The sequence below is a fragment of the Vicia villosa genome, linkage group LG1 (genome assembly GCF_029867415.1).
Source record: "Vicia villosa cultivar HV-30 ecotype Madison, WI linkage group LG1, Vvil1.0, whole genome shotgun sequence".
In the NCBI taxonomy this organism is placed as follows: Eukaryota; Viridiplantae; Streptophyta; class Magnoliopsida; order Fabales; family Fabaceae; genus Vicia; species Vicia villosa.
The window spans coordinates 130,329,067-130,399,517 of NC_081180.1; the positions used below are offsets into that span (position 1 = coordinate 130,329,067).

General features: G+C 32.3%; 3 protein-coding genes, 1 long non-coding RNA gene and 1 pseudogene across 4 annotated transcripts; 1 reads left to right on the plus strand and 4 right to left on the minus strand.

Annotated features, from left to right (window-relative positions):
* Positions 1-7,140: 7,140 nt before the first annotated feature.
* Positions 7,141-11,372, minus strand: LOC131644196 (protein EIN4-like). The gene is made up of 2 exons (XM_058914629.1): positions 9,187-11,372; positions 7,141-8,313 (listed from the first exon to the last, which is right to left on the minus strand). Exons 1-2 carry the CDS (start codon positions 10,945-10,947, stop codon positions 7,783-7,785), a joined length of 2,292 nt encoding a protein of 763 aa, XP_058770612.1. The 5' UTR covers positions 10,948-11,372; the 3' UTR covers positions 7,141-7,782.
* Positions 11,373-16,022: 4,650 nt separating this feature from the next.
* Positions 16,023-16,493, plus strand: LOC131654047 (uncharacterized). Its single transcript, XM_058924455.1, has one exon. The coding sequence runs from the start codon at positions 16,023-16,025 to the stop codon at positions 16,491-16,493; it is 471 nt and encodes a 156-aa protein (XP_058780438.1).
* A 14,688-nt stretch (positions 16,494-31,181) lies between these two features.
* Positions 31,182-35,422, minus strand: LOC131644197 (leucine-rich repeat receptor-like protein kinase TDR). Its single transcript, XM_058914630.1, has 2 exons — positions 32,391-35,422; positions 31,182-31,829 (listed from the first exon to the last, which is right to left on the minus strand). The coding sequence occupies exons 1-2, from the start codon at positions 35,065-35,067 to the stop codon at positions 31,441-31,443; spliced, it is 3,066 nt and encodes a 1,021-aa protein (XP_058770613.1). The 5' UTR covers positions 35,068-35,422; the 3' UTR covers positions 31,182-31,440.
* A 22,529-nt stretch (positions 35,423-57,951) lies between these two features.
* On the minus strand, positions 57,952-61,438 carry LOC131654063 (uncharacterized; annotated as a pseudogene).
* A 10-nt stretch (positions 61,439-61,448) lies between these two features.
* Positions 61,449-64,886, minus strand: LOC131644198 (uncharacterized). Its single transcript, XR_009296379.1, has 5 exons — positions 64,738-64,886; positions 64,471-64,548; positions 63,405-63,499; positions 62,093-62,253; positions 61,449-61,912 (listed from the first exon to the last, which is right to left on the minus strand). It is a non-coding gene; the product is annotated as an uncharacterized LOC131644198 (long non-coding RNA).
* Positions 64,887-70,451: the final 5,565 nt, after the last annotated feature.

The window sequence follows — 70,451 nt, forward strand, 5'->3', positions numbered from 1 at the left end:
ACATTTTCGTTTATACATTTGTTTGATCGTTATACCTGTAAGTAGATCAAGGATTATACTAAATTGGGGGGAGTTTGTTGGTGATTTTAGTATCATCAATGTATTTTGGTAGTAATGTGATTTACTATAGGCCAATGCAATTATGCGTTAAGTTTGAAACGAGTTAGGATAGTGCGGAGTGCACGTTCGTCGAGCCAAACATGTAACTGAATACGAATAATAAAAACGGGGTTCCAAGGGGCGTAGCCCCTGGCGGGGTGCGGGGCAGCGCCCCGTCGGGGTCCAAGGGGCAGAGCCCCTGGCGGGGTGCGGGGCAGCGCCCCTGGCTGGGGTCCCGCTGCCAGGTCAGCGGGCGGGGTGCGGGGCAGCGTTTGAATAGTTGTACCCTTTCCCAACAGACATGACCGTTCTTTTCCGAAAAGGTGTGTCTGTTCATTTTGTGTTATTGGTCTCCTATATAAGGAGTCATTTGGCCTCGATTTTGGTTCACGAAATATGCTTCCTCTCTACATTCTGATATGTTCTCTATTGTCAGAAAACAGATTGCTCTTCGAGAATTATCCCCGCAAAGATTTCTTGAACCCAGACAAGAATAGGGTCGAAATACTTTGTTCGGAAAGTGAACGAACACGATTCTTCAAAGATATCCAGGATTATCATACTGAATTTATAACAGCGGCTGCAAGAAATAAATGGGATTTTGATAGAATCGTTGATGATATATGTATTGGATTCAAAACTTATGAGATAGGAATATCCACTGACCTATACAATTTAAAAAGGCCAACCTTACCACAGAAGCACAAATGTGGTTAGCCTTCATGTCCAACATCATCCCTAAAATAAACACGCCATCAATCCTTAAGTCTGTCCAACTTATCTGATTCATTCTGATGAAGAGATAAATATATCCAAATTCATATCAAATAGAAGTTAGACAATTGTACACTCAATTTCCAAACCTTCTCTAGCCTTCTTGGATTGATTATTGAATTGTGTGGAATGTTTGAAATACACATACCTGACTACTACCATCACTGCTTAGATACAAAAATAGATGAAGACTTTGTTTAACAATATTGATTGGAAAGAAACATTAAAAGACAAAGTCACTGAACCGTTTCACCCCCAGCACCATAAAACCAACAAAAGCTTTTAAGTTTGGATGATGTAAATCATAACTTTCAAACCTATTTTACTTACGAGTGGGATATTAGTGATGCATAACAAAGAGGTCTGCTCTATTTCAAGAATCCATTCATAGAATAGAACCAATAATCCAAAACCCAAACTCTCCATTTAGTAAGCCCGCCCATGATGACATTTCATGTGAACTTCAATGGTATGAAAATAAGCCCTTTTATTTTGAAGAAGTGGAGCCAGGGCATATGCATGATGGTGTACGTGGTAATGGTATAAACAATAAGGATGAAGAAGACGATAAAGAGAAAGAATAAGAAGAAGAGAATCCCAAGGAGTACAAATCTAACGATTGAACCTTAAACCAATATCACTGTGAAGTTTTTACTATCTTACTATTTGAATTTAATTGTGTGTTGATTTTTTTTGTTGGTTTGTTTTATTGTTTTATGTTACTAATAATGTCATTGCATAATGGACTTGGGTGTGTTGGTCATTTTGTACTAAGTGCATGAGCACGACCAAGTTTCCAATATATTTTGAATATTTTGATGATGAATGCCATTCTTTCTTGAATTTTGATGTGTTCGTGATGAGAAAATTTAACAAGAAAAAACAGGTACACGTGTTATAGCAGAAGGCTCATTGGGGGAGCCATAGAGTGAGCCTAGTGAACTTTGTTGCAAATTGGGGATAAGCGATAAATCTTTTGAAAATTTGGGCTAAGCAAGAAACCTTTGTGTGACCACTCCTTGTTTGTTTCCTAAGGATAGTCAAATCTTTTCTTCACGGGGTGGAATAGTCAAATCTTTTCATCAGGGGGTGGAATGCAAGGGAGGATCTAAAGCTTATACTTGTGAAATTTAAATGATTTTATGATTTATACTTGTTCAATTTTTGAAATTTTTTTAAAAAAATTGCTTCTTAGGGTTTGTCTGCTGATGGTTCAGATGATGATCTGAATAACCAAAATGCATGGAAATCACAAAATTTAGGTTAATGACAAAGGTCAAGAAAAAATGACATGAAAATGGTTTTTTCTTTTAAATGCTTCATTCATGACTAATGTTTGACTATCTGTGAATTATAACATAATTATGAACTAGTTACTTACAAAACGTTTGATTTTACTACTGTCTAGTGAAAACATGTCAATGTAGCTTAAGAATATTGAGCCTACCAAAGTGAGATGTGTACAACCTCATGAGTTTACATAAATAATGATAGTGGACATGCATGTTAACTATGTGCATTTTGCATCAGTCTTGCTATTACCTGATAGGTTTGAAGTCATGAATATGATCAAGGCATTGTTTGATTTTGAGTGAAGACTACTTAACCAAAAAGTATTTCTAAGGAGGTTGTGATCCTTTTACAATTCTTTTGAGCCTAAAATGATTTTTTTTGTTCTTTAAACATTACAATCCTTTGTCAGTTTTAAAATAAAAATAATGTTCACCATTTTTTCTTAAGGTTAGAAGAGCACTTAAAAATTCAAGGACTTTCAAAAATTGGGGAGAAAAGGAAATGTATGAAAAAGAAAGTCAAGTGAGCAATGGTGAAAAGAAAATAAAATTGCTTTTGACAAAATAAAAAGAAAAAAGTTAAAGCGTACAAAATAAAACCATCAAAAGAAATATGGTTGTCAAGAGTGGGATCAAAGAAAGAGACTCTTGAACTAATAAAATTTTGATCACTTATCTTTATGCTTTTGAATTCTAAGAAAAAACTAATATTTTTTGTATGCCTAGTCATGTTACAACAAAAAAAATTATATTGATTCATGATTGATAATGTATCTTGTGATATTGCTTAGATGAAATACAAAATATTTCTAAGTTCGTGCATAATCCAGATTATGAGAGAAAGACTAACCACTAAGAGATACTCAGTGAGATCATGATTCTGACAAACAAATGGCTATTGATCAAGACATATTGTAAAATCTTACTTTTGTGAAGCAAGTAGTTTATCTTGATGTTATGGTCTATGGATATTTATGATGTTGATCATGAACTTGCATTTGAAAGAGTTTCATCTCATTAAATATTTGACCTACTCATTTAACCTTCTCATGAAACATGAATTTCAAAAATTCTGAACCATCTAAATGGTTTTTTTTAGGACAAAAAAATAAAAGTTGGGGAGAGCTGAGAAGTGCCAAAATTAAGTAAAACACGTAGACACTTACTGACTTATTTTATAAGCAATCAATACAAGATACCCCGATTTATCTATAAAAAATGATTAAAACGCCTATTAGGACTTTTTACTTGACATTTATCAAAAACAAATGAAAATGAATGAAAAACCACCAATCAAGACACAAATTTCCAAAACCAAATTTCTACAAGTAAGGCTCGATAGGACACGTTCATGGGTGCGCTAGGCGAGCACAACTGTGCGAATACTTCTTGGATAAGTAACTTCACGGCGAAGGGAAAGTTTGTGAACTAAGTAAATCTGGGCGGTGCGTCTAGAGAGATAGGTAAACTAGGGCTAGTTTTAAGGTGAGTTGGTGTTGCTTAATAGAGAAGAAAGTAGGAGCGCTAAGCGAGGATGGACGGTGATTCTTGTGAGCCTATCTTTTTCAAGCCTATAAATATAAAGTCTACCTACTGTTCTAAGAGAGTTTAAGGGGATTCAAGGGGGTACAAGAAGGTAGTAGGTCCACCTTGGTTTCAACAGGAGAATGGATAGGGGGATAAAAGGCGTAAGCGCTGCTCGACTCTCCAAGTTTGTCTTCTCATAACTACTTGTAGAGCTATGATGAGTAAGCATAGTTATAAATATCATTGTTGGGGGGTAGATGTAGTCATTATAATCTCTTGTTTAATTATTGTCATGACATTTTATGTAATTATACTTAAGTTCTAATATTGATGATTCTTCATTCTTAATGCTTATTTTGGATTAGAAACCTAAAATATGTTTTGATGGTACAACTTGATATACAAAAGGTGTTGGTCGTTACTAGATTAAAGTATTCATCTATTGAATGCTAATGTCTAGACATCGGGTTAGGTTTAATATCCACAAAATATTGATAATTGGTAATCATTATCCTTATATCACTTTTGGAACTAATGTTGTTGTATTTAATAGTGAAATAAGTCACTTATTAGGTGATATAAATGATCTCTCATCGTTGAGTCAGAAATGAGTTTCGATGGGAATAACAAGAGGGAATATTAATAACTGAGTAAAAGAGCATATTACGGACCAATGGTTCATGGATGAGTATAAATGATGACAAAATCTAACCTTGGAAAATTTTCTCATTGTTAATACAGAAATCTACATTTATTTTTTGTCATTTAATTTTATGAAACCATACAACTATAAGCCCGTACTTAGAGACATAAAAACAATTGAATTAGTCTTTAAGCACAACCAGTCTCTATAGATATGATAATATTTTACCTGTTAACTTTTATTGCAACAACAGTCGTTATAATGACGAGGAAGTTAATGTCCTATTTTCAGGGGAACCATGTGGTGGTAAAGACGAACTATCTCATGAGTCAAATTTTGAAGAAGTTTGATCTGTCATGAAGGATGGTTTCTTGATTAGTAGAGCTGTCAGTGTATGAGAAAAAATTTGTGCCAAGAGGCAACATTAAATCTCAAGTTCTGGCAAACTTTCTAGTAGAAATTAACTCCCTTGTAAAACGTATGGATCTTATTAGTTTAAGGTGCCTCAAATCTTAAGGGAAATGGTGTCCGACTAATATTCGAAGACGCAAGTAACATCCTTATAGAACAATCCTTGAGGTTTAAATTTATGGCCAGAAACAACCAAGCAGAGTATGAGGCCTTCATCACTATGATGAACCTCGTCATAGAAATGGACACTTCAAATCTCAGATCCCAAAGGGACTCACAACTAATCAGAAATCAAGTAGTAGGAGAGCATCATACGAAGGAGGCGTAACTCGTCAAATATCTCCAGAGATTTCAAGACTTAGCTAAAAAATTCAAGTTCTTTGATATAGTCTACATGCCTAGAGAGCAAAACACCTGAGTGGGCCTCTTGTCAAAGCTCATCATATCTAAGAAGCCATGTCGTAAAAGAACAGGAATACAATAATATTTGTCGATGCCCACCACAAAGAAGAAGGAAGTTAACTCCATAGGCTTCGTCAACACCTAAAATTAGATTACTCGTATAATTCGCTACTTGACTATAGAAGAGATTCCTTCAGAAGAAGTCAAAGCAAATAAGAACATGAGATTATATATGAATTATACCATAGTGGGAGAAAATTTATTAAGAGATGGGAAGAGACTTCCCAATGTTGAGATGTTTAGGAGAGGATGAGATCGATTTTGCTCTCACCGAGGTCTACGAAGGGATGTGCGAGAGTCACATTGGTGGGAGAACACTCGCTCATAAGGTATTAAGGGTTGGTTAGTACTGGAAAACCCACATGAAAGACAATGATGAGTTTCTCAAAAACTATGACAAATTCCAGAGACATTCTAACGCCCCCACGCACCAGCCGACATACTCCACTATATCACCTCCTCCAAGTAGAGGGAAAAGGAAGTATAGAAATATAAAAGGAAACGACAGAAAATGAAGAGAAAGAGTTTATAGAGATTGTGCCAGGATTTATAGAGGTTCGTTTGATCTCTTGGCCTACTTCACTTCCCAAAAACTTCTTCTTGAGAATGCTACTAAAGCAAATATTTGAGCTTTTGATAGGTTATATCCGAGAACTTTCTTACAATCGATTGAGAGCCCTAGTTCGGCTTGGTGGGAGAACAGAAAATCCTATGTTGGATCATGTTGTAGGAGGTGGAAATTCACATTTGTGAGAAAGATATTTGAGTTCAAGTGTGAGTGGCTGAGTCTCACACCAGCTATGAATTGTAGAATATTAAATTTATAAGAGAGATAACTCAAATACCTAATATTTAAAATTTTTTATGAACATCTGATGTCGCCCACTTGTAATCTAAAACATTTCTCTTGTTGTTGCTTACGCCTTCCTCAAATTCTCCAAATACATCTTTTATAATTGAGTTTTATTTTTTTTTTATGATGTGAGTTTTAACATTTTTCCGTGTGTTCATAAACTCACTAGAAACCCCTAACATACTTTTTTTTTTACTCATTGATATGTGTTTTAACTATTAAAATATTAGAGATTGAATTAATTTTTTTTATATATTTTAGATTTAAATTAGTATATTTTATATAGTTTAGAGTTTAAATTGATAATTTACATACTCTACAGAATATTTATTATGTTTATTTTACTTTATGACAAAATTTGAAAAGAATAAATAGTTTAGATAATACATTAATGATTTATTCTTCTCTTTGAACTAAAAATGTTTTTTTTTCCAATATGCTGCAGTAAAATTCATACAAGACAAATTAAAAAGTGTAAAATTGTAAGTTTCAACCTCAATTATGCATCACACCAAATGTTATTGTAATGTTTTCAAGAATATTTGAATCCAAGAATTCAATATTCTTGAAAATCCAAATGACACCAACTATATCATTTAAGAAAGAAAGCAACAAAAAATAGTATGCATTACTTTTTTCATCTTTCATACAATTACTTCTAAAAGATTCGTTATTTGACATGTTTACAAGTGTTACCTCTCAATCTTTTGTTGATCTTTATAGAATGAAATTGTGTTGTCGAGAGTTTCATCAAGTCGTGGAAGAAAACTACGTGTTATAAAAAATTTCGCTAAATCAATTTTCCTTGATTCAATGGTTTCCTAACAAGAAATAATTATCTTTTTAAGCGCGTTGCATGGAAAGTGGAAATATTGAAAGCTTGTTTAGAGAAGGATTTCTCAAATATTTTAGTTATCCGAATGAAAATATCGGTGGCGTATACATCTACGGTATGATCCTGTTGTGTTCCAAAGATTACAAATCAAGAAAAGAAGGACTTAAGCATATGCGTTCTTTGAGGATGTCAAAATGTATTATGATAACAAGAAAGAAGGTTGAATATTAGCAAGTTCTTTATGGAAAAATGACGGGGTATTGGCACGCAATCAAATTCCTCTATGCAACTCAAAAGAAACTTGTAAGGGATTAAGAGTGAAGAAAGGTAGATGGTTATTACTTGACAAAGAAATCGTGTGAAGCTTGTAGATAGGAGCATGAGTTAGAGTTTTTTTTATAAGTTATTTAATGTTTAGTAATTTATGATTGATTTTAAAGGTTGTTGATTGATTACATTCACTATGCTTAAGCTTAGAACAGGTTTAGAGTTAGAAATTTGAGCAAATAGTGAAAGATTGTCTTCTTAGTTTCATTCTGGTAAACCTGTTATTAAGAAATTTGCCAAACTTTTAAAGTGATTGTATGGCGTTTTACCTTATAATATTCACTGTTTGTTAAGAAAATACAATGCTCTAAATTATGATAAATAACGGTTGTGGTTGCAATCACATTCGATTCTGACTGCAGATACCAAACACGATTAAATTGTATCCGTAAGACTGCAATGCAGCAACCACATTCATGGCCGCAACACAATCACGAGTCAAAACCTGCACTGTCAAAAGACTCAATCACAGCTACAACAACTACAAAATAAACTGACTATTTTTAAGCAATCGGTATCGTTAAAAATCCAAGATATCTGAGGAGTATAGAAACTGTATTCACAGTTTTTCACCTGCACGATGCAGGACTGTTCTAAGTTCGTCCGCTATCTGATGAAGTAGAATTGGTTTCCGAATCACTCCATTCATTCCTGCCAGCATGCATCTATCCTTCATTTGCTCTTCTGCATTTGCTATGAGAGCTATGATCAAAGGCCATTTAGGGCCATTGAACTTCCTGATCCTAGTCGCGACTTCAAAACCGTCCATTTCAGGCATATGAATATCCAACATAATTATTTTGAATGCGTTACCACCAGAGCCAGTTATAACACTCACGCACTCAAATCCTGACGAAACTGCAGTTACTTGACAACCGAGCTTCTCAAGTAGCTTCTTCGTCACGATCCTGTTTAAACCATCTTCATCTGCTAACAAAACTTTGAGGCCTCCAAACTGTGAATTTGAATAATCTTTAAGTGCAAGCACGTATCTTTCAAGTGATGGTCCAGTCTGAAACTTTAGAAGAAGTGACACGCCCTGCGCCAAACCCTGAGAGTCCGGCAATATCAATATATTTCCTTGCATTATCTGCATAATATTCCACAACATAAATAAAGTCAGAATTATAAAAATAAGCATATCATGATGAATTAAAATAGTTACATAAGGTCTCAGGAAGAGAAATTATAAGGCTTTAGTAAAATATTTGTATAGTATTATGAGTATAAAAAAGTAAAATCCTACTTTATCAGATTTTAAGGCACAGAAGATACTACTTTACTATTTTGTTATCAATATTATAATACACCACCTAACCCCAAAAAGCACAGGCCTTCTTATTGATGAAAAGGTAATGAGAAATTTTGTAGTTTTGTTCATATTCGATTTCTAAAACTATCTGGTTGATCTTACAATTAAAGAAAAGACACCATAATAATTGCAATTTCTGTTATATTACAATCTTCATGTTTCTCTGATGATGTCTCTAAAGTCAGATATGAGCAAAAATAGCTTCTCTGCGACACTGTTGGGATAAAAGGATCACGAATATGTTCTTAGTTAATATGAATTTTTTTTTAAGAGTTTTGGTTATAGCAGAAAAGAATTGTCAAATATAAGTAATCAGTGAAAGAAGAGTCTCGGTACAACGGTTGTAGTTTCTGCCATGCGACTAGAAGGTCACATATTCAAGTCACAAAATCTAGTTTTTGAAAATGCAAGGTACTAAGATTGTCTACAACATATCTGTTATTGGTCCGACCCTCGCATACTTGTTATTCTAAACTTTATAACCAAACTAAACTGTGAATGAACAGATCAACATTAAACTCCTGAAATCAAATCCCGTCTTTTAAGCAATAAATGTAAACAAAAAATGACATTTTTTTGATACACAAACATAACATAAAAAATCAAGGAGATGATGATAAACAGATATAATATAGACGGTGATGCACCTACCTGTACCAACTTCCTGCACATGTTGAAGCTTAGACTCTCCTTAGATTCACCGTTGTGATTCAGCCTCCTACCGACTTGTTGTTTTGTCGAAATTGATCCACCAGACTGAGAACTACCAGTAATCTGAAAATCAAATTTTATATGTACATACTCAACTGGACTACTTGATCTCCATACACCAAATTTTTTGTCATCCTTGTCAGCACCGTCACTTTCAAGATAAACCCGAAAAACAAGATTCCCTCGGTCACATGTGTTCAATAAATATCCAATAATATGCATGATTACTTGAAAAGTCCTTGCTTCGTCGCCTAAAATTTTTTCAGGCAAAGACTTCTGGACTTCAATTTGAAAACCAAAGCCTTGATACACACACAAGCACTTGGCAATGCAAGCAGCTTCCCTTAGCATTGAATGTAGAAGGAAAGGTTTCATCTCTAACTGGAAGCCACCCTTTTTGTTTTCAGAAATATCCATTACATCGTTTACTAAACTCGAGAGTACGTTTCCGACTTTCAACATTGTGTCACCAATAATCTTTTGTTCAGGCTTCATATTACCTTCTTGAAACAACGAAAGCATCCCAACAACCGAATGCATAGGCCTCCTCATTCCATGGCTCATCACTGTCTGGAATGACTTCCTAGCCTGGCTAGCCATCATAGCATTCTTTTGCGACTGTTGCAACGCTCGGTTTTGCTCTTCGAGTTTCTGTCTCATTAAGTGAGACTCTTCGAGAACCGACGCATGAGAAAGTGCAACAGCCACCTGATCAGCAACTACCTCAACTATATCCATCTCCGGACCCGTCCAAACCCTACCATTCGAACTCGGAAGAACCAAAACCAGTATCGCATAACACGTATCAACCAACTCCGGCGTCCCACCTTTGAAATTCGAAACATTAAGCATCGGCATACGAACAGCCGCGACAGCACCCAACTCCTCAATACCACCACCACCACTACTCGCAGCTCCTAGCTTAGATTCCGGCCTCAAAATCCTAACCCCTTTAGCTTTCCTTATCTCTAACACATCAGGGTCATTCACAGGAATAGAATTATGATGAAAACTCTTACCAGAATCCGATTTCAACTCATGAGTCAAATACATCTCTCTTCTCTCATTATTCGGCATCCAAACAGCACAATTATGCAAATCCAAAGCCTTAGAAAGCTCAACAAGAGTAGTATACAAAATAGTATGCTTATCAAGGGACTTCCTAATCTCCCTAGTAAGCATCCTAACATGCAAACTAGCTTCCTTCTGTTTCTTCATAATCCCAACCTCTTGACCCAATTCCATCACATTCTGCCTCAGAAAAAGCTCCCTAATCTTAATCTTAAGAAGGAGAGGGATTAAAGGCGGAAGCGTCAACGCCGTCGCGCACGACACAAGAGCAGTGAGGAATTTAGCAACAGTAATGCAAAGCAACAAACGAAAAGAAGGAGGACCATGATAAGAAAAAGCATTGAGCAAATGAGTAATACCACATAGAACTATAAAGGCTATGAATTGAAGAAACAGAAGCTTGAAAGGAACATTTGATTGACTAACAAAGTAAAAAATCTCAACTGGGATTGAAAAATAAGCAATTGCAATTAAAAAATCGCTCACTTTTTGACCAACAAGTATTGCGTGGATACTGAAAAGCGCTTCTTCATCATCACAGTTACAGTGGTCATACTCAGAATCAGTAGCAGAAGCATAAAAAGTAAGATTGAAAAGCAATAACAACAGAATAAGAGTTTTCAATTTCATTACACAAAAGACACTAAAGTCAATGAAATTTTTCAAATGATCAAAGAAAAACAGAACCTGATTGGAAACTGACCCAAATCAAAAAAACGGATGAAGCAGATCGCAGAGAGAGCTAGAGATGAATCCGGCACAGACCCAATTCGGAAAACCTTGAATTATTCCTGGGTTTGAGCTAAAGTTTTCAACTTTTTGATTACCACCTTCTCTCTCTACATAGTATATTAGAGAGAGAAAGAGGGGAAGAACCGAATAAGACAATGGGAAAGATTAAAATGGAAAAAGATATAGAAATGAAAAGTGGGACCCACGGGGTTGCAGATTTTACTTCCTCGTACTGTTCAAGGTTTCAGTGGAGTGCATCCTCCCTGGACCTCGACCTTGTCAAACCATGTTCGTGTTTGTGTTCTCACTCAAGAACCTATCGCCATGAACCTGTTCTGTTTTATTTTATAATTTATTTTATTTATTTTATTTATTTTATTTGTTTATTACTATACAGTGATTATTCCCTGAATAGCGTTTTTACTTTTTATGACAAATAAGACGCGTGTGTTTTTTATGGTTGGTTTACCGTTAAAAATAATATTCAATATTAAATGTATTAACTTCATATTTGTTAAATTCAATTAATATTTCTTTAAACATTCTTATTTATAGTGTTATTTATAGAAACTTATTTTGAAAAAAATAATATTGATATAAAATAATATTGAAAAAAATAATAGATGATATCATCTATTAAAATATTAGGAGTAGGTAAATAATATTTGATATAAAAAAATTTGGGGAATAACTTATAAGAATTTTTTAAAATATTTTTTGAGAGGTGAAATATGTTTGGATTTCGATGATCTTCGAAATTTAACTCGTCTAAATATTAATAAAAATATCATGTTTTTTATATGTTTTTTTTTAAATTTATTTATCATTTAAAAATTTGTTTTTGACAATATTGTTAATTTATACATATCAACAACTTATTTATATTAATACATAAATATAATTAAATATTATCGCCAGTGATTGAATTCTATATTAAAATTTATACTAATTAAGCTACATCATCCACTCTTTTATTCAAATTTATTTACTTATAATAATATTATTATTCATTTAATTAAAACATTACAAAATTTGAAAAGCAAATTTTATTTAATTTCAAGTCAAAATTCAAATCAAGTCTTATCTAACTCTTAAATCAATCCTAACAAATTAAATACTCCCTCCGTTTTTTATTATAAGTCGTTTTAGACTTTTCACACAGATTAAGAAAAATAATAATTGTTGTATGAAAATGAGAAATTATGAAGGTTTTTACAAAATTATCCTTCATTAATGACATGTGGAAGATAAATTTATATAATTGAAAGGAGAGAGAATAATAAATATTTAAGGATATAATAGGAAAAATAACATTAATTATTCATTGGAATTGTAAAGCGACATATATTTAAATACAATTTTTTTTCCAAAACGACTTATAATAAAAAACGAAGGGAGTATAAATTAATTTGAAGTTGAATTAAAAATATAAAAACAAGGACACTAAATTTATCTTATCCAATGTGAAGTATTCTAAAAGTGAGTTAGAGGTGTGATGGGGTGGAACTTGCAAAACACTTTGACGTCTAAAACGTCTAAAACTTGCAAAACATTTTGACGTTAGTCAATAAATGAATAAAATAATTAATAATATTTTTAAGTTTTCAAGAAGGGAAATGATAAGCTTACATCAGTTTTTGACATTTACACCGTATCTGCATACATACAATACACAAGTTTTATTTTTTAAACAATTTATTTTGTCTTGATTGTTGTGCAACAACTTTTTCCTTTAATAAAATTTACGGTGTCAAATACGGGTGTATGCAAAAGGAGTGTAAAAATAGCACAGCTCTTTCAAGAAACTTATTTATAGAAACTTATTTTGTAAAAAAATAAAGAAAAGTAAAAGTTATATTAGAAATTAAATAATTTTGTTGTGAATGATATCATCTATTTTGTCATCTATAATATCAAGAATCGGTGAATATCTCTTACAAAAAAAATTGTTATGAATGATATCATCTATATCGTCTTCAAGAATATTAGGAGTAGATAAATATTCGATATTAAAAATTTTGGGAAATAATTTATAAGAATTTTTTAAAATATTTTTTGAGAGTTGAAACATGTCTGAATTCTGATGATCTTTGAAATTCAACTCATCTAAATATTAATAAAAAAAATATCATGTTTTTATATGTTTTGTTTTAAATTTATTCTTTGTTCAAAATTTTGTTTTTGAAAATATTGTTAATTTATAAATATCAACAACTTGTTTATATTAATTTATAAATATCATTATTCATTTAATTAAAACATTACAAAATTCGAAAAGCAAATTAGATTTAATTTCAAGTCAAAATTCAAATCAAGTCTTATCTAACTCTTAAATCAATCCTAACAAATTAAATATAAACTAATTTTAAGTTGAATTAAAAATATAAAAACAAGGATACTAAATTTATCTTATCCAAACTGAAGTATTCTAAAAGTGACTTGGAGGTGTGAGGGTGGAACTTGCAAAACACTTTGACGTCTAAGTTAATAAATGAATAAAATAATGAATAATGTTTTTAATGTAAGGGTATTATTAGGGTTTTTGATGCCCCTCATCTCTCAACTCAAATCATGATCGTCCCGGTCGACAAATGTTAGTAAGTAATTTTTTATATCATCTCATGGATCTGCTTTAATTTTTTGCTTGGATCAGGTTCTTTTTGAGAGGCATGTATGTGTGTGTGTGTTTGTGTGTGTGTGTATATATATACACTCCCAATATGTATTTTACCTTTCGCCTCCATCATAGTTTGACGTTACTCTAGTCGTAGATATCGTTGTCCCTTTGGCTTAAATGACTAACTGGGATCCTCAATGGAACGAGTTTGGAGCTGAGACTGATTTAGACAAGTTATGATTTTTACTTGGGACTCATTACCATAATGGTCGGCTTTATTCTTTCCTCGGCCCATGTAGGAATAGTTGCCCCCACAAGCCTGATTTGGTGGAATCGCGTTTAGGCTTATGATTCTTCTTGAAGCTAGGGTTTAAAAGTGGCTATGGTGAAGTTGTATCCATCTTTAACCGTTTTTTCATTTAGCCTTTTGGTATTCTTATAAATTCTTGTCAACAAATGATGTGACTCTTTGAAATTTATCTCTTTAGTTATCTACCACATGTCAGCCTAAGGCTAGTAATGTGATCATTTATCTCTAGGCCTCTAATAATGGATTTCTATGGAACTATCTTCATTATGATGACTATGACAACTTTCTTGGTGATGTGTACTTTATTTATCAGTTATCACTCGGTTTTTTACTTCAAGATCTTAGGAGTTTTCCCTTTCTTTTCTCCCTCATATGAGTATAAATACTCCAAGGCACTAAGGTTTTTATCTTTTTCTTATCTGATGTTGTTTCTTTGTTCTTTGTAATTGCCTTAATGCCTATGCAATTTCTTTTGACATTCCTCAATTACTTCATCATTTGTTTATTGATAAGTTTCTCTTGCTTCCCTGTTCTCTATATTTACTCGCGTTTAGCTTTTGTTACATGAAATTAGTTTTAGGGAGAGTGGAAGTATGCAAGATTTGTTGATCAAGTGACGCCAAACACAAGTATGTGGTGAATTGTGTTATTTAGAAATTAAGATTATTTTAAAATTGTATTTCTTAAAAATAGTTTATATTAGTACAACAAATATAAAGCAACTAAGAAGAAGAATGAATTAGAGAAAAACTTAAAGTAAATAAGATAAAATAAAGAGATAAAGTTAGAGAGAATGCACCAGGTCAGATAGCGGGGCGGACCCTGTAGGTTGTAGGTATTGTAACGCCTGGAATTTAATTAATTTTTAATTAAGTTATTTCAGAATTAATTGTGAAAATGTTGGAATTATATTATGTTGAAGTAAGTTGCTATGAGGGAATATTCGATAAAGTGGTAGTTTATTAGTAATAATAGTGTTAGACTAAAATAAGGCAATTTTGATGTGAGCTTAAGTTGTGTTGGTATTAGTATTATTAGGGGTATATAAGTTAAGCCCAATAGAAGTGATGGAGAATATAAGAAATATGAGGTATATGAGAATTAGGTTGTGTGGTCAGTAAGGGAAATAGAAGACCAAGTGAGGTGCCGTGAAAAGGAAAAAGAATAAGGGTTTAGAAGAATTTTGTTGAACCGTGGAATTGCAGAGAAGCAGTTCCAAAAACAGATCGAGACCAGTTGCAAACAGGAGGCATAGAGGCAAAGGATTAGAATACGGCTGGAAAATTTTAGAGAGACCGTCATTCCAAGGTAAGGGTGGGGTTCAATCTCTATAACCGGGTATATGAAAAATCGTATGTGGGGTTAGGTTGTATGATTTGATGCCATGAGTTTTTGTTGATTTTGTAATGTTTTGATTCTATGAGAAGTTGTTGGTTCTGTTGATTTCTGTTTGTCTGTCGATTGTTGGTGGTAAATAGAAGTTGTGATTTCTGTGATAATGATTTCTTTTCATACCTTAGCATGAGTTGCAGAAGTAATATGTTGGTAACAGGAAATTAAATTGGCATTAGGCTTTACTAAAATAGCAGAAGTATATAATTTAGCTGGTATGATAGTTTGGAATATACGACAGAAAATCAGTTTAATTGCAGAATGTAGCAGGAATTGATATGTTAGCAAAATGGAATAATTAGCTAGCAGTAATCTAGTTGTTATAGCCGAAACATTATGTCGATAAGTTAATTATCAGAAGCTGTGTAAGTAAGTAGCGGTGATAACAGTTAATGGAAACAGTGCTGAATAGCCGAATTAGCCAAATTAAGCGGTATAATTAGATGTCCAAAATTAGTTTAAAATTGTCGGAGTAGTTCGTATGTATTTATATATATTAATGATGGTCTTGTTTTGTTGAAACTATGTCGAATAAGTTGATTTGCAGGTACAATTGAATAAGTTATTTTGTCCCGGTTTGTGGGAATTATTGAAGGCCAAGACATCATGGATGTAGTAGCAAGTAAAACGGGCTCCTGGATTTTGAAATGAATCATGGAGCTTAGAGAGATTGTTCTTCAATTTCCTAAAGTTTGGGAGAATATGGTGAATGCTGGCAGATTCAAAATGACTACTATGTATGCAGCTATAACCAAAGGTGATGATAGAGTGAGGTGGAGACATTTATTTAGGAATAATGAAGCTAGACCTAAGGCATTGCATACGACATGGATGACATGCCATGGGAATCTTCCTACTAAGGAGAGATTGAAGAGATTCCATATCATAAATGAAGACATCTGTATTATTTGCAATTTGGAGATTGAAATTGCTGAGCATTTATTCTTTAACTGCAGGATAGCCAGTGATATTTGGAAAGGAGTTTTGCAGTGGATGGATGTTATTCATCAACCGAAAGGTTGGGATGAAGAGCTTTACTGGGTTTTAAAGTCATCAAGGAAGAAAGGTTGGAGAGCTAGGGTGTTGAAATTGGCTTTTGCTGAGATAATTTATGGTGTCTGGTAGCATAGGAATGATATTGTTTTTGGAAAGGATACATCTAGAAACACCATTAATAGCATTATAGATTGTATATTTTATAGAGGTTGGCAATCTAAAAGGATTAGACATCACATAGCTTCTTTGATGTTATAGGTTTGTTAGTTTTTGGGGTTGGATCATTTTGATCACCTTTGTATATAACTGTTTTTGAGTTAATATATCTTCCTTAATTCAAAAAAAAATCTGATTATTTTATCCCTCGGTTATTACAAAAACTGACATGATAGATCATTTAGTTTACAAATAAAAATATAATAAAAAAAGGTTCCTGAATTGTTTTTCCCTCGGTTATAAGAAAATTTGAGGTAAGATGTGGTTTTATTTGTAAAATGTGGTGCGCATTAGAATCCTATCACTAGAATAACAATGATCATCCATATTCAAAATGTATCGTATCTTTTGGATTTTTAAGGAGGCTTTTGGCTATTTAAACAATATTCCTATTTTCAATGTCTCACTTCCAACTCTTTGTATCTTCAAACCTAGTTTTAAAGTATTTTCTTTTATTCAAAAATGGATGAACATCTTTTGTTCGTTATCAATGAAAAATTTGTTGATTTTGATGATTTGAAAAATAAAGGTTTTGATCTAAGGAAAACTATTTCCAAACAAAAGTTGAATGGTTACTTTGGCATTCTTCATGGCCCCATATACACTAATCTTGTTACAGAGTTATGATTAAATGCCTTCGTTGTGCCAACTGGTCATGATGCTCTGATTCAATCCATTCCTATGTCTATGGCTCTCATATCACCATTACTCCATCACTTATTGTTAAGACAATAAACTATAAAGAGATAGATAGTTGTGTTTAATATTATAGATTTAACAATGTCTACTCAATCTGCCTTCACCTAATTTATGCCAACAAAGATAAGTCACCAGTCCTGCTACTCTACTCCCAATTATAAAAGTTTGGTATCAACTTCTAGTGTCAAATCTTTGTCCAAGAGAGAAACAACTAGAAATGGTTACTTGTGATGAGAAACATCTCTTGTACTTCCTTACCAGCAAAGTCAAAGTTACTCTTCCTCTTATCATTTTTAACTTCTTAAAGGAAACGATAAGCATCTCCCGGGAGGAAATGACTTTTCATTACCATATAGAAGAGTTCTTTCTAAATTTCTCTCTCAATTAGAGGTAGTTAATAGGGATAATGTTAAAGTAGAGTGGAGTCAAAAGTTTGAATATGTGGAATAGTTATTTTTTGTCCTTTTTTTTTAGTTATCAATGAAATATTTCCTTTTCTATTATTTCCTATTCTTATTTATTGATATAACAAAGATTTTGGAAATTACTAATTAACAAAGAAAAACATGGAATCTGAAAAAGATGCCAAGTGAGAAATCGTTGAAAAAACTTTAAATGCAGTAATATGTATTCGAAGCGAGATCCCTTATAGCTATATTCCCTCGGTTTTCTAAAAAACTGAGAGAATAGGTTTATTTTTTTTATGGATAAAACATGGCGCTCAATTATAACTATGTTACCTTAGTTTTTGAGAAAATTGAGGGAAAAAGTTATTTATTTTCTTAAAACAAATCAAACATGGCACTCTTAGGACCTATACTCTAGATTTTTAGCATGCTCAAGGTGAAAGCTTCATCATAAAAAGTGTTATTTGTAGTAGTGTCCACAAGTTCATCTACCTCAGGTGTAAAAGCAGAAGCCTCAGTAGTCGAGATAAAAGTAGGGGCTAAAGAAAGAGAAGTAGTCGCCGAATGAGGCATCTCAGCCTGAATGCCTTGAGCTTTGACAAGGTCATAGAAAATTTCCAGTTTCTTCATATTTTCCATGTTATATGCAAAAACCAACCACACATATAAAATATAATAAAAAAATCATTAAAGATATGCTCTCACCAAATATTATTTTCCTCTCCTTCAGGCTACCTGGACTCGCAATGTCATAAGTTCTAATTCGCCTTTTGTAACACCCCAAATCTATCCAACGAATATTTAATAAAATCAGAGTGCGGAAATTCAACATACAATTGGGATGTCGCATTCAACGTAAAACAACAAACAACTTAATCACATATATCATAGATACATAGCACATAACTCGGATGAACCGATAAAACCTGTTTACTCTTTTAAAAAAATAAAACAACTTTTATTAATAATAATAATAATATCAATTATTCAACTTCACTTCGCATAATATTTTTATTAAACTAAAACAACTTCACCAACATCATATTACTTCATAAATTCCACTTAAAAGTTAACAACTTATAGTTATAACAACAATTAAAAGACAATCGTTCATCCCCCCGAGTGCTACGTATCAGAGCAAGACCCAACTCGAATTAACAGTAACTAAAGACTTCATAAAATCACTTCAAACTTCCACCGCTATCTTGAGTACCTGTCCATTTCCCATGGTAGGGAAACATCATTCAGAAGGGGTGAGATATCCAACAATATAAACAAGCGTATGATAAATAATATATTAAGATTAGATCATACAATTTCACCACTTCATACTTATTCAAACAACAGTTATAATAACAAATAGCAACAACGGTTATAATAATTATTTACCAACAACAAGTATAATAACAATTATCAGCAACAAGTATAACAACAACAACTTATAACAACAACAACAACAACGTAATAACAACAACAACGTAATAACAACAACAACTTCAAATGCGACTCAACTGTGCAAATGCATGTGGTACCATTTGGAGTAAAACTCCCAACTTAAACATATGCCAAGTTATCGAGGCATTTCAACAAGGCGTAAGCCTTCAACGTGGTGCCATTAAGGCCAAAGCATAAGCCTTCAACTTTTCAACGTGGTGCCATCAAGGCCAACTTAAACAATGCAAATGTATGCATGCAACAACAACCACAACGTCACAACACAACAATGCAACAACCGCAAACAACTTAATCAACCTTGGTCATAAGACCTGCAACTTAATCAACGCATCATCAATAACTTAAACAACATTGGTCATAAGACCTGCAACTTAATCAACGTATCAACAACAACAACCAGAACAGCAACAACGAAAACAACAACTTAAACATGCATCAATTGCATCAACTTAATCATTACAAAACAGCCCATAAACATCTAGGTACTAATTCTTCAATTCTACTATTCGTTAATTCTATTATTAAATCTAATTATGCTACTAATTCAGCCTGCTACATATATCAACGTTATTACTACTGCTATTTCTTCTTCACACCAATTCCATCTTTATACAAAATCCATTAACTACACATCTCATCACTAAGAATCATCACTATAATTTCTACTAATTAAATTAATCAATTCCAACGGTATAATATTCTAATTAATTTAAACCAATTTCTTCACTAATAATAATTATAATTCTTCTCAAGTTAATCCTACTGAGGCTTGATCCCAACAACCAACATAAAACATCAACAGCCAGAAATCAAAACATATTTCTAAAACTCGTATAGCACGCGCCGCGAATCTCTCTTTGCGCCGCGAACACCACAGAAACCTTTAGTTCGTGCCGCGTCCAAACCTTGGCGCTTACCTGCGCTGACAGCATCTTCCAACAAAATTAAAACTCAATTTTCTTCCTTCGATTCCAGTACAATTCAATTTTAACCATCACAGGAACATAGCAATATTATAGTTATACTCCACCAACATCTAGCAATTTTCTACAATTAATTCCTCTATAATAATAATTATAAACCCTAGGTTAATTTCCCACAACCATATTGAACTTTTATAACCTTATTCATAGACGTCAATCAATTTCAACATTCAACAATACATTCACAACACACAAAATAGAGGCAATCATACCACCATAACCCCCACATATCATTCATCATAATCTCGTTTATAGAGCTAAAACCCCACCCTTACCTTGGATATGAGATTTCTTTACTCTTCCGAACAGGTTTTTGGTGCGTCTCTGCACGTTGTTAGAAAAGATTTTCAGAGAAAAGTTGGAAGCTAACTTCTCCAACTTTTCTTCTTTCTCCACGTCTATTGAGACCTAACTTCTCTTCTTATTTCCTTTATTTTATTATAATTATTATTATAATTATAATCTTCATTTGGGCTTACTAATTAACACCCCCATGATTACTATCACCAACGCAACGTCTAAGCTCACTTAAATAAAACACTCTCATAATCTATAATATTAATTCTATTATTATTTCTCTCCACCAAACTGACTAACTACCGACTATAAAATAAATCGTCCGAACCACCAACTCAACATATTCAATATCATTCTCTACGGCTTAAATCAACTTAAATTAATAATAGTCCATTATAGTAATATTATCTCTAATATTATTCTCCGATTAAACCGACTAATTTCTCAATCATTAATTTATCCGCCCAACACAACGCATAATTCCAATTACGCCTCTTATAATAATGCCAATAATTCTAACTTCGACTAATTCCAACAAATAATTTCCTTATACAATTTAATTAAATAAATAATTAAATTCCAGTTGTTACACCTTTTCCTCACTTTGGTATGGCACACCTTATCGACTCTGAAACCTTCCTTATAGTCAAGCCCCTTAAACCAATAGTGCATATTCTCCTTCATCTCCACCTCGTATGGAGATAGGGAACCTTGCAGGGTACGGTAGGAATAGACATCTCGATTAAAGTGAATTTTGGACTAGTACTTTGAGAATGAACTCTTGCAGAAGCTATAAGATTCATCAAGAAAGTAACACCAAGTGAGACACGCCACTAAGATATGCGGTCTCATCAGTAAGAAAGCCCTACAAAATCACCCAAGTTTTGGGTGAAGCTGTCGAACGAGGATCGACATGCTGAAAGCTAATGGGCCCCTTGATCACGGATGGAACATATCAAAGAACAACCCAAGGGAGGGTTTATGAGATTTATACTCGACACATAGGTGTAATACCCTCTTGAACACCCATGACCCAATATGAAGCTGGGATGGAACATCTTTAAGTGCTTCAAGACAACTACCTCAAAGTTAGAAAAAGCAACCACATTCCTATTCTTGTGAATAGACACTCATAGAGCGGGATTACACAATCATCAAATGAGATACATATCCTCTTTTTCGACCCCACTAGAAGAGTTGATCATTCTAGAGGACCACTAACCACGATGCGAACAACATATATAGCAACCTTCATGTTGAGAACCGATGGAGCGCCTTCGGCTTTTGCATCCACCTAACCGTACTCCACTACGTCTAGCCGACCTCGGAGATCAAATTATGCCTTCAATTCAACATTGATAGGCTCACAATTACCGGTCTTTAGGAAAAGTTGAATAAAATCCTTAGTGTTCTCTCCTATATTAGTTGGCATGTATCTCCTCCCCAATTAAGATGGGACGGGACATAAGGACCTCGACGCTATTAACTTCTCTACCAACATTTGATAGAAGCGCTTCTAATGAGCCGGATAAGGAAGTATCTTCCTCCAAAGAATTTCTAGATACCTTTTTTAAGTCAGAATCGTCAGATAAATGTATGATTTTTTTTGTTCTAGGTGGTTGCAAACAAGAGGAGAGAGATGAGAATTAGGGGATGTCCCCATTATAGAAGCTGACAAAGTTTCGCCTTCAGAATTGCTCACTAGGTCAACCATACTATCATTCATCCTAACTAGAGAACATGAAATGCTGGAGATAAAAAGGCTTAAGTTTAGGATAGTATCTGGTTATGTGAGATTGATGAAGCAGGAAAAGAGGACAAAATGTAAAGATTTTGAGCAAGATAATGAAGATCACTTCTATTAATATTCTAAAGGAAGAAGAAACAAAGATGTTTTATGGAAAAGTGACAGTAAGTTTGAAAGCCATTGGTTGCAAAAACTTACAAACACTCAATTTCCCCTATTTATAGGCAACCGCATCTGAAGGATTTAGACCAATTAGAGACAAAATTCACAAGATCAACGACTAGATTTTCCTCATGGATACACGCCAACTCGAGTGCATTGTAAATTGCGCCATGTTCCAGCCAGTCACTCCACGACACGTGTTAGAAGAAAGCTATGAAATGTTTCATTGATGGAACTGCATTTAATGTGTTTGTTCTCCACTATTTTCTCAACTGATTCTAGGCGTTTCAGTTATATCTTACAATGAATAACATCTTGGAGGCCGACCAACAACACCTAAGGCTTCCTCTGACTTCTTCGGTGCCTGACAAAGCCTTTGGGAGCAACAGTTTTGGGTCAGCCAAATACCCAAATGGATAAGGTCCAATTCATCTCAAAATTATTTCACTTGACCCAAGGTATAAGATCAGTTCACACGTAAAGAGCAAGGTACATTCTCTGATCTCCATTTTCACCACACTCATCTTGAATCGTAAAGAGAATTGAGAGTTGTAATGCTAACCATGCAGGTGCATCCCAATACCGTTGCGAAGGAGATCAACACCACCGTTCAGGTCATCAATTATTTAACTACATCCATTTCTCATTTATGTACGGAACAATTTTATTTATTTTAAACAATAATTAATTATTATGCATTATCACTTTAAAAAAATTTATACTATCAATTCATCACAATTATTTGTATGTATTATTTTACAAATGATTGAAACAAAGTCAAACAGATTTAAACATTCATCTATGGTTAAGAGATTGTATAAAATACATTTTAAATGTATATCAATTACATTCTTTAAACATTTATGGCTTAATCAATTAATAAAAATGAAGTTTGGAACACTACCATTTAAAAGGGAAGCGTCAAAGGAGAAGTAGAAAGTGATTAAAAGAAAATAAAAACTAGACTAATAATTAAGGTTACAATTAGCGTGAAGATATTGACCGGAATTTTTGCTCAGATAAATTAGAAACTATTAGATTTTTTGTTTTCATAGCGAATACTAATTTTATTTATAAAAAGAATTTTTTTTTGATATATTGGATAAATAATATATCTGAATAATATACTATCTAGATATATTATTTATTCAATGCATAAGAGATAGTAATAAAAGAGGTGTGCTAAACACCAACATGAGTTTGGAGAGACAATATTGCTGAATATGTTAACAAATTAAAAAGTCACTGTATGGTGAAGACCCGCACAATTCCACTCTGAGTGTGTCAAATTGGTTGAAGAACAAAGCAATGAAGGTTCTGAAAATAGGCCTTGCATCTGAAATTATTATTTAAGTTTTATATTATGTCCCTGTCTGTGTATGACCATTTTTTTTTTAAAGTGTTAATGTTGTTGCTTAGTTTGTGGCAAGGAAATATTCAAACATTATTAAGCATGACTAAGTATAACATTCTTAATCATTTTCCCTTTTAATTTTCAGATGTTAGTTACTCAATTTTCAAGGAAGCCTAATCAAAAGTTTGCGTGCAACATAAGTTTAAGTTATACTGATCTCATTAAATTTGTACTCTGCACCAATGAACCGCCGACACGCCATTTAGAAGGTATGCGGCTTTTTCACAAAATAAGGTGGGTTTGGGTGCTTGCATTAGAGATGATACGGGTAAATTCATTGTAGCCCGGACAGAATGGTTTACGCCTTGTACCGATGTTGTTATTGGAGAAGCCTTAGGTCTTTTGAAAGCTTTAAATTGGATCCATGGTTTGGGATACGACAATATGGATTTTGAATTAGATGCCAAGCGAGTGGTGGATAGCGTGACCATTCCGAGACCAGATGACTCGGATCTTGGAGCTATTATTGGAGAATGTAACCGGTTGATGGCTCTTTTCTTTAGGAACTCTCATGTTAAGTTCGTCCGAAGACAAGCTAATGAGGTTGCTCATGCTCTTGCACGGGTGGCTCCATCTCTTGCTAGTTTTCATAATTTCTTTGATATTCCAGCATGTATTCAGAATATTATTATTAATGAAATGAATTAATCTTTTCCCGTAAAAAAAAAAAAATTTGCTTCTTGTTTTAAACTCTTTATAAATCATCTTTATAAATCGTGCTCATACATTGCAGTATTATATTAATATATAAAATATATATAACCGTGTTCGTGTCCTATGTTTTCTATATTAGCGGTGTCCTCGTATCCGTGTCGTGTTCCGTATCCGTGTCTGGGCTTCATAGCTCTGCACCTTCCTAAAAGAAGTTCTCAGCTCCCCATCATATTGTTAAAGTTACCTAAGTAACACCGACACCTCTGAAAACAATATGTATCAGTGTCGGACTCCGTTACGTTCAATTTATTTATTTCTTTTAAATTATTATCGGTGTCGACATATCAATGTTGATGTCATGCCGATGTTTTATAGAAAGCTACACTTTTTTTAGTATATCATATCGTGATCCATGTTACATTGATGTAAATAACTACATCCTATTTGTTTCTTTGAAAAATTAATTTGAGAAGGTGAGTACAACAAAATGCAATCCAGAAAATAACCTTTTTTTTTGTGTGACTCTATTCTCTGAATTTATTTTTCATTTTGGGTCTTATTAAACCTAATTTCTCACACATTCTTAGTTCAATCTGAAGTTTAATTCCTCTATATTCATTTGTTGGTGTTAATTTTTTGTGATTATGGAGTGAGTTGATTTGTGTTGGATAGAAAATTTAATGTGATGTTAATGAAAGTCCCTAAACACCAAAGTCAACTTCAACCTCACTCCGACAATATCTTTTAACGAGTTGTCTCGAGTGTGTTTGAAATAGGCCATAACATAGTACTTGCAATGTATTTTAAATAGACTATGGACTAAGCTTGTAGTATCGACGAGGTTAACTTTTGTGGAGACGTTTAATTGATCTTGACGATTATAAGAGGGTGAGGAGATTGAGAAAGTTCTAGTAAATGTAACATTTGAGAAATTACAGAATTGATATTTTTGTCTATTTTGACAGGATATGGTTGCTGAGGCAATGGAGATTGGGAAAGTATGAATGGAGGCATATTAGTATGTTGTTGAGCAAGTTTATTATTTTTCTGATGACTATGTGAAATATTAGATCTAGAGATTAATTACACTTGAGTCAAGCTTTGAATAGTCAGAATCTATTGATGTGCTAAACAATCACTGCCAAGAGTATATTACTTGCAACTCTTGGGTTCAAGACAAAGAATGTCTTATGGAAAAAGGATTTTTTTTTAAACAATTTTTTTTGTCGCGTTATTTATTTTCTATAAAACTAGGATAATAGTTTAAAGGAAAATGCTAACCAGTGATCTCAGGGCAATGATTAAGACTTTAAAAATAGTAAATTTATCTTGGTAATCTGCGTATTTAATGTCTCAAAAATTGAAATATTACATTTTCTATAAAATATTTTCTTTTTTTGGAATGCTTAACCATTGTCCTGAGGGCACGGGTTAGCAAGACCCTAGTTTAAAATTTAGTTTACAACACTTTTCAAAGTCTCTTACACCCTTTAAAATCCCTCAGACCTTCACAAAAAAGTTTATATAAGACTTCTTATGGATCGGCCAAAAGTCTAAAGTGTGTGAAATTCAAGTGTCTAGCTCAACTACTCAAACCTCAATCAAAATTGTCCAACATATATAATTAATAATCTATATCCGCAAGACGTAAGGTACACTTTTTATCTCTCATAATTTCAATTAATTCATCTTAGACTTTGTAACTGACTTGGTGTTAAAGTGCTATCCTTGCACGTTCACCCATGCACCACCATATCAAAGATCAGCACCGTCGTATTTTGGATTCCATCATCATCAATCATGCAAAATTCTAGTTCCTCTACGAAATAATGGCGCCGTCTGTGGGAATTGACTTCCAATTCTCGCAAAATTTCACGATCAAATCTCATTTGATTCAAAGCCATATCTCAATAGAGGCGCACAATAAGAAGAAGAAATTTATCCTTACTTCGTGTTAGGGAACTTCTCTTCCAAACCTCCCGATCCAACAACAAATTCTAATAACTTTAACAATAGGAAACTGTGAAGGAGTCATTGCAGCGACAACGATCTTCCTCCTCCAGATCTCGCCCCATCATAAAGATAAATTGAAATATTTTGTGAATCGACACTATGCGATGTAATCCACAAACCTCCTAAGCGAATATGGATTTACCCCTATCGCCATGACAGGCCACATCACGCTAGGATACTCGAACTATAAGCAAGATTGATCCAGACACAACTCAAGGTAGACATGATAGTATATTTCCATATGACATATCAAGATAAGGGTGAATGCAAGAAAACTCCAAGCATCCAAAAGATTCGTCGACCTTCTACTAAAGGAAACATACTTGCTTAGGGAAATACAATTGAATTAAAAAATCTGAAGGATCTGAATCCCATAGCTCAGAGTAAAAAGAGACTTACCGAGGAGTAAAGACCACAAATGCATATTGCCTCAAAAGCAAACCAACTATTGAATAACCAAAGACGAATTCCCTAGTACCGATCTTCGAAGGCATGAGAGAAAATACTTCTAACGCATAAGATAACTATCTCTCAAGGCTCCTAAAACATTGAATAAATATATCTTCTACCTAAATAAATTATGTACACACAAATAATATTATAATCCTCCATAATATGGCATATATTGTACTTTTAAAATAGGACCATATCAGGTGGAGCCCGCTTTTGTGCAGCTGACATACCTTGTCTTAGGAACTAGACACTCGAAGAGCATATGTAGTGGAGCCTATAAGATGTCTAATCTGAACCACGATAAAAACCTGGGGGTAGGGGCGGGAATTACTCCTTTGGAGAGGAGTGTCTCCTAGTGACGCTAAAGACTTACACCATCTCCCCTCGATCGGGACGATTAACAACAAGCATAAAAGTCACACCAACTCCCTTCGACTGAGATGGGTAATGAAGAATTTTAGTAGTTACGCCAGTTTCCCTTAACCAGGACGAGAAATAGAAAAGCTTGAAGTTTAATCCAATTCCCACCAAAATGACGAATAACAATGAGTTACAAAGGTCTCGTTGGGTCTATCCTCAGAAAGACCACATAAAGTACTACGAATTAGGGAAAGTTCCCATTTCAAGAAACAACTAAAATAAACCCTATCATAGCAAGGGCAAGATTCATAAGTTTACCAAAAGATAAGAACATGGCCTAAAATGACTCAACTAGTATAACAAATAGACCAGGAAGAATAAACAGACTATATCAAGCATAAAGAAAGAATCAGACAAAGAAAAGGTAAGTAGATAAATAAATATGTTTATACAAGTTACACATAAATGTGAGGGCATAACTCCAAATACAAGTGATAAAGATAAAATCACGTGTCATCGCTCTAAGGCTTGGAACTACCGTCATCACTCTAGGCTCCATCCCGGACCACCTTATGCGGGTCGAGTTGAGACTGGAGAATTCGAACACCTGGACGGAGCTCCTCCGGCTTGTCGACCTCCTGACCTAAGGCACCATACTCCTTTTTTAGGGCTTGATCGATTGGTTCGCTAACCTTTTTCCTCAGGTCGTCCAATCTTCCCTCGTAAACCTTCTGTTTCTTCTCTAGAGATTCCTTCTCATGCTAAAGAGCTTTCATAACCTTGCTCGTGCTAGAGTTCATCGTCACATTAGCCATGATATCTTCCTCAAGAATATTCTTCTCAACCTCCAAAGAAGATTGAAGCTCCACAACCTTGGTAGCAAGAGAATCTGTTGAACAATGACTTCAAGCAAAAGAGGGAGTGGTGAATTGTGGCATTTAAAATTCGTGATTAATTTTATACCTTTCTCGATTAAGATCGTATTAGTAATTTTATGTGAGTAATTTGCAGCAGAAATAAAGTACTGAAAGTAAAAGCATAGGCTTAGAAAGATTGCACCTGAGAGTTATTCATGTTTGACTAAATGTTGGCTTAATCCTGTCCCCAAGAGTTATTCATAAGATTTTGACTAAGTAAACCAGAAGTGAATAAGAATATTTTCTAAAGAGATAGAGAGATATAGAGAGAGTGAGAGAGATAAAATCCTAACAACCCATATGCCCTAATATTAATGTTGCTCGATGGACAGGGAACTAACATATTTTTAAGCACGTTTTTCTCCCTTTGAAGGTATGGAAATAAGAATAATCCACAACTGATATCACCAAAGGCCAAAACGATAGATGCCCAACACGTATAATAAGAAAATTTTGATAACTCCTCTTAACGATCTTCTTCAGATTTGTTTAAAAAATAAGAATAATCTTCTTCAGAGATAGAAGACCGAAACTCCTTAACCGTCTGTGGACCAGGGTTGGCCAGTAGCTTAGGAGGCAACTCGGTCAAAACTGACGCAGATTTCCTCGCGTAGCCTAGTCTCCTTGAATCCCGTGCTACAAGTCAGGGACGCTTAGTGAGAAATATCTCCATTTATGGCTCGTCAAACTCAAAACTAAGGTGAGAATTTCCTCTATTATCGGGTCGTGATGAACACGGAGCATCCTCCACCGTAACTCGATTAGATGAAATATGAGCTTCTATATATGCCAAGTAAACATGTGTCGGGTAACCAAAATAGTAGGGACTTCCTTCATTGTAACCCTTCTAGTGGTCATAATATTTGTAGCACCGACTAGGAGATGGATAACATGGGGATTCCTCCTCATTTGCTACATTGTTTTCTCATTTTGCATCTTATTTTCAGGAAAAGAATATATAGGTTATAGAGGAAATCATCAAAGAATATTCATAAAAGAGAAGACTCCCCAATTTGCTCACCAAAAATGACATTCATAGCCTCTTTCGAGCCAACTTCCACCAACAGACGCATTTCTATTAACCACTTTAATTGCTTCTTCAACGTTGCATCAAGAGGGATAACACCCTTGGCGTAACCTAGAGCCTCGAAGAAGGAAACCAATTTCATCTTCAACAAAACATATTATTGGGAAAATTATCAACCCTATAAACATAAATCCTTGAATATGATAAGTGGCTTTACCGCAAGAACTTGAAAAATATGTTAGAGCATTGGTAAGGCGACACAAGGTTTATTGAGAAAACTTTAGCATGAGATTATTCATTAAGGGGAGTGATCAAGAAGAATCGATCCTTGAAATGCTCCACACTATCCAAATAAGCATCAAACATCTTGGTGCACTACAAAAGAGATATCAAGCCCTGACCTTTTGATGAAGCACTCGCGCTACGATGAGCTTTTAAAAGGTGGAAGAATGGCGTAAAGGTTGGCCCACTCTTCTTATATTCACGTCAATATTAAAAGACTTTAACATAAGCCCAACTCACATGGTGTAGTTTAGAAAGGGGATTAACAAGTGGTTAAGAACGTCAACCCCAAAGTTGTTGAAATGGAGACGAAAACCTATCAAGGAAACATGTACTCTTTAAGAGGAATGACACACTCAACACACTTATTTCACACTCTCTTATATAATTTAGTAGCAAGCACCCCCAGTCAGACGAAGCTCCCACCTCGATGAAAGCATGATTCATAACACCCTCATAGATGAAGGTAAAGGTGGTATTCAATGTCTCTTGATCCAACCACATTTAAGAGTTATACCCCTTTGCCTTATAGAGCCTAATAGGTGGAATCTCCTTTCTGAAGAGCAATGTTAACAAAAAAGGAAAGTATTGAGAAACAATGCAATGCACACGCAAGAGTAAAGGTTCAAGTCCGCGATTAAACATTCCAATAACAAAAAGTTCAAACATCAAAGATATCGGATACCTACTATCCAGATATTCTAACAAAGAAGGAAGCAAAAGCAAGAAGAAATATATAAACATTATATTAAAAGAAACGGCTTGATTGCCTATACGCCTCAGATACCATCAAACGAGATATCGTAGATGAACATAATCAGGAAACAGTGTAAAAGAGCTCACAAGAAAAAGCGAAGTTAATGATACAAAAGGAGAAAAGCTTTTGCAATTTACAAATGGAAAAAAAGAAGAAAACTTATACTTTAGGAACCCTTTATGTGTACCTTAGCCACGAGAGTCGTACGATCCACTACGTTGGGAAATGCAAGAAGAACCACCAACGATCGTAATTTCATCGAAGATTGTTCAAAGCCCTCGAGTACCTTAAGGTAGAGGAAGCATCATTACTAACTAGCATGGGAATACACATAAGAGACTCCCTGCAAAATGTTACCTATTACAAAAAAAGACATTTAAAACACTTGTTCTCAATGATAACGACGTCTCATAACGAATCTTTGTCTGCTCTGGCCAAGCAACCAGGTTAGGTTCGTACACGATGAACCCTTATCCTGCAAAGAAGGGACAATGGCTTGGGGATAAATTGGTCTAGATTATTTGCAAGGTCCAAAGCGAAAAATCCAAGAACACCACCAAGCGGAAAAGCGCGTGGAGTAGGTGATCCCTCATTAATCCAAGAAGGAGCAATTCTGTTCTCTAGAGAGATCTACCAACGTCTGATTAAATCCAACTGTTACCCGCCCAACGCGCCTCACCCTGTACGAACAATTTTAATCACTCTCCTTATATAAAGAGAAAAACACTTCTTTTCGGGTATTCAAATTCATTCTCACCCCACATCACTTTTTATTTTCTCATTGACTTAAGTGTTGAAGTGTTAACCTTGCAGACCAGTCTCTATTCCACCGTACTAAAAACTTGTAGTGTCGTACCAAGATCTAATTTCACCATTCATTAAACATTCTATGGTTCCATAATGGAACAAATATAAACCACAAAATGAAATCAACATGGAGAAGTATGCATAAAAGACTAGAAATTACCAAAATCTGAACCTAAATGCACATACTTGACAAATTTAATATACACAAATGCAGTTAGTTTTTTTGCCCCACACACTTCTTAATATATAAACAATAGTAACAAACAAGAGTCATGACAAACTAGGACAAATAACACTTGACATTCCATTGAAAATAAAAACAGAAAATCACTTTGTCTCCTATACCAATCCCCCACAATAACACAATTTCAAAAAAGAAAAAAAGAAAACCCATTTTAAATCTTATAAACATATTAATTAATGAACCTAGCTTTCATTGGTAACTGGCTTTTGAATCAATGCAACATCACCCCCTCCACCAAGCAATTTTCTCTTAGGTTTAGCCGCTTGAAGCATCAACACAACATCTCTCATTGAAGGCCTATCAGCTGGATTTCTGCTTGTACAAAGCAATGCAATTCTAAGCATTTGTATCATTTCTTCTTTCACTGAACCACACCCTGGCCCTGCATTCTTGTCCAATATACCCTCAACTCCATCTTTCGTCTTTATTTTCGACTTAACCCAATCCACAATACTATTCCCATCACCAAACTCTTGATCCACCGAACGTTTTCCACTTAAAATTTCCATCAACACCACTCCATAGCTGTAAATGTCACTCTTCTCATCAACTTGGAGTGTATAAGCATACTCTACAAAAATCAAACAATATTCTTTACTATTATCATCATCATCTACCATTAATAATTAGTTGAGTACTATAATAAGACCAAACAAACACATACACTAGCATTAAAAATCATTCCACTTATTTCACTTTAATGGATTAACCAAATTCAAAGTCAATATCCTAATGATTCAAAGTAGTTGTGATAATTGACAATATTCTTAATGGGGCCAATGGACAAAAAAGCAAGTTGTGAAAGTGAAAAATAAAGGTCCATGCGTAATAGTACACCTAACCCATGCACCGAAATTGGTCCCAAATTTAAAATCCCCATTGCCTCATCCCTCTTAATAGTAATATCATTTCACACTATTCTTCAAACTAAAACAATGTCATAAATTATAATACTCAAAAGTCAGTAAGACAGACTACTGCACATAACTAAAATTTGTCACGATTAAACTACAATTACAATTACAGTTAACTTACACTGAATCTTCAATAACTTAAGAAGGCCATGCACATAATGAACATGAAATAATGATAATAAAAAATAAAAAGTATAGAACAAGAAAATGGTGCTGACCTGGAGCAATGTAACCATATGATCCAGCAATAACAGACATAGATTCATCAGCTTGAATCAACTTAGCCACACCAAAATCAGCCACTCTAGCTTCCATCTCACCGTCCAATAAAATGTTACTAGGTTTAAGATCTCTATGCACAATCACAGGATCACAATCATGGTGTAGATAACAAATTCCCTGAGCCACACCTAATGCTATCTTGTACCTGGTAAACCAATCCGAAATTACCATATTGTCCCCTTTATTCTCACCATGCAACAAATCATCAAGGTTACCATTTGGCATGTACTCGTAGAGCAACATGGTAATTTCCTGATTGCTGCAACACCCTAACAATCTCACAATATTCCTGTGTCTCACGTTTCCTAATACGTCCACTTCAGCTAAAACGCCTCTCCTCCGTCGGATTAGATTACTGTTATTTTCCTTTTGTTTTCCCCATAGCTTTTTGACGGCTATGATTTCTCCACCTGGCATTTCTGCTTTATAAACCGTTCCCGTGGACCCCATTCCTAATATCTTATCAGACATTGAGACGCACTCGAGTACATCCTCCGCCGTGAAGTTTAACCGCTGAAACGCCGTTAACTTCCACGGTCCGATTTCGCCGTTACTCTCGTTGAAACCACTGTTATAATTCGCGTGGAAGCAACGTGTTCCGGCGACGATAACGAAGATTCCGATCCCGAACGCCGCCGCGATTATCCAAATGATTGCGCCGGCGGTTTTCTTCGGTTCCTGGCGGTGGACCTCGAGTTCGTTTTCTCCGGTAGAGGCACAGGGTTTGGCTAAGAGATCACCGCAGAGGTTTTTGTTGCCGGAGTAGGAAGAGGGATGGAGACTTTGGAAGATGCTGGAGGAAGGAATTGGACCGGTGAGGGAGTTGAAGCTGACGTTGAAATTCTGGAGAGTGGAGCAGTTGTTGAAGCTTGAAGGTATTGTTCCGGTGAGTGAGTTTTGTGAGAGATCAACGTCGGTGATTGAAGGAAGAGTTGAGATTTCCCAAGGTATGATTCCGGTGAGATTGTTTCTACTTAGGTTCAACATAATCAGTTTCTCGCAATGACCGATATTCCAAGGAATGCTACCGTTGAATAAATTCCCTTGCAATTCAATCTTGTAAATCGATTCGCATCCGACGAATTCGGGAATTTGACCGGTGATTTTTGAATAAGAAGCTGAGAAAATCTGTAGATTGCTTGCGTTCCAAATGTTGCTAGGTAAATTGCTTTCAAACGAGTTTCCTGTGATGTTTAGGTATTGAAGGTTGCCTAATTCTGTAGGAATTTCCCCGTAGAAATTGTTGTTGCTCAAATCAAGGTATGTCAAATTAGGAAGCATTGTAAGTGTTTGAGGAATTGAACCTGTGAGTTTGTTGTTTTGTATCCGAACCCGAGCAAGTGAGGTGCAGCTAGTGAGTGATGGTGGAAGACTATTGGTGAATTTGTTATCAAAGAGATTGAACTTAACAAGATTGTTTCCTTTGCAAACGTTGATAGGGATTGGACCTTGGAGTGAGTTTGTGGAGACATCTAGTAATTGTAGTAGCCCGTTGGAACCGAGCTTTGGTGGTAGTGTACCATTGAGTGAGTTGTTGAAAACATAGAACCTGTTAAGTTGTGGAAGCTCGCCAATTCCTTGTGGAATTTCACCTCTTAGCTTGTTAATCATAAGATTCAGCCTTGTTAGTTCCTTCAACATTGTTATTTCTGGTGGAATTGAACCTGTGAGTTCATTGACGGATAAATCAAGATCTTTTAGTGATTTCAACTTGCCTATGGTTGATGGGATTTCTCCGCTTAACCGATTCGCAAAGAGAAACAAATTTTCAAGCATGGTTAAGTTTCCTAGTTCTGGAATCACTTGACCTGAGATGTTTGTGGATGAGATGTCTAAGTATTTGAGATTAGACAACATTGTTAATTCCACTGGTATTGTTCCTGAGAATGGGTTGTATCCAATTTCCAAGTGTTGTAGCTCTGATAATAAGCCTAATTCAGGTGGTAGTGAACCTTCCAATGCATTACCATGAAATAACAAGAATTTGAGTCTTTTGAAAGTTCCATAGCTTGGTGGGATTCTGCCACTGAAATAGCTTCCACCAAGGTTAAGTTGTTCTAGAAATGGAAGCCTGATTAGTTCTTCAGGAAGAGGGCCTGTGAAGTTGTTGCTGTAAGCATTGAAGATTCTTAAGAATCTTAACTTTGATATTCCAGGTGGGAAAGTTGAGTCGAAGGAGTTGTGGCTAATGTCTAGTGATCTAAGCTCAGTGAGTTGGAAAATTGCTGTTGGAAAAGTTCCATTGAAATCATTTCCACTTATGTTCAAGTGGGTTAAGGTGGTTAAGTAGCGGATTTGAGGTGAGATAGTGCCTGTAAGATTGAGGTGAGAGAGGTTTAGGGAAGTGATTTGTGCTGTTTTTGGGTGACAAGTGATGCCTCTCCAAAAACACCAAATTGGGTCCTGGGAGTTATTGGAGTTTGAGAAAGTAGTGGAAGAATTAGAAGGGTTGATTTTCCAGTCATTGAGATGATTGAGAGGGTCAATGAGGGCTGATTTAATTGAGAGGAGAGTGATGAGTTGAAAGGGAAGAGTTGTAGCAGAAGAAACTAGTGGTAACTGTGTTTGGAAAAAGAAAGAGAATGTGATGAGAAAGAAAAGAAAAGGTTTCATTGTTTTGGAATGGTGGGGATTGTGAATGAGAAGAAGGTGGTGTTCAATGAGGTAAATTTAAGGGTAAGAAGGTTTTGATGAGGAAGGTAATCACTTTTTTGGAGTGCTGGGTGCAGAGGGAGTTTCATCATGATAATTTGCATAAGTGGTTCTTTTTGGTGGTGGATATGAAAGAGAGAGAAAGAGGGATAGGAAGAGAGAATGTGAAAAACTCTAGTTCTACCATCTCTTACATGCGTATTATACTTTTGTCTGATCTATTCCTATTTCATTCATACTTTTAATTTCCTTGGAATTCTTTCTACCTTTTCTTTTGCCACTACTTTTCATCATTCCCTTGTTTTTTCCTTTATCTTTGGCTACAAATTGATAGTGACTATTTGTGGATGGCATTTTACCTGGGCAAAAATTAAATTTGTTCACCATGGTACATTAATCTTTTGACCTACAGTAACCAGTTGAGAAGGACCAGTTGTAAATATGAATTATACTAGTATCTGTATAATAACTCAAGTCACCCTACTTCAATCCTAACCTGTAACCAGACAATATTTATTTGAATAGGTCAATGGTAAAAAAGAGTATTAGAACCAGGATGGGCAAATATGCTAAATGCTATCCTATTTGTGTGTAAAAGTGACATTTAAATATAATGTCTTTCACAGGATCCAAGAAAGCCATCTCATCTCAATTTCCCACCATTTTACCTATACCACTATTTAAAAATCAATCCATTTTCTTTTCCTTTTATTGCTTCCTCTATTTTATGCAAATATATACTGACTATATTTTTGTGCTTTAGTTTATTTTCTTTCTTTTTTTCTTTTGGTGACATTTTTGGGATTTGGCTCTATCTTTATTCTTTCATTCCTTGGCTCCACCATGGAGATTTTATGTATGAATCTTGTCTTATACAGAAGTATGGACCACAAATATTCTAAAAGGGTTAATACCAATATGTCTGCATAATCCCAATCAAGGAATGCAATGTCCTATGTATACCAATACAAATCAACTCACCTATATATTTGGACATGTTGCATACAAGAAAAATAACTTTACCTAATATTTTAAATTAAAAAAAAAAAAAAAACAGATGAAGATCTCAAACTAGACAAAAATGACAAGTAACAAGTTGATCCTATAGCCCAATTCTCTTCTCTGTCCTTATAATTGGTTCTAACAAGTAAAACATTTCCCATAGATAAGTAAGTGTAATTTGTTTTAACAGCAGGGTCAAAAATCAATTACATTGCCTTTTTCCAAAAGTTTAGCTTTTTTATGCCTTCATATACTTTATTATCGATGAAATGCAGTCCTGCTAAGGACATGCAGTTTAAGTTTAAAAATGTATTTTTAAAAATCAAAATCACAATGACACAATATGAATTTGTCAAGTTATAGATATGGGCTTCATGTCAAAATTTAGAGATGATTTTTTCCAAATCAAAGTTTAACTTTCTCATGCTACTGTCCACCATAGTCCAATTCATATACTCTACTGTGTTATAAAATGGTTAGGTTTAAGACTTTTTCACATAAATTAAAAAAATATAATAAAATTATAAAAAGTAACTATTTGTTAAATTATCACAAGTTGAAAATCATATACACACTAATAGATGAAAATCTAATTAAGTGAAAATGATATTGATTTAAAAATAAATTTTATTAATAAATAGATTATATAAAAGAAATAAAAGTTATATAAAAATAGTAGGTAAAAAGATAATATGTGGCGTCGTTATCCTTTTTTTCAAGGCCAAAATCAATCTTTTTAAAAAATAAATTTATTATCTTAAAAAATATAAAGAGTAATAATATATATATATATATATATATATATATATATATATATATATATATATATATATATATATATATATATATATATATATATATATATATATATATATATATATATATATATATATATTGATAAGCAAAAGGGATGTATTAAAAAGCACTAGGGGTGTTTAACCCAAGAATACAAGAAAAATAAACCAAACCCACATGGGAACAACCTCCCATAATCCAAAGGGCCAACAAGTCAATTAAGAAAAGGTCTCGGATCGACACACCAATCCGGCCAAGAACAACTATCTTTTTCTTTTTTAAAAAAAATCAAAAACCATTCCCAAGAGATGAACTTGAATAATCCTACCCCATCAAAGGATGCCAAACAAATTTCCTCAAAAATGATTGCATTCCTACACTTCCAAACAACCCAACAAAACGTCAAACCAAAGAACCAACCTATTTCCATATGGAAAGAAGACTTACAAGTTGAGTCTAAAGAAGAAAGCCGCTCCAAAATTGTTCCTATCAACGGCACCTCATCTATACCAAGCCAACTATATAATTCGGTCCACCAAGTTCTAACAAAATGACAATGAAGAAAAAGATGATCTAAATCCTCATCAACCCGATTACATAAAGGACACTTCAACAAATGTGCTTCTACTAAGATTCCCCGCTTCGCCAACTCCGCTTTCGTAGGGAGTCTATTCCAAATCAATCTCCAACCGAAAATATGAATTCTACTAGGAACCTTAGTCTTCCATAAACAAGAGAAAGTAGAAGAAAGGGAGTTCTCCAACGGAGGGTGCGGTAAGTCAAGTAACAAAATGGTATCATAAGCGTTACTTACCGTGAAACCGGAAGGATTTCGCCACCACACAAAAGAGTCGTCTATCAAACGACAAGGTTGAACCGGAGCAAGAAGAATTACTAATTGATTCAATTGCATCGCGGCTGTCCCATCCTCGGTCTCGCCAAACATTCCAAAATTCCAACTCCAAATTTCGCCATTCCAACTTCCCATCTCCGCCACCTTCGAATGGGGCACTTCGGATAACGAGAGCAACTCCGGAAACAAAATACCAAGAGGCGTTGTTCCTATCCAAGCATCAAACCAAAATTCAAAAACAAGACCGGTTCCAAGTTTGCAAGAGATAGAAGAATTAAACCAATTTGAAGTAGTAACCAAATTTTCTCGCCCAATAGAAACTAGATCACGCCACCAAAGAGAAACTTTACTTCTCGGATGAATAAAGGTATCCTTTATCAATGTTCTTTGAATGTCTCCATACCTGCAAGAAAGAATGTTAGTCCATAAAAAATTCTCATTGTTCAAAATGCGCCACTTCCACTTGCTAAGAAGCGCTAAATTGAACTTCCCACAATGCTTCACACCAAGCCCTCCTTTTTTTTTGTAAACACACTTTATCCCAACTAATCCAATTAATCTTCTTCTTATCTTGTTCTCCACCCCAAAGAAAAGATCGTTGAATCGCGATAATTTCCGAAATAATGGATTTTGGTGCCTTGTAGAAAGAAAAGAAGAAGATTGGAATACTAGACAAAATGGAATTCAACAACACCACCCTACCGCCAATGGAAAGTTGTCTATTTTGCCAACTTCCAATGCGTCTTCTTAGTTTTGAAATTAGCGGTCTCCACACCTCACATCTTCTAGGATTAACACCAACCGGAATACCAAGGAAAATAAAGGAAGATGAGCCAATCGCACAATTTAAGAAGGAAGACCCGGCTTGAATGAAATCCGGATCAAGATTAACTCCAAAAAGCCGACTTTTGTTCAGGTTGACCCGTAGTCCAGACACAAGCTCGAAGCCTCTAAGAATAGCCTTAAAAGTCCAAAGGTTATTCCACGAGTCTTCGCCAATCAAAATTGTATCATCGGCAAATTGAAGAATTTCAAAATGTTGATGATCATCCAAGCTAAACCCTTTAAAATCTCCTAAAGAGGACGCCACTTTTACCATAGCCGTCAAACCCTCCGCCACCAACAACAAGAGAAAAGGAGATAGAGGATCTCCTTGTCTTAATCCTCTAGTAACCGAAAACTCCCGAGTTGGACTACCATTAACAAGGACCGACATTGAACTATTGAAAACTAGTGCTTCAATCCACTTCCTCCACTTTACGCCAAACCCCATCCTTCTTAAGAGATATCTTAGAAACTCCCACGAGACACAATCATAAGCCTTCTCAAAGTCAACCTTCACCATCATGCACCTTCTCTTTTTTCTCTTAGCAAAATCCAATAACTCATTAACCACAAGCACACCATCCAACATATTCCTATTAGAAATAAAAGCCGATTGACATTGCGAAACAAGCTTATTCATCACCACCTTCATTCTAGAAGCAAGCAATTTTGCCAAAATCCTATACATACTACCAATTAGGCAAATGGGACGAAAATCATCCAAGGTGACGGGATTATCAACCTTAGGAATCAAAGCCAAGAAAGAAGCCGTAACCGCTTTAGGTAGCACGGAAAAAGAATGAAATTCACTAACAAAACCAAAAATCTCATCTTTCAAGAACGACCAACAAACCTTATAAAAACCCATTGAAAAACCATCGGGTCCCGGACTTTTATCGCCATCACAATTCCAAATAACTTCTTTAATCTCATCTTCCGTAAAAGGTAACTCAAGATTCATAGCTTCCGAAGGAGAAATAGAAGCAAAAGAAACTCCATCCATAAAAGGCCGCAAAGGCATAGATTCCTCAAATCTCTTACCGAAATGACTCCACACCTCTTCTTTTATCAAAGCAACACTATCAATCCAACCGTTGGAAGTGTTCAACCCCAAGATAGAATTCCTTCTAACTCGCGTCTTCATGGCTTTGTGAAAGAACTTAGAATTAGAATCTCCTTCCGCAAGCCACGAACATCTAGCCTTTTGTCGAAGAACACTTTCCTTTAAGCGAACCGATTCCCACACTCTAGACGATGCAGAATTTCTTCTAGCCACAAGATCCGTCAAATCCAAAGAAGTGGATCCCGAGGCTACCAAATCAAGATCATTCAAGTCATTTATCGCATTTTCCACTTCAAGATTTAAGATACCAAAGACCTCTTTATTCCATTTACGCAACTCACTCCTTAACAACTTAAGCTTTTCTTTGAAAGAATAAATCGCCTTTCCACGAGTCATAAAGGTCCTCCATCTATCCTCCACAAAACCCAAAAAGTCATCATGTTTTGTCCAACAATTAAAAAATTTGAAAGGTTTTGGACCCCAATCCATCGAACCGGCTTTAATCCAAATAGGGCAATGATCCGATACATCTCTAGAACCCACCACTTGACCCCCCACCTTCCAAGTCTCAATTAAAAGATCCGAACAAAGGAATCTATCCAACCGACTCATACATTTCCCATCCAAGCTAAACCAAGTAAAATTCCTTCCAATAGGTGCCGGATCCACCACTTCCATATTTTCAATGAAAGCATTAAATTCCTCCATCTCGCGCCTATTCACCAAACCACTCAAACTCTTCCGTTCCGATTCAACTCTAATGGCATTAAAATCACCACCCAAAAACCATACTCCCACCGGAAATCTCTTCTTACAACCTTCCAACTCTCTCCACAATCTTCTTTTATTAACCAAAAAACAAGAGGAATACACATTTACAAAGTAAATCAACTGATTTTTCCAGTATCCACATAAACCTAAGAAGCCTTCTCCATTAAAACTGAATAAAGAAGAAAATCTGTCTCTCCTCCACAAGATAATTAAACCTCCTGAATTCCCCATTGCCGGCTTAAAAGACCAATCCACATCCGTTCCACCCCAAAGCTCATAAATCATTCTATCTTGAATCTGAACTAATTTTGTTTCTTGAAAAAGACAAAGATCGAAGCCTTCTTTTCGGATCAGCACATTAATCTGTTTCCTCTTAAGTAGACTCCCCAACCCTCTAACATTATATGACAGAACATTCATTGATCAACTCCTTTAGTTCCAACCTTCTTGCCATTACCAAACCTATCATTGTTTTCAAGTTTTTTGATCGCCTCCACCAAAACATCCTTCGTAACCCCTCCCTCCATACCATAAGTTGAAGCTCTATCCCACAATTTCGACGCAATCTCCTCTCTTTCCTTGGCCCAGAACCTTTTATTACCTTGCTTCAAGCCCGAATCCGAGATCTCTCCACAAACAGAGTCACCCGAAATAGCCGGTCGAATCGCTACATTATCTTTAACAGAAACACACGCATCTCCCTCGCGAGAACCAGAAACCCCCTTACTCATTCCAAATCGAACAGAACCCCTACACATCACAGTATATATATATATATATATATATATATATATATATATATATATATATATATATATATATATATATATATATATATATATATATATATATATATATATATATATATATATATATATATCAAAATAATTAAAAGTTTAACTATATTTATTATTACATTTGGATTATTTTATAGGTAAAAAAAGTAAGTTAATATGTCTCATGTCTTATCACGTAAGTTATTGAGACTTTTTGACTTCGTTATTCTAAAACTTGTGTGATATTATTAAAAAGTTTTCTCTAATTTCAGATTTTGCGAGATCTTATTAGTAATTGATTGTTGTAGAATGGTTTAAGAAATTTTAATAGGGGTTCTTAAAATCATAACTGGTCTTTTAGTCGTATTGACCACAATAAAAAGAGATATTTATCTTTAGTTTGGACAATTATATGCACATTTTGGATTCTTGGACATGGACGTTTGTGGATTGAGAAATAAGATGTGTATATTATTTGTGTTAAACTATACAATATGTTATTTACCACGAGAGTTTGTATTTGTATTTGTGAAGTTTTCACGTTTTTATTGTTGAGACTCGCAAGTCGCAAATACTTACATGAGTGAAGTGAGAGGATCCCAAATTCAAGAGTTTGAATTGGAATTCACACGTAGTAATAAGAAAATGATTATAAATGGTGGGATTATTCAGATAAGACTTAGACTTTTATGTACTATTGATTGCATTTTTATTATTGAATTTTCTTTTCACGATGGTATTTCCCTCTAGATGAATGTGACAATTACATCGAATCGAATTTATGCCTTCTATTTACTGGAATATTTAACTGTTCATTTATTATTTCAAAACATCATGTCTTACACATTTAATCAACATTGTGTATATTTGGTTCCACTTCTACAAGATTCATAATCAATTTTAGAGAATTAGGAGTTGATTCTGAATAATTTTGAGGTATTTTAAAGGTAGTGTATTGTCAGTGTAAACTAGTTTTATTCTATTATCTAATGGAATTATAACATTTTACCATGTTATATTAGTATTTCTAAATTAAAAATGTGACTTGATTAAATACACGCATCTCATTGGTTGACAGTGTAAAATTATTTTACATCGTAGTCTTTTTTCTCCTCAAATTATCATGGTAAAATTGTTTGTCTCTTGCACCAACCACAAGGTGTAGTCATAATAAGTAACTGGTGATGGTTTTATAGAATTCAACGTAACAAATAATTTTGCTTTAAAAAAAATTAAAATTCTAAGCGAAGAAAAAACAACTTAAACATATAGTCTTACCTAAACTGGCGCAGTAGTTTGAAATTCAAGAGTATGTTTTTTATTTATCAATTAATTAATTAATTAATTAATTAAGTTCGAAGCATGTGTGAATGAATATACAATGATGTTTTCATTGGTGATGCTTAACCTTATATCAAATACCGAATATGCGTAAATTTTGTCACTTTTGTTAGCACCGTTTTGAGGTCACTAAATTAAAGCAATACTATGATGAGCAATAACAACTTTGTATCATTAGTGTTGTTAAAGTATATATTAAGATATGCATAAAGCTTCAACCATAATCATCTTGATCCCAACAGGTGCATGATGCCATCTAACATCTTTTTCTTCCCTCTAAATTGTATGTTCCATTATCTTTATTGTCATACTCATGCTTGATCTTATCTTAATTCTTGAGCTTTATACATGCCACATTGATAAATATACCTAGTTTGTCAACATATTAAAATTTCTTAACAACCTAGTTTGTCAACATATTCAAATTCGCTGACAATTGTGGTTTGATTCACATGTTCAAGTTATATATTGTTTGATAAAGAGATCATTAATATATTTTTTTACACTTAAAATTTAACATCTAAAGCATAAAAATAAAGGGTAAGCAATTCAATAGGGACTTTGATAACAATCGGTTCATGAGATCTTAAACATGTCTCTTATCCATGTTAAGAAATATTAATTTAACATAATTCAATATACAAAATCGATTTATAAGATGTAGTGTGTGTTTGATTTGTTTAAAAACGAGGAACTGGACATGACAATTTTTCTTGTATTTTATTTGATGTAGAAAGTGATAATGAGACATGACAAAATTTATGATATGAGATTGGACAAAAACATGAATTTTTATCCTTTACAAGTTAAAAAAAATACTGAAATACCTTATTTGTGATTTTTTTTTTTTTACTTTAAATATCTCTCAAAAGACATCATAATAAAAGTTATATTATTTTATCTAATGCATATCAAATAAAGTACAATTAAAAAAATAACTCATTGTATTCATCATCAAATACATTAGAGCTTAGAGCTCAAAAAAACTGTCTCTTACTGTTCTATAATGTTTTGTCAAGTTTGTCCAATACTTACTATTGAGAATGAAGCGCACCCATTGGATATCATTGTATCCAATTTATATACACATGTTGAGTTGAGGTGGTCATATTTCAATGTGAGAGTCTTACCAAAATTAAAACTTAAAATTGAGTATAAAGATTTTAATGAAATAACCAGAACAAAAACAAACATTTGAGAGAAGCACATGACACAGTGAAATAGTGTAGGGTTTAACAACAGGAATATCCAACACCAAACCACGCTCAACAGTACCAAAAATTGGGACCCACTTGTGACATGAGTCTTGTGGTGAGTGCTCTCATGGGCACATCATCTTCTTTATTCTGTCTCCCTTATACCCTCCATACTTTCTTTCAATGCATCTCTTTTCAATCCAAAATTCATACTATATAGGGTTATTTTATAAAAATTAAATTCTAGTGAAATTACACTTCAAAAGTTTGCACATAGCATGCCAATATAAAGCTAGTGTTAGTGTATCTGTAAAGTAAGAAAATTGAACTCATGAGTACTCATTTTGAAATACATTTTGAGTAGGCATGGTTTGGACAAATTAAGAGTATGAGGCATGTGAATGTAACACACTCAATGGTGCCAAAATGCCAAAGCTAATAGGTAGTAGCATATGAGGTCCACACTCTAGTGCTATGCAGAAAAAAAATAGGGTGAATATGTGTATTTATGAGTATAGGAGTGATGAAGCTATAGTTCATAAACAAATAAAAGCTAGCATGACTAGTGTGTTTGACCCTACATAATATTTGGATTGTCTCATGTACCATTATGTTTGTGTTAGCAAATAATTTATTCCTTCCATCTTATATTATGTAATTCATATTCCACAATCATTAAAAAGAAAACCATATAAATGAGAGAACTAAATATTATTTTATAAAATGTCCATATTAAGGTATATTTGATACTTAAATATAATTAAGACATGCTATAATATAAAATAGGATACAAATATAATATCATCTATCATATCTTGTTTTAGATGCTCACATGATAAAGAAAAAAAGAGAGCATAAAATTTATTATATATATATATATATATATATATATATATATATATATATATATATATATATATATATATATATATATATATATATATATATAACAAGTTTATCTTTGTGAAACAATTATTATAAAAATAAATTTGATAAAATTAAGAGTTTAATTTATATACACTGACAGTGTAAAATCATTTTACACTGTCATCCAATAGAAAACTAACAAAGTGCCTTGTCATTAAAAGAATTTTTAATTTAAAGTGTGATTTATTCTGATACAAGGTTGTGATTGGTTGATAGTACGTAAAATAATTTTACACTATCAATGTATGAACCTTTTTCTCTAAAATTAAGTGATAAAAGTATTAAATTTATCATTCACCGAAAATATTAAAAACTAAATGAATAATAATTTTATAAAAATACACTGAATTACAAATTAAAAAATTTCAATTTCTTTATAAAAAATCACGAATAGCTTAATAATTTATATATATATATATATATATATATATATATATATATATATATATATATATATATATATATATATGCGTTTTAAAATTTTTTATTTAATTTGTTAAAAATTTAAATTCATATTCATATGTTGATTTAAATCATCTTATGTGTTTTTATAGTTTTTAGTGATACGTTTACTTTTAAATATTATAATTTTTTTATATTATATAAATTATAAAATTATCTTATGACATAATCATACACATTATGATAATTTTCATTCTTTGAAACAAAATAAATATCGGTGGTTTTAAATTACTCCGAACTAAATTAAAAAATGGATTCATTATTAATATTTCAACATCAGTCACGTGTTTCATTTCCTCTATAAATAATTATCAATTATAACCACATGAAAAAAGTGGTGCAATAAACTCATATGTGTATCTATCTCCACTGTATAGGTGGGTTAGAGTTGTACACTTATTTAATGGAACAGTGGTTACAACCCTGACATCAACGACAGGTTCTCAGCTTATCAGAAGAAAAAACGACAGGTTCTCCATTTTGTTACTACACTTGATATCAATCGAAGTTCAATTCAATACAATTTATCTTAGAGTGAGATATACATCATGAAAATAATTAAAATAGTTTTATAATAATAATAACAATAAAATATTCTTAGAGTGATATCATTTGATTTGGCTAAAAAACAAATTTTTAGTTTTTAATTTTTTAGTTTACATAAATTAATAAAAATTAATAATTATTGTTGTTTTTATCTTGCAGTTCTTTTACTAGTTTTTTTTTTTTTTAATTATTTAAAGTATCTTTTGAGTTTGTTGAATTTTCGTTAAAAAAAAAGATGAAGATGTCCCAGACATTGTATTACACATATGTGTACTTGTTCATGAAATTGATCAAATGCAAAAAAGTTATAGCTTTGTTACCTCAACTTGTTGTTACAACTACTTATGTGGTATGTGCTATTGGGATCTTGTTATCTACTATTCCCTCCGGCCTTATTTATAAGCAAATATTCTCTTTTTATATTCATTGAATAATGAATGTATCTTGTCTTTTATGTAGACTAGATACATTCATTATTCAATTAACCTAAAAAAAACATTTTTGCTTATAGATCAGGCCGGAGTAGTATTTGTTTTCATATTGAATTTTTTTTTTTTAATTTTTTGTTCCCCTTGCCCAATTTGAGAAAATTAGAGGGAGATGATGATACTCAAGAAAGATTATTGCTTTCAACTAGTTTTCATAAGAAGTTGTGTGCTACTGTGTTTTCTTCGGCTTATTCTCATGGTTGTAATCTTAAGAATTTGTGTTTTATCCCTTAAGATGATTTAAAGTGTGGTTCAGTCTTTGCAAGAGATTAATTTTGAATCCTTTATTTGTGGAGTTGGATTTGTGTTGTTAGAACAAAATTTACAAGTCTTCAAAATAATTTCTTATGGGGAGGAGTGGAGGAGACGAGGAAAATTCATTGGGTTAGTTGGGATGTTGTTACGTTACCTTATTTAAAGGAAGGTCTTTGCATTAAAAATATAGTGGATTTTAATTTAGCTCTTCTTAATAAGTGGAGGTGAAGGATTCTTCAAGGTTAAAAAGCTTTGTGGTACGATATTTTGAAAGCTCGTTACGGCGATTTGTCTACTCTTTTTTTTAGGAGATTCTAGGAATACTTCTTCTTTTTTTGGTGGCGAGATATATTAAAGATTGAGCATTATGGGAAAAACGGATCATATTGTTTCTTATTGCGGTTTTAAGGTTGGTAATGGTTTTAATACACCTTTTTGGGAAGGAATTTGGCTAGATGACTCTATTTTGAAAGATGTTTACCCGGATTTTTTTTGGCTTCTTCTTTGAAGAAGGTTTCGTGGCGGGAATGGGGGGGTGTGATGGTGTGTGGAAGTGGGGTGATTTAGGCATTTCCACGGTTGTGTTGGAAGGGTTAAATTTATCGGCTCTTTTTATGGATTTGCGAGTGTGTTTGGAACACTTCGTGGGTATGATGGATTTAAAGGACACAGTGTTTTGGTCTCTTGACTTGGAGAGGGGGGTTTTCAGTGTCGACATGTTATGAGCATTACGCTTCTTTTCGTCTTCCGTTTGGCCCCCCAAATAGGTGTGATGCTGTTAGCTGGAGATTTCGATTGAAGAAAAGTTCTTTGAAGAATTAGAATTCGAGGAAGAATGGCTTTTGATGGCCATTGCCGAGAATAAATGGCTCCTGATGGCCATGGTTCGAGAATGTTGTTTAAGTTGAAGTGAAGATGATGAAAATCGAAGCTGATTCGAAAAAAGTTGTCTTTGGGACTTAAGCAATTTTTGCGAAATACAAAGGGTACTGAAGCTTTGCGTATTTCGTGGCATTCTCATTTTAGATCACGTTGTCACGTATCGAAAGAGAATTCAGGCGAGAGGATTTGAATTTCGAAACATCCTGTGTAACCGAACAAGGATAGGTGGCGCCCCAGGGATTCGAAGCGTATGCATGTGAGCAACGTGGCATTTCGTTAGTGTATGACCGTTAGGGTCGAAATTAGTATAAATAAGGGTCTTAATATCAGGATCCAGTGTGTTCATTTTGTACAAATCACTCACAAATCACTCAAGTATCAAGTGTTAAGAGAACGAGTTCGCTGAGAAATGTACGTATGACACCAACACCATTTTAAATACATTTGTATTCATCTTTATGCAAGTATCTTTTCAGTATTTCTATCTTTCGTTATATTTCAGCCGTTTACATTCTTGCACCTTTATCTTTCGTTCAAAGTTTACTTCGAAGCAATTTACTTTCTGCAATTTACGTTCATGCACTTTAAGTTTCTTGCAATTTATATTTACTTTGCCTTTCGCCAAAGTTATATTTACGTGTATAACAAGGTGATTGTTAGTTTATACATTTTATTTGTTTATTTCTTAAACATATTTCGAAGCCAAATAAACCAACAAATACGAACCAAGTTATCATAAAAGATAACTTTTTGACTATGTCCTAGGATCAATCTAGTGGATCCTGCGAGTAACCAAAGTATATTTTATAGTTTGGAAGACTAGCGGTTGTTTACCGGAAACCACCGTAAACAGATGCGGCTTTGGGTATTATTTGGAAGTTATCAGTGTCGTTCAAGATTAAAGCGTTTGGTTGGAGGCTTTTTGTGAATCGACTCCCTTTAAAGAATCTCTTGTTAACTTGAGGTATTAATTTTCTTTTAGATAATACTTTTTGCGTCTTTTGTGGTATTCACTTGGAAAAGAGGGACCATACTTTTTTTAATTGTTTTGTAATTAAGAAAGTGTGGAGGGAGATAGCTACTTTGATGAGTTTTTCGCTCTTGGAGGAGGATGAGTGTCTCCCATATTTTATGGGATGGTACTCAATTTGTCGTGTAAAAAAGTTAAAAGAGGGAAAATTGTGTGTTTTTTGGCTTGTCCCTTCTTGGGTGATTTGGTTGATTAGGAATGGTTTTTGCTTCCGCAATGAGGGTTGGAGCATTAACAATATGGTGTGGAATATGAAATTGTTGGTTTGGAGGTGGTCTTTTTGTGGGGAAATTACTCACCCAAATTGTAGTATTTACGACTTTTGCAAAGATCCGGTAAGTTTTTTGTCATAGGCCATTTTGGTTTGTAATTTCTTTTTTGTTCGGTTATCACCAATTCCTTGTGTAAAAAGGTTGGAGAACCCTTAGTTCTCTCTTATATTTTATCCTTGATTACACAAAAAAAAGATTTAGTTCTTTATAGGGGTGGCAAAATGGATGGATTGGATGGATATGGATTGGATGGTTAATGGATGCATCAAACCAATCCATTAATCCATTACCAATCCACTAAACTCTCTTGATAAAAATCAAATTCAATCCATCCATTAAGATATATTCATCCATCCAAAAAAATAATTAAAAATCATGAGTTATTTTTTAAATTTCATAAAAAATAATTTAAATATTCTAAAATATTTTTTAATATTCATAAAAAAATTAATTTTCACAATAAAAAAATTAAATATTCTTAACTATTTTTTAAATTTCATAAAAAAAATTAAAGGTCACGAGTTTTTTTAATATTCTTAATTATATTTTAAATTTCTTTAAAAAAATAAAATATTCTAAAATATTTTTTAAATTTCATTAAAAAAAATTAAATTTTACAAATAAAAATTAATATTCCTAATTATTTTTAAATTTTCGAAAAAACTCGATTTTTGTTTTTCTGAAAAAAATTTATTTTTTTTCGTTTTTCCAAAAAAATTCGATTTTTTGTTATCAACGAGGATATGGGGACAGGTTCGGAGGGTATTAGTATCCTAATATCTAGTTAAGCCCAGTTAAACTCGGAGTGGGTTCGAACGGATACTTGTAGATTCGAGTTTTTTGTCAAGTCTAATTATAACTTTGCAGCAAATTAATTATAATGGATGTTGCATCCAACATCATTTCATTCATCAATTATAAATATATTATGAACATAAAATTGAGACTTTAGACTTCAAAAGTATAACATGCATTGATAATTTTTAGTTTTGAGATCCTTCAAACAACAATTTGTTTGTCTCTTTCAAAAGAAAATATAATATTTGCAAGTTATATTTGGAAGTCCATTTGGGCAGTCATATTGAGCCTGATTGAATGACACTTTAACTCTAACAGGATACGATACAATATCATTCATCAAGTCAACTTGTTGGTAGTTATAATATTTTACTCACATCATATAACTATTTAAATGACACATATGATTCTCTTAAACACATATACTAGTCGTAGCTACAATTTCACCATGTTCACGCCTGATGCACCAACGGTCATTCTTGCTCTCTCAATCCTCGGGCACCACATGCCCATTATTTTCTGCCTGATTTGTCCCTAAATCACATTGTTTTAGAAGAAGTTTGTTTTAATATGATTTGTAACATTTCAAACAACTTTAAGTATTGTCAACCAGCCTCATAAACTAACACACGTCTTTTCAACATGCTTTGTCCTCGCTTGAATATTTTCTAAAAAATTCTTAAAAAGTCACTCATTCAAAGAGTGTTTCGAGTTACTTAATTGTGGAGTCTTGTTTATGGCATAGACTACCATAGACAAGACATAGACAATGAGCGTTTCTAGACGTTTCTAGGCAAAAGGATATATGAATGGACTAAATTCATATCATAATAAGAGGGATCCTGAGGATGTGTAGGAATGAGACTGCATGGTAGAATAGATCCTTATAATAATTTATTTTTACAACCTAAAGCAACAATATGCATCTTCTTTTTAGTAGTTCATACCATAAGAAATCAACAATTAAGCTTGCTTGGTTTAGAGCATTCTTTGGATGGGAAGTCTTCTGTGAAGTTTCTTAGATAATGTGTGATTAAGGACAAAACAAGGTGGGAAAACTCGTATTGGTTTATAAAATCACTCGGCAATACTTAACGTTACCTGCGATATTACAAATGGTATAAGAGAAAACCTCTTTCAATACGATGTAGTTCAGAGACCAAATAGGCAAAAGTTGGTGGACATGTGACGCTTGAGGTTGACGAGAGTGGAGAGTGACCATTGGTGCGCAAGGCGTAAATAATGAGCAACTCCTGATAATATTTAGGAGAAAGGAAAACATGATTGAACCAAATTTACAATGGCATAGATGGGCTTTGAGGATGTGTCATTATAGAATTGCACAGTTAAAAGAAGACTTATAAAATTGATTTGTAATACATATATCAACAAAATACATCTTCTTTTCAGTAGCTTATATAATAAAAACTCAACATTTACTCTATGTCCACAGCCTTGTATAGATAGTATATATATGGATATGATTGAAGTTAGAAGCTTTATGCATTGTAACAAACAATAATATAATTCAGTTGAAAGCTTCATCTTATTTATGCTATGACATTGCATAGCTTTATCATGGTATCAGAGTCTATCGATCGGACCATGGGCTGCCCACCATTAATATCCACGCACCAAGTCCAAAAGAGTGATGGGCGTGAGGGGTGTATTAGAAAGATCCTAAAGTCTCACATTGGCTGGAGATAGAGCATTGAAAGAGTATATATAAAGGGACACTCATCACCTATCCAACCAGTTTTATAAGGATGAGTTAGGTCAAACTCTAATATGAGTAGAATTTAAATATCTTATCCAACAAAATCTTGATATATATAATAGTGTTAAAGTAAACATGTCCTAAGGTCTCTTGACTTTTTTCAATAATGAACATGGTTGGGTAGGTTCCAAGTTGGAATATTAGTACACTAACACTTAATTAGAAACCTCTTTTTATTAAAATTATTTTGAAACTTAAATACTATTTTTTGTACTAGTGTGGCTGATGTTTAGACAAAAAAAAAGTTTTTTTGTGTCATGAAAATCTACTTCAGAATACTAGACATATAATCAGCAGACAAGTGTCCTATACTACAGCTTTGAATATCCTTACTTTAGGATGCCATTAGGAGAGAGGCAGCAAAAAAGGGAACTTTAATAAATTTTACTATATCACTTAAGAAATGCATAGTAATTAACAAAGCAAAAAATATCCTTATATTTGGGACTAAGATGTCTCCAATAATTTATTGTATATGGCTAAGTAATTTAGTACCATAGAACCATATTGACATAAATACAACCTATAAGTAACCATACATTCTTTTTTTTCTCTCACATAGGTACAATTCAAAATGAGATTTTCACCATTAAGTTTATTGAATGCATAGAGAATCATGCACGTTTCTAGGTTCAAAATATAAAATAGAAAACATTAGAATTATATAATCTAAAAATTTAAATTGTTCTAAAATTTTCAATCAGATGTTGCATGTTTAAATTTGTGTCCTCTACATCTAATATTTATGCACAATTATCAAGTAAGCTGATTTAACGACTACTTTTATATGTTTTACTAGTAAATTTTGGAAGGCAACCTATTCTAATTCAAAAAATTGATGCCTAATAGGGAGATAAGATGTGAAGGCTAAGGGCTAAGGCTACCTATGAGTATGAGAGGCAAGAAAAGAAGGTTAAAGCTGTAAAAAGAGAAGACAACATATGCAAAAGGAGAGATATAAACAAAAATGGAGTGTGTTATGGAAATAGTTACAAAAAATAAAGAAAATAGAGAGAGGCCCACAAAGGAATGATGAAAAGTATACTTGAAAGGAATATGAGGTGGGTGGTAAAAGTAAAGACTTGATGGTATTGGGGTCCATCCACATTCTTTTTGCAGAGAATAAATATTATTAATATTTATTATTTTTTTACTTAAAATAGTTGTTTTAGCTCTTCACTTTCTCACATTTTGTCTCTTTTGATTTGAATTTGTATTATAGTCTTTTTAATTACATAGTTATTTTTATAATGAAAGTGGAGACAGAATTATGAGGGTTTTTGAAGAAGATTGAAGTGAGAGCATGTGACACCTTTCATATAAGTCAAGATTTTACCAAATTACTTGATTTAACTCAAGTTTATAATTGCTATATAATATATATACACCCTTTGGGAAAGGGTTTTCAAATTCAATCATGCATAACTATGATTACATCTTTAATTACAAAAAAAATCAAGTTTTTTCCAATGAATTTTAATTGTGGATGGCCAAAGCTGAAATTTTTCTTCAGAATTGATTGACATAATAGCCTGTCGTGACTAATTAGTTAATTATGGTAGAAAATTGATGAAACTAAAATTGTTCCATTTGATTGACATTATTATGATTAATTAATAAATAGTTAAATATATTTAAAGGTATTTTCACTTTTCGTCGTACTTTTCGTCGTTTAAAAAATTTCGTTAAAGTATTGTCATTTTAAAGTTGAGAATTTTAACTTTTGAACTCTTATGCAATTTAGTAATAATTTTTACAACTTAGTAAATGAATTAACGATAATTTACTATTTAGCAGCTGAATTACTGACGGTTTTAATATGAAGAACCAAAAATTAAAATTATTAATTTTAAAGAGATGATACTTTAACGAAATTTTAAAAAAAATAAAAATAAAAATATTTAAATTTAAAAAGACTTTAAAATATTTAACTCATTAGTAAATTGAAGAGTACTAAGATTGTTCCATTTGATTGACATAATAGCCTAACTTTATTCCTTATTACTATAAGCATGATTCAATAATTTTATTATCTATTAAAAATATTAAAATTTTCCTTTTGCATAATGATGTTCTAAAATTGGTCATAGATTACTTAATATTTTAGTTGATACAGAATAATGCAAATATATAATAAATTACTAAGGCGTATTTTATGTAAAACTAATTAATAGACCAAACAATTTAAAAAATGACTTATATTTTAAGAATATTTTTTTCTTTCAAACATGACTTATATTAATGGCAAAGGTGGTATGTTACTAGAAAATTTCTTTACCCACCTCCTTATGGGGGTCACCCCCTGCGAAAAATATTTTTTTCTTTCAAACATGACTTATATTAATGGCAAAGGTGGTATGTTACTAGAAAATTTCTTTACCCACCTCCCTATGGGGGTCACCCCCCTGCGAAAAATATTCTTTGTGGAAGTGCATTTCTGAAAAAATCATACCCACCTCCCTATGGGGGTCACCCCCCTCCGAAAAAATCCCAAAAATTGTGATTTTGACAAATTCCGAGATGCATCTCCGAAACAACAAAAAAAAATCTAAAAAAATCCCAAAAATTAATTTTATGATATTAATTAATTCATATATCATAAATTTGATATAATTTATGAGTAATGAATAATAATAATTATATATTTTGATATAATTTATGAGTTATGAATAATAATAATTATATATTTTTATTCTGATTCATATTTTAAAATTTAAAATAATTTTAATTAAAATAATTTCACTTACAAAATGAGTTATAATTTTTTATTTATATATTTATAATAATTATTATATATTTACAAAAAAAATTAAAAAAATGAGTGTTTTAATTTATATATTTATATATTTATATAATAATTATAATAATTATTATATATTTATAAAAATTATTATATATTTATATATTTATATAATAATTATTATATATTAATTATAAATATATTTATATATTTATATAATAATTAAAAAAATTAAAAAAATAGTGTTTTAATTTATAATAATTATTATATTATTATATATTTATATAATAATTATTATATATTTATATATTTCACTTATAAAATTAATAATTATTATTATATATTTCATAATTAAAAATGAGTTATAAATTTTTATTTAGTTTAAAAAAATTAAAAAAAGATTTTGTCTTAATTTTATTTAAAGAATAAATTTTATATTTAATTCTAAATAATCAAAATTTAATTATGAAATTAAAATGTTTTTGATTTATATAAGTTAGTAAAATAATTTTTAACTTTAAAATTGTTTAGGAAATTTTGATTCACCTTGATTTTATTGATTCACCTTCATTTTATTGATTCACCTTGATTTTATACCTATTAATTGTATTGATTCACTTTGATTTTAATTTTTTAATAATTATTGAATTCTTTCGGTATATCCGAAACATTCCAAGACCAATTTGGTCTTGAAATATTTCGGATATGCATCTCCGAACACACCCCCTTTCCCAAAAAGGGGATTTTTCGGAAATGCATCTCCGAAAACTCAAAAAGGGGTGTTTTCGGAAATGCATCTCCGAAAACACCTTTTTTCGTGTTTTCGAAAGTGCACTTCCGAAATCACCTTTTTTTTCAGAAAAAAAGTGATTTCTGAGATTCATTTTCGAAATATAGGGGCATTCTGGAAATTTCGCCAGAGATGGCCAAAAAGGTTAGGAGGTCTGTTAAGAAATTTGCATGTTACTATCATTTGTCATGAATAAAACATATGAGAAGTTATTATTACTATTTTAAAGAGAAATAATTTGAAATTAGCTTATATGTAAACTTGTTTAGCCACCACCAAATCATTTGAAACAATAATCTAAATTTTTTAAAAAATTTAATAAAAGTCAAGTCCATCTAATTATAACGGTGGATGAGGTTGCTCAAATGATTTAGGAGTAATTAAGTTAAATAGATATAAATTTTAATATAATATTCAATTTACTTAATTTCTCACGATAATATTTACTTATATTATTGTATTAATCTAAATAAGTTGATATTTATAAATTAACTTTTGAAGAAAAAAGTTCATCAAATTATACAAGTCTTATATAAATTTATTCTGTTTATGTAAAATTTTAATTAATAGAAAAAGTGTGAGAATATGCATCTTGAATGGAGTTTGTTAGCATTATTCCATTATTATGTTGGTTAAGATGATAAAATATGATTATATAAAAGATGAGAATATCTTATCTCATTCCATAATATCTTATCTCATTCCATAAGTTTTTCATGTGTGTTGTCAAATTTGTCTTTTTATTTTCGGAGGTGTATCTTCAAAAGTATTATATTTAGTTTTATATTGATTTGTTCCGTAGATACATCTACGAAACATTTTTTTAACTTCCCAATTTAAAATACATCTGTAGATGCATCTCCGAACAAAACCTAAATTTTAAGAAAAAAAATATTTCCAGAAATGTATTTACGAAAACTTGGAGCATAAATGTAATTGTGCAAGGTGTCCAAGAGTATTATGGGGTGGATTGAGGATTGAGATATTCTCTAAAAGAATTAGAAGTCCAAAATTTAATGTGAAAAAATTATAAATATAATATTATGAATTAATTAATAATTATTTAGTATTTATAAAACAATAATAATTAAATCTTATTCTACTAAGTCAGTTATATTGATCAATTTTTTTAATAATATTTTATCAAAATTATATTTTTAATCAAATTGTTAATCTCATAATTTTTTAAAACTTCATCTTCGTCTAACTATTTGACTTATCTTCATCTATGGTCTTAATAAATGTCGTGTGATCAAATTAGTGATGAGAAATTCAAAATCTTTTAGATTTGGTTGTTGGTGATCCTTTATGAGATCATAAGGGAATTTAATTAAAAGTAAGTTAATCAAGAGAATTTAAGATTATAGGTCCCATAAATAATCATTACATGCCATGTTTAATTATATTCTTATGGTGTTTGTTGCAAAAGAATACTTTACCAAAGATACGTGAAATCAATCATGTAGGTCTCAAATAGTTAGTAAATTCTATCTATTTAATTTTCAATACCCCTTAAAAATTACTCTTATTAGAGTCACATTTTTTTAACGTGCCTATTGTTAAGTAATTTGTTTGAACGTTTCATCTTTTAAGAGCAAGTTTGCTTTTTAGTGTAAAATTTTATAATATTAAACCAAAAAAATATATATAAAAACCAAAAAGAAAATATATAAATTTTTTAGGTAAATTACCAATGCATCAAGGCCCGAAGATAGATACTGTTTTAATAATAAGACCAAACCAGTCGTTGAATCGGAGAAATAATCAATCTAATCTAATTATTGGATCGAATAAACTATCGAACCAGTAAATTGGCCAAAACCGATCAACCGACAATTTAGCAAAACCGACATATTAAATGCTTGTCTTTTTTCGACGTTTTGATAATTATTTTGAAAAAGAGTAAAACTTAAGTATACTTTGTTAAAAATTTATTTAGAACAACTATACTCCTTAAAATTAAATTCATTACAGACGGCAATTATTCTATTATTCAATATATATTGTTATTAGACTTTGTTTAAATTTTATTTAGATTTGTATTTTGAACTATTTTGTTGTGTGTTATGACTATGTTTAAATTTAAATTTAAGGAATGAACTTGTGAAATCATGATCTTATAAAATTTTATAGGTGTTGTGATTTTTTTTAGAAACTAAATCATCTGCCTCAACCGATTTAATAACTATATAATTTAATTTTTTTTAAAATAACTCATTTTAAAAAAATACTCAAATAATCACTCTTTCAGAAAAAATATCAAAATAATCACTTTCCAAACAAAAAAATGCGTCATACAAAGGAGGTGCCACACTATGTGACGCATGCATTAAAATTAAAGAAGAGGTGTCACACTGCATGACACATGCACTTAAATTTTAAGATGAGGCGCCATTCAACGTGACTTACCAAAACAACTAAGTAGTCACACTGAATGACGCCTTCTCTTAAATTTTAAGGGTATGCGCCACATCACATGGCATGACAGATATGCATACATCATGCAGTGTGGCGCGTGTGGCGCCTCCTCTTTAATTTTAATGCATGCGCCAAACAGTGTGACACATGTGTGGTGAATTTTTTTTTTGTTTGAAAAGTTGTTACTCTGATATTTTTCTAAAAGAGTGGTTATTTGAGTTTTTTTAATATAATTTTGTTATAGAAACCAACTTATTCAACCGATTTATTCAGTTTAATTCACTTGACCCAATTGTTCAAACAATGACCCAATATCCTTCGCCGATTTAAAACATTCCTTACAAACTTATATCAAATGTGAAAATTAGAGCCACAACCCCTCTCACTATGTCAGAGTCAATTTCTTATCAAATGAATCAAAAAAAATTTATACCAAATTAAAGTTTTTATACGAAAAGAATTTTATAATTGCAAACAACTAACAAGCATTTATATTTCCACTAAAATCATGTTTCACAATAACAAAATCAACCTGGTAGCTTGCACGGTGACATTAGTTTTATAAAATTGATCAATTATATTATATAATTTAGTTTGAAATGAAGTGATTTTTGTTTGAACAATTAATTTCATTGTAAATGTAAGTCTTGTATTTTGTGTTAATGTTAAAAACAAAACTAGTAACAATTCCATTCTATGTTTGATTTGAATCTTCATGTTTGTATCTTCTTCATTGAAGATGTACAAGAGGAAGACATGCTATGCTGCAATATAAAGCAAGAAACCAAAAAGTTGTGTGAAATCCATCCATCGAGGAATTCAACCTCTTAAGCAAAACTCAACAAATGGCATCATTTTGTTTTAGAAAATGGAATACACTTTATGCACGCTCTTAATTGGATGCTTGTTTTAAATCATAGTCTACATTTTAATCATAAGCTTCCTGTTTTTTCTTCTTTTCTCTTTTTTTCCTACTTTTTTTAAGCTTTTCAAACATTATTATTACCATTGTTGGTCATTTCTAGTGATATTGGAGGCCATCCCAATATTATGAATCATCATCACCTTTCTTGCTTTCTCTCCATTTTCCTTCATCACCACTGTTTTTGTTTTTGCTTTTTTTTCAATTGGTATTGACTTTTAACATTTCTGCCTCACACACTAAACAGGATCACTAGCCGAATAAGTGACTCATAAAGGATGAGCTCTTTTATAAAAATTTGCTTATATATGAGATTGGAGGGGAGTAATTAGTAATTTAATTCATCATCATCTTTGACTATCTGCACAAAAAAAAAAATCTAATTTATTATATCCAAGGATAAATCTTAACAAATTAGCGGTTTCAAAGGAAAAAAAAAACTCATCTCGGAGTTAACTTACAGAGTTCATCAGTCCGAGTGGTCGCGAAAGCGAATAATTTTCTTGATGAAAGGTTTTTTCCGACAGTAGCTAGAAGATAAAAACAGAAGTATGTTAACAAAAAAGAAAGTGAAAAATAAGCAATTGTATTCAACAGAAGATCTTAGAAGTCAAAGGAAATGGAATATACATCAGGTATGATGAAACGCAGAAGCAAGCCAGCCCAACAGAGAAATGGATCATAAATGTTGGCCAGAAATTATCTTGGTCCAAAACTACATTCTCAGAAACGAGAGTGATTATACTTGAGAGTAACAGAATAACCCATCCTGAAGGAAAGCAGCCGCGAAAAGAAAAGGAGGAAGATCCCTGTGGAGAAATTAGAATGAAATATGAAAGTCGGTGTTAATATTTGCATCAAATTATGGTAAACCGAATCATAGCCAGTTATCATACCTTGAAGTAATCCTTTATGAATATCGCGGAATATAAAATCCTCAAAGTCATATCTTTAGTTGAGTAAAGGATCGACGAAACAAAACTCTTTTCATTCAGAAATGTGAGAAATCAAAAGTATAATAGGATTTAACTAATAAGCTAGTAATAATTATGGTTGAAGTAATAACCACAATTAGAATTCATCTGTTTAGACAGAAGTATCTAGGTAGAAAGGATACTAAGAGAATTTGCCATGATCAAGCCAACTGACCCGTATAGTTTTATTAGTAGGACACTAGGACATTCAAAACTACAGAGATCAAAGAGAATACAAGTAGTGAATCATTTGAACGCTTGAGTTGGCTCTCTGTCGCAACTGCATGCATAAAGGCTTCAGATGTTCCTGAAACGAGGAGAGAAACATAAACATCATAAACAATTAAGAACCATTGTAATAAAAAAAATTATTATATTTAACAATTAAGAAATTTTGCAACAAGAGACAAGGTGAATTACCATTCATAGCCAAAACAATGACATAAAAGCAATAATAGCGGAGAACAATTGACGCTTCTCCATCACTCCATTTTTTTCCATACAATAATCTAATGAGGGAATAAGAATAACTTGGACCAAATGCCATGAAAACAACGCCTGCAGACCATATAGCTGGATACTATACGGCAGAAGAAACAATAGAATATACAATTTAATGCAAAGCATGTCCAAATTTCCTCCTATGTGAAAAATGAATAAGGGCTATCTATACACACAACTCTTAACCACGGCAGTACAAGTGACTAAATTTGTGTATAAGAGTGAAAAGTTTAGGCAGGCCATCGGGTTTGAATAGAGCCACAGCACAGTAATTGTGACTTGTGACAAGAAAGACTGTTTAATTACCTTTAATATAATAGATTACTGATTCTCCAGCAAAAATTCAAAAACCAAATCTTCAAAAATCATACTATGAAACAGTGAGAATTTCAAACCATAATTTTATGGTCTCAGAAGGCTTACCAATGCCTTAGACACGTCCTCTTTGAGAGATCATTTAACATAATCGTTATTGTCTATTAAAATGTATGGCGACATACTTACCAAGCAGACAACATAATTGTTGGTTTTTCATAAAAATGTTCTTTCTTGTGGCACTTAATACTGGCCCTAGGTAACTGAGGTCAATCTGTTAGAAAACTTCACTCGGGATTACATCCATATTTTTCTAACCTATTTATTTTCCATACCGGAAGAGTCACAGCCTCATAAATTGTAAGATTCAAGTTTCCTTTCTTTCTTTTATTTCAAGATAAGAGAATAGAAGCATACATCCTATATCATATTAGGAAGCATCCCAAATAGTGATACAGTAATTTACATTGACTGCATCTGTTTATCCGACTTTACGATTTTTAAAGAAACTGTTAACTTGTTGGTACTGAGAAATCGGAAAACTAATATATATGTATCCAGCACAAAATATTAAATGAAATGAAGAGACATACCAATCAACAAAACCAACTTGAGGGATTCTGTCAAGCAATTTCCTAATTTCTTGTGTTTTCCTGGGTATTCTCCTGTCAGGCATTACAAAAACATTATTCAGTTTGTGAAATCGAAAGTGATTTCACTATAGCCGTATGCCCAGCTAAAACAGTAAGTTTTATGATTAAACAACAACAACAACAACAACAATAATCATAATTAACTGGTAGTTAATTAAACCTAACACGTTGCAGTGAATGAGGAAGAGAGAGACAATAAACAAGAGGTGTGTGAACACCAAAAACTATATGTATTATGATTTCTAAAGAGGCGAAAATCATAATGAGCGAGAGTGAAGTAGAAGTAAATAATAATTGAAAAGAGAGAAAGACAGCTTTAAAGTTCAAACATCAAAAAAGCAAGAAAGAAATAGAACCTGAAGCAGACCTTGCAAATGTTGTATATGAACTTTCTTCAAATGGTAAAAAGACAAGTCTCACCACTAAGCTACCTGAAAGGTGGTATTTTTTTGAAAAGTCGATCATGTTTAGACCACAATAGTTAAGCGTGATGCAATTAGAAGATTTAGAAACACAATAGTGCTTCTCAATAAAAAAAAAATATGTACTCTTAATGCAATTAGAAGATTTAGAAACACAATAGTTAAGCTTTCTAGCACAAATTATCTAAATCATATACTGACCTAATTTATCCACGAGGCCATATACAGCTTGATTATATGGTGTATCAAACCACCCAAGCACTATCTTCTCTCCTTCCTGAAGGATCAGCTTTCGAAACGATTGAAAGGTAAACAGTGTGCACATCTTTGAAAGCTGCTGATCAAATCCAAAAATATTTCCTTTTCTGCAAAAATATCCACATATAAAACAGAAAAATAATTGATCAATAGAGTAACAGTATCAACCATGTGCAGAAATTTATCTCAAAAACAAAAAACTGTACCTGAATGGAAAAAGGTAAGAATATCTAAGTTTCCGAAAAAGAAGCAGACTGTGACAACACAAATATGATTGATTTTTCCTGTAAATTATCATTCACCGCCGAAATCAGTTGTTACTTGGAGATTACCAAGTCCACCACACTATTGTGTAAACTCTGGATTATAAGTACATAAAAATCCAATGCACTTTGATAAACAAGTACTTATAAAATGCAGGATAGGAAAATGAAACAAATATGATTTTTTTTTTTTTTAAATGCGACATGAAGTTCTCTTGTCATGTCCAATAACTAACCTGTCATTGGTATGTCACAAGAATAGTAGAAAACGCATTTACTGTCTGCTTAATGATAAGGAAAGTAAAGACTAAAATATATGCTCAGTAGCTAAGCTCTTACCATTCCAGTTAGCTTGACAATTAAAAAGTACATTGTCATGCACCGTGAGAATGTAGCTACTGTCTCAACCATCAACCGTAATTCAAGCAAGACCAAGTTCTGGGAAAGAATATACAAAGGCTCGGCCAACAGCTCCAAAATGCACCCACAACCTGGTATAACAAGAGAACTTTGTTGATAAAAGATCAAAGCGTGAAACTTTTGAACAGTTATTCCAGGATGTATGGTACATTGATATTTTTTAACAGGGACAATGTAATAGAAAATACCGCTAACTACCCATAAAAGTATAAGAAAAGGAAAATATATGACAATAAGCTTCGATGGATTACCATTGACCAAGACAGCGTGCCCATAAGGACTAAAATAACTTATTTGTTGCCACCAGAAGACAAAAAGGCATGCTACAATGGTAACAAATATGCCAAGCGGGACACTCATCCATGCTACTTTCATTAGCTTCACGACATCTTCTTCCATTTAAATACCATCACTATAATATGAAAAATATATATTTTAATGGAGCTCGGGCAAGAGCATGGGAAGATTCAATTATAAAAAATAATATTAGTTAATAACCTTAAATTCTAATCATCTGAAATATTTTGGAATCATAATATTCTATTCCATCAAAGAGTTGTAGCTATAAACAACGTGCGAGAGATTTAATATACATTTTTTATTAGTTCATTTTGTTAAGAGTCTCGCATCGGATGAGATATGGCCAGAAAATATTTTATAACTGGGGGCAATCCCCACCTTACAAGCTGTTTAGTAAGGGTGAGTTAGGTCCAACTCATATTCTAAGATGGTATTGGAGTCTGTACAAAATCCTTTGGACCATATGCTATCAAATTTCTGCTATCGGATCATCCACCATGTATTATACACGCACCAAACCAAACACTATTAGGCTTGAAGGGATATAATAAGAGTCTTAAATGAAAATGAGATATGGCCTTAAAATATGTATATAAGTGGAGGAAATCCTCACCACCTTACAAATCGGTTTCGATAGTTGAGTTAGGCCAAACCCAAAATTCTAAGACATTCAATATAGAGATAGGTATAAGCAATAATTGAGAGACTCAAATCAGAATTTTAATAATTCTTCGGATTGAACAATATCATAGTTTATATAAAGCATCATAAAAGTAATAATTACCCGCCTGTGATGCTATAGATCTAAACCAAACACTAAACTCATTTTATACTGAAGCGTGTCATAAATGAGTAGTTCAAAAACATAGATTAGATAAGGATAACAGAAAACACTAAAAGAACTAACAAACCCCTCATTATCCAGCATGGAATAAGCCAAGTCACTAGTGATGCGTCCAGCATGAAAAACAATTTTAGAATACTAAGAGCTTCTTCCATACTAGAGTGCAGTTATAACTGCATGAAACTGACTCTAACAGAATTAGTTATTCTGTTGAAATATGCAAGCTCAACAGAAACCAAGGCCCGGTACAATAGAGTAAACTACATGCAAGATAGAATGCCCGTGGCCCAATGAACATTGAGAGCACACCAACATATATTCCTAACAGCCTAACTAACTTGACAAAACAGTGTAGAGCACAGTTTTCCAAACACATGGTTATTCCTACATGATAGAGTTAGCAAAGTATAACGGATCACCGTTTTATATCCATCCGCATGCATGCTCATCGGAAACCCTCCCGGCTAAGAAATAAAATACATGTGACAAATAGATGAAACTGCACAGCATACATCTGCACGACAAAAGGTAACATCATGTTAAATCTTTTTTTATCAATTAAGTTTGCAATGCAACACAGAACAACAACAAAGCACATACACACCCCAAAAATGACATCCAAATAAAAAAGTATATAATTAAAGCAGACGACAAAAACATATACAGATTGCTGATGCTATATCAAATCCAAGTAAATGAAAATAATCATCACAACTAGAAAAGTAAGTGGAAAACACTTCACTTTAAGGAATACAACTCGTCTAAGGTGAGAAACTCACTTCAATTTCTCATTATCTTCACTCCACTGTGTTAAGGGTTTCTTAGGCCTGTGTTAAGAGCTATTGGTGTTGGTCCCTATTCCGCTGCGTATATTGTTCATGGTTACTATTCACACATGTTATTGTATACTTTTGCAGTAATTGTTAATGCATGCTAGATTTATTATAGTGCGTAGAATATACAATATTGTTCACGTATTGCTCTGATACCAACACCAATAGCTCTGATACCATTGTTGGTAACACACATTGCAAGAAATCTAACTTTTCATTCCAGAATAAAGCATACAAGAGTTAATACTATATTTCGCTCGTAGTAGAGGAGTTCATAGTAGAGGAAGGGAGTGTGGACATGCAAAATATTCACACTAAAGACAATCTAGCAGATGTTATGATAAAGTAGTTCAACGCTGACAAGTTTATTTAGTTTAAGTTCTCTCATGACTTATCTAAAACTTACCTACATGAAATTGACAAGGTAAAGAAAATTTGAAAGTAAACAAAATGACTTTAGGGGTGACATTATAAAGACGTAAAGTCATATTTGTTATGTGAAAATGAAAAGGTCCATACCAATAGTAATTATTAGTGAAGAGACAGAATTGAATTCAATATCCATTTATAATGCTATGAGACTGTTATAAATTGAGAATTCATGTTGTAGTTTTATAAATCTCCAGTTAACATTGGTTTTCTCATTCCTAACCTAAAAGATATTTGAATGTGCGGGACAAATGGGTGGCGTCTTTATCCATGGACATCACAATTGGAACTGAATCAGAAACTGCAAAATTGAAAATCGCAATTGGAAGTAAATCAGAAACTGAAAATTTAAGTGTTGATGTTAGCTTCTTGAATTGATAGGATACGGAGAAAATAAGAAAAAGCTGTTGATCTTAGGTTATTGAATTGATAGAATATAGAGAAAATGAGACATGTTAATTGAATAATGGGAACGGAGTCAAAATCTAACCCAGATGTTTTGGTTGCTGTGAAACAGAGTTACGGCTGATACATAAGCGATTCCGGATTTCCGGCGAATTCACAGTGTTGTCAGGCTGTTAGAAGAGTTGTGAAGTGTACACACGAAGTCTTCATGTGTATATGTATAATTAAAAAAGATTAAAGGTGTGCAATGTAAAGTACTTTTATAAAAATCTATAATATAAAAAAACACTCGCTTAATTTGGTGCCAAATCTTAATTTTGGGGGCAATTTGAGTCTTATCTAATCATTTGTCATACTATTAGCTGGTTTTGATTACATACTAATTCTTCATTACAATGTTTTAGGCTGAAAATAAGAGTTTTCTATTTTTTGAATATATTTAAGTTGCATTTGAACCAAGACTATATGATATAAAGCAAACTATGCAGAGTATCAACGGGTGGTAACCAAGGTTGCTGCCAAATTATGTTCCCAATGTGTAGATTGTTCACATTGTTCCATCATCTTTCCTTTTCTTTGAAAGTGTTCTATTCTCTCTCTGTTTTCTACCTTCCACCAACAACATTTTCCTTCTCTGATTTTCTTCCCCAAATTTGTTTCAATATTTTCTCTGATATTTTGTCCAACTTCTTCTTCTTCCTATTCACTTTCTTATTTTTTTTGGTTTTGGACAAGCGATACACATGTCAAAGAAAATAATAACCATATGATTTCAAGCTATAAACCTGCTTACGGAATGTTGTTTCGATTTCAAGCAAAAAATATGGAGAGTTATTTTTGGGTTGTCAATTCGATTTCAAGCGAAGAAGATGAATATATATTTGTAGGTTATGATTTTGTTTCAAGCAAAGAGTTGATGGTGGCAAATCTGATGTTTCAGCGATTTCACGGTTGTGTGCGATTTCGCAGTAGTATATCTATTGTAAAGCTCCAAATTTTTTGCATATATTTTGTTTATATATTAATTCGTATTTTATATATATGCAGATTTTAAAGTTTCTTCTCCATACATATATGTTCATATTTTAGGGTTCCATACACCAGAAACGATGATGGTAAAAATCTATGTTTGATGTGGTAAGAAGTTCAATCTTTTATGTTTATATTCTTTATATCAGATAGATGAATATCTGCTTTTGGGTTGTTTATTCGATTTCAAGTGAAGAAGTGAGCATGTTGATAAAATTAAGTTGTTGTTGTCTTATATGGAAAGGTATGATTGTTGTCCAAGGAATTTTATAACTATCAATTCCTTGCTTTTAACATATTCTAACAGAATTATCGTTGTTTCCGGTTGTGATTTGCAGTTTTGCATTTTGTTTATGTTGCTTTGGTGAATGATATTATGTGAAATGATTCGCCGATGATAACGACTTCGTCATTTCTTCTAATTTTTAACCCATCCATCATTACAATGCATTCACATTTTTCAACACGGTGTATATATCTAATGAGTTTTTTCATTTGTAAAAAATTGCAGGTGTCGATGTTAGAAATATACAATGATGAAGATATCAGGAAAAAATTTCCTAATCAGGAAACAATTTATGAATACTTTTGTTGATCTTCTATAACTAAATTGAGAAAACAAGGCAAGTCTCAACTTTAATACATATTTAATTCAAGGACCACGGGAAATGGATTACATCAAGAAAAACACCATTAAACTATGAGGCATCTACTAGGATTAGCAAACATTTTTCCAATTAAGAATGATTTTATATGGTACATGAAAGATTAACACACTAATAGGGATGATAATTAGACAGATCTTCTTCAGTAGATACCCTCAAAAAAATACCCACAACAGGTAAAGTAAAACCTTGCAAATAAGTGGATATGAGCGCGAACACAGATATCTTAGTACCCATTCCACCTCATACTCGCATAATCTATATTTATATATTTTTATTTTAATTATTATATGCATATGCATGCTTATTAATTTGGTTAAATACACCACTATTAAACGTGTATGTGTTTTAATATAAGTTTGTTTATTTTTTGAATCAATCATAACATCCTTGATTTTTTTTAATTTGTGTTAAGAACATAAAATAATTTGATAAATTATAATTGTTCGATAATTTTTATTAGAAATGCGAGTAAACGTATAGGACATGAATACGGATACAAACGTCGATGCCTACACGGTTATGGGATCGGATACGGAGATTTTTTTAAATCACGGATATGGGGAAGTGTACTATAGTACTCTGTACAAACTCTATTCATTGTCATCCTTACACATAACGCCTAAAAATTAGAGGAAATCTGCAAAAACTTTATTCATTGTCGTCCTTACACATAACGCCTAAAAGTTAAAGGAAATGAACGACAATCTCATCCCCAAAACATGGGACTCAGTAAACTTAAGTTAAAAGTTGGAGGAAATGAATGATGATCGCGTCCCTAAAACATGTAATTCAGTAAACTTAAGTTGGTGGAGCTAAAAACATGGACACACGAGTTATATTGTTGAATTTTCAAGTTTCATGTGTTTTTGTGTGATTATGACATTCATGCGACCTTTGTAAGAGTTATATTGTTGAATTTTCATGTTTCGTGTTTTTGTGTGATTATGATATTCATGCAACATTTGTAAGCTTCAATGGACGTGTGTGATTATGACATTCATGCAACATTTGTAAGCTTGCAACATTTGTAAGCTTCGATGGACGTGAGAGAGACCTGTCTAACTTTTCAAGTTCCATGCGTTTTTGTTTGATAATAATATTTGAATGAGCTTTGTAAGCTTTGATGGACTCTGGGAAAGACTCACTAACTTTTATTTAATTGTCATTGGTTCGACTAACCTTTATTAAGTTGCTAGCGAATTGACTTAACCCAATCCAATTGTTTATCATACTGATCAAATAAAAGAGTAAGATGTTCATGATTTTAGGTATTATACTTAGTTACCTGATCGAATAAAAGAGTAAGATGTTCATGATTTTTGGTATTATACTTAGTTACTTGTATATGAGAATAATTTGGAGATGTATTTTCCACCTTAGAGTTTATAACTGAACTTTTAAATCATATTGTGGGAGAATATAAACTCAAATTAGAGGAATTTCTCAAACTCCATTATACGAATATAACAATTATTTCCGGACAGGGTTAATTCAGATTGACCCTTTCAGCTATAATTTATTTGAATTAACCAATCTAATAGATATGACAGATATTAATATAGCAATTCGTTACTTCAATCTTTCTTATTGAAATAGTCCATTACTAAATTAACTCAAGGCTGAAACTGTATCTTAATATATATAAATCCAAGGTTGTCATGATGGCAACCCTAGCCACATGTCACCTTGGTAGCAACTCTAAACATAAATTCTACCACGTGTCACCTAGATAACAACTCTAACACACAAACCCTAATTATATTTTTACTAATTTGTCCTTACATTAAAAATAAATAATAATAATAATAATAACTATAATAATAACTATTATAATAATAATAATAAACATAATAAAAATAATTATTATTATACTATAACTAAAATAATAATAATAGAAATAATAAATTATAATATAATATTCATTTAATAATAATAAAAAATAATTATAATATAATATAATATTCAACTACCACAATTAAAAATACTATTATTTATAAAAATTATAACTATCTATCTACTATGCACCCAACTACAATATTTAACACTATATTAATAATTATTAGAAATATACGAGGAATAAATGAAACAATTATCTAACAATATAACAAAAATATATATGTTAAAGAATTGAAGTAGCAAAAATATTATAAAAATAATAATTTAAAAACAGAACTAAAGATTAACTGATATAATAGTTTAAAATTTATTAACATTTTATTTTAATACTTTATAATATGATGTAAAAATATTTTTTAAATATTGCATTTAAATATAAATTATATTAATAAATAAATTTGAGAATTTGAATTTTGAAGTGATAAAATAAAAATAAAAAAATCTTAAAAGATATATTTTGATATAATATTATTTTTAAAATCTACAAATAATATGTTTTTGGTTAATATCAATAAAGTTTTTAATAACTATTTTACACATATTTTAATAACTGTTTTTGGGTATCATCATTGTGTTTTAATTACGATTTGTTTTTGGAACAAAAATCAGTTACAATCATTATAATTATTGCAAAAATTAATTTTTATAAAATGAATAGTTTTATGAAACGGCCAATAATAATATCATTTTATTATTCTGAAACTGATAAATTTCTCTCACTTTCTACCTTAAATAGATAAACTTTTGTCACTTTCTTCCTCACACGTATATTTTAGAATTTCATGCATAACCTGACAAAACATGGAATATACGTCTCTTGCAATCATCTACTATTCTACGCCGATTCAAAAGAAGAATTGATTTTTGTATCTTTATCTAATATTCTAATCCAAAATCTCTTGGATGATTTCATCTTTTTTACATCTATTCAAATCTATTTCATGCCCATGTTTTTCTGAATAGATTTTATTTTATCATTTTGATATTTAAATTGATTTCATATATATTATTTTGATCATATTCAAATTAATTTATACTCATTCATATTTTGTAATATAATTTCTAATTATAATTTTGCAGGTTTTGCAATTTGAATGAGAGTCTAATCGGTACAAGCTCCTACAAACAACATTCTTAGCATCAATTTTGAGATAGACGTCTATTGCAATCATCTAGAGAATCTAAATTCAATCATCTAGAGAATCTAAATTCTATAAACAATAATATATATGCTTATGTTCAGAGGTTTTTATTTTTTGTATTTACTTTTAATTTTTTAATTTAATTTCCTTCGTCTATTTTTATTTAAATCCTAGAAAATAATATATACGCTTATGTAAATATAATTTCTAATTATAATTTTGCAGGTTTTACAATTTGAATGAGAGCCTAATCGGCACAAGCTCCTACAAACAACAATCTTAAAATCAATATTAAAATATACATCTCATACAAGCATCTAGAGAATCTTAATTCTAGAAACAATAATATATATGCATTTGCTAAGATGTTTTTATTTTTTGTATTGATTTTTAATTTTTTGTATTTAATTTTCTTCCTCCTTCTTCACAATTCTAGAATGGTATTACTTATGTTTTCTTTAGAATATAAATATATGTTGTTATTTATTATTATAATAAAGATGCACATAAACTTATCAACCTTCCTATTTAAAAGTTGGTAGGCTTTTGTGAATAACAATTTTTTAATGAATATTAAAATATACGACTTTTGCAATCATCTGGATAAACAAATTTCTATAACAATAATACACATGATTTCGTCCAAATATAACCATACCAATTAGATTATTTTTTTGAATAGATTATGACTTCTTCCAGTTATCATTTTTCTTTGGATTAATTTCCTTAATCTTAATTTCAAAATATTTTCGTGGTAAAGCAACATCGAATGATTGATGTTTTTATTCTTTATAAAAAATTATATTCGTTTGTGACAAACTATATTTAATTATCATTTTAATTTTTATGAAGTTTTGTTTCTTATTTCATTTTAATTTTAATGCTAACCTACATTTCTATTAAACCATTATTGACTTATTAAAAATATTAAAATATTTTTCTCACTATTTATCATTTCAAATTGTAACTCTAAAAAAAATGAAAGCTCCATTTTACTTTACTAATGATATTATCAATCAATGAAAACTCTCTATAATAATATTCGAATATTGTAATAAGTTCAT

Bases quoted from the DNA above. Each gene is read 5' to 3' on its own strand.
- LOC131644196 (XM_058914629.1), bottom strand. From the start codon at position 10,947: ATGAAATTGAAAACTCTTATTCTGTTGTTATTGCTTTTCAATCTTACT. The intron at 8,314-9,186 runs GTAGGTGCATCA...AATATTATGCAG, and splicing joins TGTGCAGGAAGTTGGTACAG to ATAATGCAAGGAAATATATT.
- LOC131654047 (XM_058924455.1), top strand. From the start codon at position 16,023: ATGGAGCTTAGAGAGATTGTTCTTCAATTTCCTAAAGTTTGGGAGAAT.
- LOC131644197 (XM_058914630.1), bottom strand. From the start codon at position 35,067: ATGAAACCTTTTCTTTTCTTTCTCATCACATTCTCTTTCTTTTTCCAA. The intron at 31,830-32,390 runs GTCAGCACCATT...TGATTTTTGTAG, and splicing joins ATATGGTTACATTGCTCCAG to AGTATGCTTATACACTCCAA.